The following is a 72089-nucleotide window of genomic DNA, read 5'->3' as shown; positions in this document are numbered from 1 at the left end:
TCCATATTTCTTCAAAATATATCCCTCTGTAAGCATGACCCATGAAGGATTTCTGCATTTGTTATACTCTTGATTACCTCTACCATTCTCTGCCTCTTTTGATGAATATGTCCAATTTTCCCTGAAATAAAAAATTGCTCATCATTTACTAACCCAATATACAGCCAGTAATTGGTGCCCTTGTGGAAGCTTTGGGAAACATGGAAGCACTTGAATTTACCTGTTCTTAAATATGCAATTTGCTGCCCTTAATGGAACACAGCAATGTGCCGTAGTGCTATTGCATTAGCTAAGGGAAAGACTCCATAACATAAATGTGGCAAGAGAAATGCCACAAGCAGTGAGGGTGTAGACAGTGCCTGAGGAGACACTGGCACACTCAGAACAGGGCATAATCATGCCAAAAAAACTTGTCTGGCTTTTATCCTGCCACATAGTATACTGCATTCATGGACATTACATAACACACATCACATTAATGTAAATATTACATTACATTAACTCATTCCTATTTGAAACTGCACACTTCTACAGCCAGCACACAGCATAGCGTCCTCCTTTGGTGCAGACAGCAAACATTAATGAAGCGTGTGTTCAACTGAAAAATCCCAGATGCTTTAACATTAATTTCAAAAGGAAAAATCTGTATTTATTTTCCATCTCAACTGTAAAAATAAAGTATTTTCAATTATGCAGAGCCAGAACTAATCTTTAGTTTCTAGATATATCCTTCTATCCTCATTGGGTCCGAAATGAACTGCAATATATTTTTCACTCTCCTGGCCCTTCTTGTCCTCTCTATATGCCTTTTAATTGTAGTCATAGTGACATGGTTCCAGGTGTGGCCTGATAGACCAATAGTCCTGGTTTCCTCCTGTGCCCCTACACTTAACAGCCACTCAGCATCTGTCCCCAGTGGGGTCAGAAAGTATCCAGGAGAGAGAACAAGTGGAAGTAGGTGCAGGTGGCACATCCATACTTTCAAGTGCCCTCATGTGTTTCTACAGCTCATAATTTTCCTCTCAAGATCAGCCTGGCTGCCTTGTTGGCATTTTAGTAATAACTCAATCCAATTTTGTTTCCTTATCTGTAAGATTGAGTTCAAGCTGAACAGATCTCAGGTTTCCTTCTTAGTTTCCGTAGAGTGGTTAATGTACGTGAATGTACGCAGACCCATTTTGTGGCTATTTTAGAAGTGTTTACTCACCTCAGTTATGATGCTATGGAACCTACAGGGAAAAAAAGAAGATGGAGAAAGAGAAATAAATGAAATACCAGTGAGAGACCGAGGATGAGAAAAACCCTGAAGTATAAAGAGAAGGTGTTCAGTTCTGCACTGTTTCTCTCCTCCAGAACTCTGACACAGTCAATCTCAGCAATGATTTCCCCTTTAGTGCCAACAGTAGGTCAAGATCAAATCCGCATTATTTTGGCACTGCTAAAAAGCAAAGGAATTTTGTTCAGCTGAATCCCTAAGGAAGGCAGAAGCAGGTCAAAGGAGCACACTTGCAGCTCCCCAAGCCAATCAAAGCCAGCAGTGTGCTGAGCAAAATGCCTCTGTGCAACGCTAGAATCAATCAGTAGATTCTTTCTAATGGAGATAGTTTATGTGAGAGACGATTTCAGCAGGTTTGAAAGGTATCACAGGAGAAGTGTTCCTGTCCTTTAGCATAGTCCTTGTGGTGTGCTCGATGCCGCTAACAATTTAAATGAATGCACTGCTGTAAGGCAAAAAAGTCCTCAGAGCTCCACACGTCAGATGCTGCAGTGGGACCAAACCTTTATTCCTTACCTACTGCTGCTATTTTTTGAGGACAGCTGTGCTCATTGCAACATTTTTCTTTAAATTCCAAGGTTATTGGACTACTGCTAATCCAGAAGTTAAAGTAGGAAGGAGTAAGTCAGAGAAAATGTTAGAATGCAGTAAGACACTTAACTGTGATGCCTTCTGTCACAGAATCATTAAGGATGAAAAAGATCCAAGTCCAACTCCAGCCCATAACCACATCCCTCAATGCCACATCTCCACAGTTCTCAAACACCTCCAGGGACACTGAACCCCCAGCTCCCTGGGCAGCTGTGCCACTGCATCACTGCTCTTTTGGAGAAGAAAATATTCCTAATATCCAACCTGAACCTCCCCTGGTGCAGCTTGAGGCCATCACCTCAACAAGGGATCAAGAATTAGTCAGGAGTTAAATACTCTACTGTGACACAGTCATCATCCTTGTAGGTCAGAAAGTACATTTGTAGAATAGTTTTCATTCAAGAAGAAGAAATTTATGAGAATTCATGTAAATTCAGATCTAGAGTCACTAAATTCATCTTTGGAATAATATGATCTTCAGAAAGATCTGATTCCCAAATGAGATCAAATTCCATCATTCTCTGCTCTCCTCTCAGCCCTTTTTCCAACCCCCCAGTGCAAATTTCACATGTACTTTGACACAGTGCTCCCTGATAAAAGATGTAAAAATATCGTGATATAGGAAGAGCCATTAAAACCCTGCATCAGATTTCAGAAGAAAAAAAATATATATATATATATATGTGTGTGTGTGTGTGTGTATATATACTCCTTAAAAAGAGGCTGAAACTGTATAGATATCTATTCCACAGGAATGACTACAAAGACAGGACGACTTTCTGCCAATCACACTCTATTTCCAAGTACTTACTGCTACAGCAAACAGAGAATAAAAATCAACAGAGATAAGAAAGATAAAATCATGCTGGATTTTCTTTCTGTGCTTGTGGATAGCAGGAATACAGTTCTTTCTGTGTCTGGTTCCCCACCACCTGACAAACACAAGCGTCTCACGGCAAGCTTCTCATCCTATATTTCACATTCCCATCTCTCTGAATCCCACATCTCTCATTCTGTAAATGTATCTGCTACAGGAGGTAATACAAGTAGCCAGAACCTCTTTTCTTACTCTATAATCTAATGCACTTAGTGAGCCAATGAATATGTGTGAAAGGAGGGGCTTTCTGGCTTAGGGACTCCTCACAGGGGAACAGCTGTTACAACAGCAAACCCTCAACCGAAGCCAGGCAAACACTCATCTCTCCGTGGTTTTGTGCATCTAGGTCTCGCAAGGCAACTCCTCTCTCCCTCTCCCTGCAAAAAGTGAGTGAACTAGCACAGAGGGACTTAAAGAAAGCTGGATTTTAGCTGTGGGACATTTCAGCAGGTCCAGTAATGGCCTGGATCGGCAATTCCTCCTGGTTTAACCACCTTGTTCTGCAGGAACATTTCAGGAGGTACTTAAACAGCACTGAGGATTATTTAGCCTTCCTATGTGGGCCCAAACGCAGCCATCTGTTCTTGCCCATGGCTCTGGTGTACTCTGTGATCTTTGTTGTTGGGGTGATTGGTAACTTCCTAGTCTGCCTGGTGATCCTTAAGCACCGGAACATGAAGACCCCAACCAACTATTACCTCTTCAGCCTCGCCGTGTCAGACCTGCTTGTACTACTTTTTGGAATGCCACTGGAAGTCTACGAGATGTGGAGCAACTACCCCTTCTTGTTCGGTCCCATCGGCTGCTATTTCAAGACAGCTCTCTTTGAGACGGTGTGCTTCGCCTCCATCCTCAGCGTGACCACAGTCAGCGTGGAGAGATACTTTGCCATTCTCCATCCCTTCCGTGCCAAGCTGGAAAGCACTCGCAAGCGTGCCCTGAGGACCATTGTGGTGCTTTGGGTCCTCTCCGTCCTCTTTGCCCTCCCCAACACGGGCACCCATGGTATCATGCTGCAGTATTTCCCCAATGGCACCCTGGTCCCTGGCTCTGCCACCTGCACTGTGGTCGTACCCATGTGGATCTACAACTGGATTGTCCAGATTACTTCCTTCCTCTTCTATGTGCTGCCTATGGGGGTCATAAGTGTGCTGTACTATCTGATGGGGCTAAGAGTAAGTCCTGCTCAAGTGCTCAGTGTTTCTGTAACTCATTCATGTGTGTTTGTGTCTGTGACTTCAATAATTTCTTGTCCATCCGTCTTGCCAAAAATATATATATTTATAAATACCTGTTTGAATCCCCCCGCCCCCCCTGAAACACCCCTTCTTTGCTCTAATCTTATGCTCAAAAGAATACAGCGATGCTTTGGAAAAATACACCTCAACCTGTTTTTAAAAAGAACCTATTGCTTCTAAAATTTGAATGTCATTTAAACATCCCATTGTGTAACTGATGATTCCAACCTCTCAGAGATTTACACCACTGTGATAGGATTAGAAAGAAATAAAACAGAAGGAAAATGTGAAAAGAATGAAAAGGAGTGGGCAGGTGATAGAATCCTGTGTGTGATTTGTTTTCTCTTTTCTTGTGACTGTGGAATTTCCATTACACCTCTTTATTTTTTCCCTTCCCTGGAGAGGATGTTAATATTCAGTTGTTAAAACTCGCAAAGCTGTCACAAACTGAAATGCTACCTTGCTGCTGCAGCCAGCAATTTCAGCAGTCTTCTCTTTGGATAAACACAGTACAATTTCACCACTGATTAAGGCTACCTTAGATCTCACATTTGGGATCTCTTCAGAAAGTGAGACTAGTTTTGCCAATTGTCATTATTTAAACAGAAGGAGAAAACAGCATCACAGCATTATTAACCTGTATAGCCCAGTGTTACTAATCATAGAAAGTCTGTGGGTTTTATCTTCTCTTATGTTACATACATTTCAGAAATATGAATCCTGTCTCACTGCACTGAATATAATTTAGAGTTTAAAATGCTGTGTTTGATCACAGAGAAAGAAAGGGATGCAACACGCTTGTAAAGACTGATTAGCTTACCAAATAACGTGCAAGAAAATCAACAAAATCTGTGCCAGCTCATACATCTTTTTATTGTTATGGCTGGCATTTACTGCTCTCTGGAACTAGAGAAAAGCAATTTTTCCCTACCCAGGAAGAGCTAAAGGGATTATCTACCAGCAATCTACACACTCAGAAGATCTTTGAATCATCTACAGTTCAATGGCTGCTGTGGAATCTTTGCATAGATTCACAGTTCCTAATCCTCATCCTAGAAGAGAAGCCAGGTGCCAAACAAAGGCTTGCTCCCCAGGGTTATCTGTTTATTGATAGATTTGTTCAAGCTGTCTTTCCTAAGGGCTGCAATATTTATTGTATATGCCTTAGCTTTTCTGCGTTTCCAATTGTTACTTCCAGATTTTAACAACACGTGTCCCTGCTTTGTCTGCATTGCATTCCAAGCTTTGCTGGGCAAAGGTTTCATTTTTATGTTCAAGAGAAATGATAGGGAAATGGTGCGTGTGTGTGATTTCCAAGAGAAGACTTTTTTTCACTACTCACAGCTGATGAAAACCTTGAAGCTTCAGCAACACTACAGAATCTCCTGAGCGCCATGCATTGCTCACAGAGAGCAGTGGAAAAGCTCCGAGTTAATCCGAACAACATCTGCAATTCAGCAAACATCTCCAGTTCAGCAGGCAGAGGCATCACTTCTAGCTGACTTTGTGGAAGAGCATCTTCTTCATATAGTTTCTCCCTCAAGCTTTGCCAAGGTTCCAGAGTTTGTGACTCAGGATAAAACAGAGAAGGAAGCATGTGTGACACATTAGGCAGTTGTGAAAGGGTACCCTGTCATGTGGTCATTTACTTAATTCTTAGTTTCATTACCTTTAAAAATATATATATATATTTATCTGTCCTTCTCACATGGCCAGCTGAGACTTCAGGTTGATTACTTCATCACCACTACCTCATGATCAACCTGGGTTTAATTTTACAACTTTTCTGGTTTAATACTACAACATAAAAGTCAAGTTCTAGTACTTAAGATAATGAGAATTTTTGACATTTGGTGAAGAGTGCAGAGAGTCCAGAGACCTGTTTGCCCACCTACCTTAGACAGCTACAAAGGGGAAATAGATAACCAGACTGACCACACTTAGGCAAAATTCTTCTAGGAGTCCAGCTCTTCTCTAATGGTCACATGGGGCACATTTTAACTGTCTTTGAGTCAAGGCAACTTATTCTTGCCACTGTGGAGCTTGTCTTGATTTTCTCATCAGAACCTGTTCTGTCCCTCCAACACCCTGCTGTTCAAACCAGAACCACTTGTTGATGTTGGCTTATTTTGAGTAATTTTTGCAGGGTACATTTCTGGTGCGGATCTGTCCCCTTTCACATGCAGCTTGTTCTATCACATTTCCCTTTGCAGTGAGGTGAGCTAAGAACACACAGGGCAGCAATGGCAGTTCAGCGGCTGGGTCCCAACAGCACCAACAAATCACTCTGGTTGACAGGACTGCATGCTCTACTTGAAGGCATGTGCCTTCTAAACACCACATTTTTGTTCATCTGGAGTGAACATTTGATCATTGTTTGTGTCAGTGACTTGCAGGAAAATTACAGGAAAACATTGTCCTGCTTTTGCCGAATCTCTTCATCATGGGGATAAGTGAGGCCCTAATTTCACTCTGCCTGGTGACTTCCAACATAAAATGCTGTAGCTAATAAAGATGTCAAATTGGAAATCGAATTTTCAACTTTTTGCTCCAGATGCTTTTAAGTCTCTTGCAATGACTGGGTAACATCCACCTCCAGGCAACTCTATATAGCCTCACATATCCACATCTAGTGATGTAAAAGTAATCACCACCTTGGTAGTACTTCTGTTATAGCACTGGCATGAACTCAAGCATTACCATGGACTCATTTCTTTTTTCCTTTCTCATGAATCATTGTTCTACTAAATTGCAACTGCTGGGCTGTTCTTACCAGTTCCACCACCATGTATTACCACTGGAGGCTAAAGAGGAGCCTTGAAGCATCATCAAAATGACAGGAGAAGGGTGAAAAATAAAGATATGTGTGCCTCTGCTTTATTACAGCATCAGAGCACTGTATTCTACTAGGCTTCGGAATATTCCTGGGATAAATTACTGCTGAGGCTGAAAACTACTGAAGGGAAGCTAAAGATTTTAATCAATCCAAACAGAGATTTTTATCACCAGATGTGTCACGAATCAGCTGATCCTATTCTTAAGCAACAGCGGATAGGACTTAACGTGACAAAAGAGAATAATGTAAAACATGGGAAACTGTAATTGAATGTAGTTCAATTTGCATGTGTAGCCTTCTATTGGCTTTACTAATAAATAAAGTATTGGCAGAAGGTCTCATCGATTGCAGTTACAACAACATAAGAGATAAATACTGTCAATCATACACCAGGAAACAAAATCACTGTGCAAAAAGGATAAGAAGAAATCACAACTCACGTTTTCAACCCCAGACTGATCCTTATCTGGTCCCTCATTCCTGATATTCATTCCCATGTGATTTAAAGTTCTGTTTCCAGTTTCTCTCTGTTAAAAAAGCATTGCTCTGAAGATGTAGTATAATCAGCAGCCCTCTCTGCAAGAAGCTGGGTGCAATTATGCAGTCTGCATAGATGATTCCTTTTATAATCAAAGCAAGAACGTGTTTTCATCCTGGTTATCTAGCTGTTGTCTTTTCATCTCCAGAGCATCAGTGATCTCACCATAAGCATATGGGGGGAGAAACATTTGGGAGGGGGGGGGGGGGGATAAATTGCTGTACTTTGTATCTTCTTTTTGTTTTTAGAAACTCATTTAAATAAATAAATAAATAAAGCAACCAAACAAAACAAAGCAAAAGTACAAATCCTTGTAATTGAGCAGTGGGTGGTTGGATCTGTACCGATCACGTGCGCTGGCTGCCTGCTATAGAGTATATATGGATCTTTTTCATCAGCTGGATGGAATATCAATTAGTCCAAACACTCGGGGCATAAAACAAACTCCTTTGAATTGTACACCATTTTTTCCCAGTGATTACAGCTGTGTTTCACTAAGACCTCTCTGGGCATTTTTTTGGATCATTGCTTTGTGCTTAATTGTGGGGAACTCTTTTAGGAAAACAAACAAAGAATATTTTGCTAGGAGAGAAAATAGTGCTGAAATTGAACAGACTGCGAACCAAATATTGACTCACTGAGAGAAAGGAGGGGGGAACTGCAATACCAATTTGTTGTTAATATGCATTCTCAGATATACAAAGTTTGCACATTGTTTGGAACCTGAGGCTTCAACCTTCAATGTAGACTAAAACTGAAACTTCAACACTGATTGCTTTCAAGGAGCCCCAAGTTGTCTCAAATTTTGCCCTCTTAAGCTCAAACTACAGCTGCAAAACATCAAAAGCAATGCATGTTGTGGGCTGCCACTTCCTATCTAATCCTTCTTATCCCTCCCTCCCTTTGTCAGCTGAAAGGAGACAGATCTTTGGAAGCAGAGGAAATGTCCGTGAATGTTCAGAGGCCATCCAGAAAATCAGTCACCAAGATGTTGTGTAAGTACTGGGTCTTTCTGTCTTGTGTTTACCATGGGCAAACATGTGCATGTTTACTTTAGACAGCTGAGGAATGTATACATAAAAAACATTCTGGAGTCTTAGTGAAATGTTCAGTGACCAGTGAAATCTTAGTGAAAACTTAGTGAAATGTCCAGTGACCATCCTGTAATGAAAGCTACCAAACAATAGGCATAAGGTGCAAGACTGGCACATTATAGTTAATGATATAAAGACTCATAAGTAAATTTTCTTCTTTCTTGAAGTGAAAATGAACACTTAGACCTTCCCAAGGAAAAGGTGAACTCACACACTGGACAGCACCCTGTACAACTGGTGCTGCAGTTACCCTGAAGCGCTTTCAATACTTCATAATTAAGGGCTATATTTAAGGCAAAGTTCACCTTGCTACCAAGATGACGTTTGTGCAGGAAACATTAATCAGCTTCAATATTTCATGCTCCATTATTCTCTTAGGCAGCTTAAGTCACCTTCTGGACTAGGAGATTCCACTGCAAAACCAACTTATTTTTCTGTGCCCCCAACTGTGCCCACAGATATTCACAGTACCCACCTGGGACAGGTTTGCAAGAATCTTTACTGGAGTCAGCAGAGGCCAAGTTCTGCATGGAGAACATGTTCTCATTCATCCTGAATCTTTCATCCAACTTTCTCAACTAGCTTTGCTCTGTCCTGGCAATTGAGCCATGTCCTTACATAACCAACTTACTTTTCTTCTCCTCTTTCTTCATGGCAGTTGTCCTTGTGATGGTTTTTGCTGTCTGCTGGGCTCCATTCCACATAGATCGCCTCTTCTTCAGCTTTGTTGTGGAATGGACTGAGCCTCTGGCTAATATATTCAATTTAATTCATGTGGTGTCAGGTAAAGCTTTCTTCTTCCATTTGCAGAGGTGCTGGCAAAAAACAAACAAACAAACACAACACAGTATTTGTAAGTGTTTTACTTGAAGAGTGTAGTCATTTATTGCTATGTGACATGAGGCATGCATGAAAAAGCTTCTTGGATTTGGTAGACAGTGATGAGACCTGTGCCTTAAACAAAAACAACTGGCAAGGTTCTGCAGCATTCAGGACTTTGTCCAGTACAGTTGTCTGAATATTTGCAAAAAAAAATAAAAGAAAAAAAAATGATAAAAAAGAAAAAAGGGCATTATGCATCATTACCAGCTGTTTTTCCATCTTGGAAACATTCAGAAATGAATGTTTTTGTCATTCAGCTGCTTCTAATGAACACACAGCAGCAGGCATCGTCCTGCAGGAAACACTACCAAATGGCAGGACAGCAGACTTACCTCCTGCCCAGAGCTGAGCGATACAGCTGAACATTTATGGCCCAACAAACCATAAAATGAGAGCTTTTTCAAGGAGGATACTTATTTTCAGCATGCCATGGGAAAACGCTGAATGTGGCCATTGTGCAGCTCAGACAGATTCAATCTCATACAATCGTCCTGGGGGTGCTGCGAGAAATCAGCTCCTCTTGTCTGGAAGTTATCTCATGGCAGCTGTGATGGGGCACCAGCTGTGCAAATCCCACTGTGGGGATGAGGGCTGTGCTGCAGGCAGGTTCAGGACAGCTCAAGAGAGCTGGTTGTTGAACAGCTGGAGATGGAGAGCTCTAACTAACAATATCTGCCACTTTATCCTTTTTGCTTAATTCCGCCCACAAATGGTATCTCTATCTTCTTTCCCTCTAGGTGTTTTCTTCTACCTGAGCTCTGCTGTGAACCCCATCATCTACAACCTGCTGTCCCAGCGCTTCAGGATGGCATTCCTCAGTGTCATCTCCCCTGGATGCAAGCGCTGGGCCCCTAAGCATGCTGCCAGCAAGACTCCTGCCCAGCAGAGCATCTTCATGGTTGAAGACCACAATCTCGTGGACTCTGCAGAAGACACAAGCGTGCCTGGCACCAACAGGACATCTGTCAGCAGTTCTCAGCTCTCCACTGGTCTGTGATTTGCCATGGTGCGATGCATCCAAGGGAGGAAAGCTGAAGAAAATGACTGCAGAAAACAGAAAGGGAAGACAGCCTCCTGGCAGACTGATCTTAGCAAGAAGAGCTCACAGACTGTCTTGTTGAGTGAATGAATGAGGAGGCTGTCATTAGTGGGTTATTAATCATAGAACCATAGAATGGTTTGGGTCAGAAGGGACATATTTTATTGCCCTCAAGCTAATGGGAGGGCTGGAAATCTCAGCTTTGTGGCTGCAAACTCTGCAGCAAAGACTTACTCTACCAAACTAAACAATCCCAATGCTACCAGCAAAGGAGACACACAGCTTACCCAAATCTTACACAATAGCGTTTTTGTGAATCAGCCTGAAGGTCAACTCTTACTCAGCTTAAACTGGGGCAACTTTCTGGGGAAGCCTCACCTGCCCTATTCTGGCTTAAGGAAGCTGCTCTCATTTATCTCTCCTGTGGCCTTGAGATGCAGCTATTGCAAGCATATATGAACGAGCCCTGGGCTGGGCTGATAAGCATCAGGCACCACCATCCAGAAACTGCTATTTCTGGGCCAAAGGAGAGAGGAACCAAAAATCATGTAAAGCAAACTTTTGCTTTCTGAGATAAGTAAATACTGTGTGTGTGTGTGAATGATTCCTCAAATCGCTTTGCCAAAAACTACCCTAACGTGGGTTACTTCTAAAAAGTCTAGAAGTTGCTGCTAGAGTTGTACCTCTTCACACCATGGTTGGCAATAGTCACACAGTGCTGAAATAGTACATGCATGCCACAAATCTGTCTGCGTGACCTGTGAAATGACCACTCCTGGAAGCCGAGGATGTTCCTTTGTCTGAAATGGTAATACTGCAAGGGTACCTCAAAGGTCTGCAGCCTTCGCAGGTTAGTTCTGTGTATCAGACAGTTTTATTTCTGTCCATCTAACTGAATAGAGTCTGACTGTGTACAGGTGGGCTATGGGTGGACCTTGCTATGCCTCATGCCTGGCAGTTCGCAGCAATTTCTTATCCTTGCTTGAATTTCTGTTCATTATTTATGTGTTGTCTCTGCCAGAGAAGCCCCATGGCTGTGCTTCAGCAAACCTTACGCCTGCCCATAGTGGACTGCAGAGGTCAGAGATCTATGAAGGCTCAGCAACCACCAGGGAACAGCCTGAAAAGCACAAAAATAGGGCAAAACTGCAGGGTCATAGAAGTTGATATAAAGGCAATAATGAAAGGAGTACTTTGCAGTGATTTTGCATCTACTGAATTCAGGTTTTGCAACAAAGCACAGCATAAGGTCTAGGAAACTCTTCTGCGCCCCAATAATGCAAAAAGATCCTGAAGGCAGCACACTTTCATCCAAGTTGATGACTTCACAAGCTCTGCTGGATGCAAGGTGAGGACCCAAAGGAGTTTTGGGGGAGAGAGGCCATGGTGAATCCTTCACATGAGAAAGAATTTTATTAAGTGCTGTGTCTCAAGTTTCAAAGCACATTTGGTGTGTTTCAGAGAAATGCCTCTCTTGTGAATCATGGCACAGGGGTGAGTTTAACCAGCATGACAGGCTCAGGCTTGTCATGGAAAATGGAAATCCTCTGTGTTGCTATCATGGGGCTGGGACTTCCATAAAGAGTCATCACAATGGATAAGGACATCAGCTTCTGAAAGATGGCATACTATATGCGTCACTAAAGCTCGTTCCAGTCTGGGCACTGGGGATCTAGATGACATTGGCCCCCATATGAGGAATGGGTTATACCCCTGCTACAGTGAACTCTTACCTTATTTCCCCAAAAGTCTTTCATTTCGCTTATGCCTGCTGGTAGCAATGGGACCTGGGGGGTTGCACTGCAGCTGGTGACTTCCATTTTCCTGCAGCTCAAGGAGGATTTTAGTCCATGTTTCCTAACAGACCCATTTTACCAGCTGCAGTCCTGAGAACCAGCCAAAGAGAAGGTAACAGACATGCACAAGGCCCTGGAGAGAAAAGACAATTCCAGCTCCCTAAAGACACAGCTGAAATACTTTGTCACCCCCAAGTGGACACTCAAGCACTTCCCAGCTGTAGCCAGCTTTCCATTATCATTTTCCCCCTTACCAGTCAGTAAATTAAGTCTGTTTTCCTACTCCCATTGAGGGGCTGGGATTTCCTCCCTCACCCTACAAAGCACCTGTGTACCACCCTAACTGATCCTAGTGCACCCACCTGAGCTGCATGCCCCTGATAGCATGTCTTCTGCACTGTCCTAGACCCCAAACCAGTGAAGAGAGTGTAGTTCAACATACTCTCACATCCATCATACGACAGAGACACTCCTCTGCAAGGTTTTGTGGCTCTTTGAGTGCAGCTCATTCATTTAGGACCAGAGAGTGTCTTGAGTTCTCCTCCCTTCATAGAAGATCACAACCTTGGCTACAAAGCTCAAGGATGTCAAATGCATCTTGTGAGCACACAGCCCTGCAGGCGAGATGGGAAGCTGTAGGATGAAGATCTTGTGTGGTCTTAGAAAAAGTGGCCACATTTTTGTTCCTAAGGAGAACAAAAATCTTTGGGAAGGGGGGGAGTGATGAGGATAAAAGGTGTGCTTGAAGAGGGAGTTTTTTCAAAGAGAACTGAGAATCAAATGGCCAGGAACTCACCTTCAATTTTGAACAAGGTATCTTCTTTTTGGCTTAAAAGCAGCTTTTAGCACATTAAGCTTGGCGTCACTCAGAAGAAGTCATGCTTGTAACCAAAAAGAATTGAGCTTTTTTGACCAAAAAACAACAGTAAAGGTGAGATCATTTAGCCTTGCATCAATCCAAGCATTCTTTGAAAACGCCACTGAGGGTCATGCTGAAATTCTGCTGAGTTTTGTTTAAAAACACAATAAATGCAGTGAATAAAATATGGGCTGGTTTGAGGATGAATGCCCCAAATTCTTCTTCTAAGACAGCACAACTCAGTGCTCAGCTCGATCTCAAGTGAGGGTTCCTAAAGGGAAGTCAATGCATTTTGTCCCTAAGAAATGTTCAATGTCCACTGGCAGCTTTTCTTCCCAAGAGTTCGGTGTCTGAGTGTTATTTATCACTCTGCTGTTATTTACCCTAGCTTGGAAGCTGGACACAAGCATGAAAATACTGGGAAGATGGATAGACATGTCATGAAAGCCCACGATACTCCTTTATTTGTACATTTAGCACTTCCACAGCCCAGTGCTGAAAAATGCTGGTAAATGATTGAGATCAACTCTTGCTGCAAGAAAAAGAGTTACAACTCACTTTCCCCCCCAAAAACTGTGATGAAAATATATCTGTTTCAAGTCAAGCATGACTTCCTAGGCAGAACTACCTATTGATTTATTTCTCTGCCTCTCTTCCCCTCTGGGAAAAACACGAGTGAATGAGCAAAGAAACGTGGGGCAATGCTCCAGCACTGTGAGCAAAGCACGGGAAGTTTGCAATGTGTTGTAAGGAAGTGCTTAAAGGACAGAAGAATTGCCCGTGTTGTAAAGTGATACCCAAGCCCAGCTCCAAGTTTGATACTGAACCATCTTGACAGCCAAGTGGACGACTCTACCTAGTTTATATATGAAGAGGTTTTGGAAACTATGGTGTTTTCAATGTGTAAGCTGTGGCTTATCAGTAAAATTAAACATACACTTCAGCTGCAGAATTGGGTTATGTGCATCTGTGTGTAAAATGAAAATAAACTTACTGACATCTCTCTTCTGATGTCTGGTCCATCCTCCAGAGGTCCTTGTCCCTTTAATTTCACATGAGGGGCAAAAGACGAACATTTCCTCAGCACCACACTGGACACTTAGGACTTACTATCAATCACAGTAACTCTTATTAAATATATATATATATAAATGCAAATGATTTCAGCTGGTTTATATGCATGAAAGTACAGCACAAATCCCAGGGTGGATTGCTGCATCCAAAGTGTTCTGCTTCTTTGGTGAAGAAGGTTAAAAATTAGACAGCGCGGTTGTCATAGCCAGGTCCCAGAGTGAAAAGTGCTGCTTCCCAGGCTGTGTGACAGTCAGGTTTGCTCTCCCCTATCTGCTTCTCTACAGTAATTTGCTTCATTTTCTCTGCTGCCTATTAAGACACTCACTGGGTTTTCATCCACTGAGATTTTTTGTTCTAACTGGCAAATGCACAGCAAATTGCTGGGCTGTAGCATTCCCCAGTCAAATGTAAATTAAGTTGGGGAAAATCATGGTGACAAAAACAGAAGAATAATATGGAGGTTTGTTTCCTGCATTAAACTAAGGACGAATAATAGAAAAGGACAAGGAATGAAACAACCTGTCACTCCTACCAGGATAAAAATTTGGTTTTAGAATTAATTCCAAGCAGATGCAATGATGGCAAAAGTCCTTCAGTTGGGAGATAAAAAAAGGTTGGGAAAAGATTTTGCAGAGAATTACCCTGTTTGGGCATTGCAGATTTCACTGTCCAGGAAAGTAAACATGTTTGGGGCTGTTAGGGCTGAACACTCACTATAAAGGCTTGCATGCAAAAAGGCAGGGATTGTTTTATTCCCTTTGAGGTCGCATTTTGGCTAGTCAGACACAGAGAGTTTGGCCCATTTGCCACCAGAAGCAGAAGGCTGTTACTGCCTAGAGCACTGGAAAGTTGCAGGCAGTCTTTTTAAGGGAAATTATCTTAAATCCACTTAATTTTTAAAGACAGGATTTTTTAGGAGTAAGAGAACTGCTGAAATAATTTGCTTCCCACTGGTATAGCTAATTCATTAATGAAACACTGGAGCCATTGTTATAAAAGTCCAAATAACCCTATTTTCTCATCCCTCTTCAGTTTATATTATGCTGTGAGACGCAGTAAAGCTCCTTCCCAGAGGAACAGGCTTCTGTTTGCTACTTTTTTTTTTGGCTAGAAATAGGATTTCTAAAAGAGACTTAATCTCAGAATTACTAAACAAAGAGGTCCATCAGAAGAACCCTGAACTGCCCTTACAGCCAAGAGGAAAAAAACTGTGTTAAAAATCAATCCATCTGGCCTGTTTCAGACACATACCTGGTCAGGTGCAGGGACAGGTCATCTTGGAACGCTGTATGTTCTTTGTATCAGAGGCTGCAGAGCAAATGTGTTTGTCAAAGCCTCCCAGTTTGTACTGTTTCTTTATAACACAAGAGATTCCCTTAGAAGTGACTCACTAAGCACATCATGCTTCATATGAGCAAAGCAAATGGCTAACAGCAAAGTCATGGCAAAACACTGGGAAGAAGAGAACAGCATCCCTAGGGGCTCACCTACCATCTGGGGCTGGTGCCTCTGGGATGCACTCCTAAGCTGGGGACTTCTAAAGAGCTAGGTCCATCCATCTGTTGTGTTTACGCTCTCTAAGTGGGAAAGAACTCTATCTGCAGGCTTAGTTCTGCTCTGATGGTATGACTGCAGGGTTTTTTGAGTGTCATCAAATAGCCAGTGCTTCAGAAGAAACCAGTCCCACTCCCAAGGTAGCATATCCCTTCCCTTACTTTTATAGGCACTAGCAAGGGTGGGAAAGATATCTGACCTGCCAGCGAACACGCTCAGTAGGTACCCAAACTCCATGGACAGGCTCCAAAGGGAAGGCTTGTCAGCATGCTGTTGACTGCAGTGTAGCTGAGCTGGGCAGTGCTGAGCAACTGCAGCAAAACCTCAGAAGAACATCATGATTCTGGGAAACAGAAGCATTCCACAGCCTTTCTGTGAGGGAGGAAATAAAACACCAACACAGGCACCTGGAGATATGGTTATTGTTTATTTAAATGCATACAAACTAACAGTTTCTGTTAGTTGGCTTGGTGCTAGGGAAATAATATAGGCAGAGGGTTTCCTTGAATGTGGATGGACTTGGCTAATACGACATAACTCAGCTTCCCCAGAGACCTGCAACATTTCCTCCCAGATCAAGTTACCTGTTCCTGCAGAAAAACAGACCACATGTATAGAAACACAAATTTACATTACAGCATCAGTGCCAGGATCCTGAACTGCAACACGGACACATAGAACAACACACACTGGGGTGCTTCACAATAACCATCTACCTCCCTGATCCTAGCCTAAAGCAATGCAAACCTGAGTCCCTGCATAGAGCAACGATGAATAGGCAGCTGATGTTGATCCAGTCACATCTTGTTTCTTTAGGTACAAAACCCCAAGATGAGGGGCTGAGTTGTGCACATAGCAACAGACCCTAAGTTGGGTCCAACATGCAGCCCAACAAATCCCAGTAAAACTGTTATGCTACTCCAAGAGGCAACAGTGAGTGCCATGCAAGTGCCTTGGCTTGCTGTTTTTTTACAGGGTAACTATAAGGAGAACTCGTATAAGTGCTAGTTTCTGTCTAATCACTTCAGATCTCTTTTCTTCTCCTCTCTTCCCTCCCATGGGAACAGGAATGTTGCACAATCCTCCCCCCATCTTTTTGCCACTAAGAAATTCCATCAAGGATCGACTCCTTCCCTCCAGCTGTAGGGTTTTCACACTGTATTTGTATTCCAGTCCCGATTTCAATTACCTGGCTAACCTTTTCAATTTTCACAGAGAGTGAGAATCAGAAAACAGCAGGTCCCTTATTATAGCTCACACTGGCAGGGAACGTTTCACTCCCCTTCCCTCCCCCGTGTTTGTAGGAAAGCTCTGTCAAATTCAAACAAACTCATTGATCATAACTTGTCTATTTACTTACGCTTTGCTGACTGTTAAGTATTCTGGACCCTTCTGCAGTCCTCTTTTCTGTCCTCTTTCTGGCTTGAATGTGCTTTCTTTCATACCATTTCTGAAAGCCAAGGAGAAATAGTTTCAAGTCTTAGCCCCGGAGCTCAACTCCAATGGGACTTCTCACCAGGGTCAAATAATGGGGAATGGAAAAGCTTTGTGTTTCAAGAGAGGATGTTAACTGATTTTTGATAAGTGAGACATGATGCTGTTCAGTCCTTATTTACATGTCTCTGAGCACTTTCCAGTGGAGGTTTAAGGCATCACAGAGGGTCTCCCAGGCCAGGGGCAAATCAGGCACAGGACAACACTGTGCTAATCCCAAAGCCATAACTCTGCCACTGAACTGTGCTGGCCAAAGCCATCAGCTGCAAAAGAAATCATGTTCCTCCCCGTTTTTGCAAGAGTAGTCTTGCATCTGGGGAGGAAGAACCACATACATCAGTACAGGTTAAGGGATGACCTGCTGGAGAGGAGCACTATGGAGAAGGCCCTGGGTGTCCTGGTGGATGACAAGTTGGCTGTGAGTCAGCAGTGTGCCCTTGTGGCCAAGAAGGCCAATAGTATCCTGAGATGCATTAGGGGTAGTGTGACCAGCAGATCAAGGGAGGTGATCCTCCCCCTCTACTCCACCCTGGTGAGGCTGCATTTGGACTTCTATATCCAGTTCTGGGCTACCCAGTTCAAAAAAAGACAGGGATCTCCTAGAAAGAGCACAATGGAGGGGCACAAAGATTATTAAGGGCCTGGAGTATCTCCCGTATGAAGAATGGCTGAGTAACCTGGGTCTGTTCAACCTGGGGAAAAGACTGAGGGGGGGGATCTGATAAATATTTACAAATGTATAAAGGGAGGTGGGAGCCAAATGGATGAGACCAGGCTCTTCTCATTGGTGTGGATAGGCAGTAATGGCCTAAAACTTGAGCACATAACTTCTTTATCGTCAGAGTGATGGCAGCACTGGAACAGGCTGCTCAGGGAGGTTTGAAGTCTCCTTGTATGGAGACACACAAGACCAAGCTTGACACCTACCCATGTAACCTGTTGCAGGGTACCTTCTTTAGCAGTGGGGTTGGACTCAATGAGCTCTTGAGATCTCTTCCAACCACTGAGATTCACAATTCTGTGATTGATATAAAAATCATTTCCAGGCGACAGCTCTGCCTGCCCATCTCTCAGCCACCCACCTCCTCAAATGATTTATTTGACTTTTTAGGGGATTTAGTGAAATAGATTAGCTTCTTTGCAATATCTCCCTCTCCTTATTTTTCCTTTGTTATTTCCGGCTCATTATCTTTGCCCACATACAACTCCAAATTAACTTATTTACCCACAGATTTCATATTTCTAAAAACCAGCAGGGGGCCCTTGTAAGGCATTCCTCCAGTTAACAGCAATTGAAGGCCTTAGCCTATGCTGAATAGGCTCTGGGAAAGGCAGCTCAGCTGGGACTGTTCTTGTCCTGCTCCCTTCAGAGACCTCTCCCAATTGCTCAAGCGAGGCATTCCACCCACCCATTTAGCAGCCAAAGTTCATCACAACCACTGAGCTCCACAACAGACATCTTTATAAACTGCAATAACAAGTTTTTTTCTCAGGAAATCGGGAAGAGGCTGCAGCAGTGGATGATATTCCCACTTTATAGAAGGTAAGGCTGCACCACTGTGGCTTACTGCTCACCAAAGCTCCCCTTTGCTTTTCAGGGAGAAGGGACATATGTCAGGTATTTTTTCTCCCTGATTTCAAAGACATTTTTCAGGGTTATCTACTGCAGTGCAACTGTGGTTAAAATATCTACCTCAGTGCAGCTACGGTTCCATTCATCAGCAGGAGAGTGCTGCTAAGCTCCATCTTTAGGCCAGAAGGGTCTGTAAAAGGCAAGGAGCAGATTTCTGCTCTGACATCTGCTCATGCAGCCTGTAAAGAGCGTTCGCAAACACCGTCCCCAGATTTACAGACCAGCTACTCTGGTAAGAGCCCACTGGAGGTCAGCCTTGTGCTATAAGAACCAGTGTGGGGAGTGAGGCAATGGGATGCTGCCTAAGTTCTACCAACCCAAACCCTAAGCCTGCATGTGGGGTGCACAGTGTGCCCCACAAGAGCAGCTCATGCAGACCCAGGGTGCTGCTCAGATCCAAGACAACTTGTGCCACAGCACCACAGCTGGCCAGTCAGGCTTAGCACTTATACTCCTCTCATTCTGTGGCCTCTTATCCAAGCTGACCTGAAAAATGCACCATTTTCAGGGCTGTTCTCAGCCTTCCATTTTTGTTTCACAGGACCATAGCATCATAATTACATACAGGTTGCATGTTGTGGATGAGAGATCAGGATACTGATGCAGGACCAGCACAAGCATACTCTTATTTAAGAGCCACATTCCTTTCCAGAGTCAATAATCAAGATTTTTATACTGAAAATCAGTGTCCTAACTTTCCAGTCATCTCCTCCCACCCTGCGAGACAATCCAAGAGCTCTAAAACATTCCATGGAGAACAAACTCCTTCAGCTAAAAACTTTGAGAAAATGTACCCAAAAGGATCTATGCTTTTACTCCAGAATTCCATGAGTACCACTGCAAAGTCAGCTTTGTTTCTACCAACTGAAATCAGCTCTTCATGACTCATTGATTTACACAAAAACTGCAGATCAACATGGCCTACACAGAAAATGGACACGGGAGTGCTCAGTTGTTATTTCCTCTGGTCACTGTTCCACCAGTCTGTCTGCAGCTCAGTTTCTCCATGTTTTACCTTCGTGTTGACTTACTTTTCCTCTCTGAAACAAGAAGCAGAGCTGTCCTGCCTTGCCTTCAGTCAGCCCACATCTGGAAGGAAGGATGCACATCATTCTCACACACTCACTGCAGCTCATGACTGCAATGACAGCCAGCACTGAACAAACCCTCTGTGGACTTTGAAAAGAACAAGCACAAGAAGCCGTAGGCATATATTCTGCCTGCTTTGCTGTGAGAGGTAAAGAGCCATTCTTTTTCGCTGTTTTTCTAGCACAGCAATAGGAATATCGATCCCCACCAGTGGCTTCCTCCTCTCTGAATGATCACTTATCCTTTGGTGTTAAACAAGCAGCAATTATGCATTCCAAATGCCTAGAGAATCACAAGGGTCAAGGCACTTTCTGATCTCCTGCCTCCTATTCCCATCAGTATTGCCATCGGCATGGCCTTGTGCATGCCACATCTTCTCAGTAACAAAAAGGCAGTCTCAGCCTGTCCATCCTTCACACCTCAAGGAACAGCAAATGACTTTCTAAGGTCTAAAATGCCCTTTAAGATGAATTGGAGTAGATGGAGAAAAAAAAAATAGAAAGAGAGAGACAGAGTGGATCACTGCAATAATGCAGTAATGTTGGCTCTCCATAATTTGGTGATAAATCCAGACTGGAATGATTACTTGGAAGATACAACCCTAAGCAGCCTGAGACTTTGCAACTGTGTTATGACAGTCAGAAGTCAAGCAAAAAATGGGTAGTAACAGAAATACGATTAGTGCCTTGACAGCATCCATTTCCATACCAGATATCTTTGAGTCACCCCTTCAGTGTGCCCTCTTGCTGCATACTGGACCCCATGTTAGGAGAGTAGGATGCACTGTGTTCAACAGGATATGGGCAAGTTACACACTAATGAGCTTGGGCCAAGGCAACTCCCACATCCTGTTTCTTTGTTTTGTTTGGCTTTTTCCCCCTTATCCTTTGTTTCAGTATCATTGCTGTTTACAAAAGAAAGTGAAACATGCCTTCACCTTGTGTTTGGAATGCTTTGCAACTGATTGTCCATTACAAATTCATTTACCTGTTAACATTTTGTAGCTTCACACATAGGACTCGACCACTTACCTTTACCAACACACCACAGTAGATGAAGTCCTGGCTTGTTACCAGGCCAATCCAATGGTGGAACATGATGGAAGCAGGACCCAGTCTCTCACATCTTGTCTGATTTGCTCCATTGATTTCCCTGGTGCATTTCAGAGTCAAAGTCAAGACTTGCTCAGCCTTCCTAGAACTGTCTCACTCTTCCCCGTTGTAGTCCAGCTGCCCATGTTCCCATTGCTGCAGGTTGAGCCCTGGCCATGATACAGGCATGAACTTCTGCTCTGTACACAACCAAATGAAAAAGCCCGATAACAGTGAGGGATATGGGCACATCATTCTTCAGTGCAGCTCAGAGGGAAATAGTACTTGTTTGAGCATTTCTAAAACAGAAGGTTTTATGGATATTGGGGTTTTGTTCATTTGTTTGATTCTGGCAGAAGCAGCCTTTCAATCCATTTATCAAGCTGCCTGCAGCTCCCATTTCAAGGCTGATGGAGGTATAATAAACAACAAGGAGAAAAACGTCCTTTGGAAGGTGTAATTCAGAGTGGTTTAATAAATAAAATAAAGTTGGGAAAGAGCAGAAAAACAACCCATGTAAATTTTAGCTTTCTTCTGCTCTTCACTTTGTAGCACAGATTTACATAAATGCATGAAGTTGGTTGGACCATTCTTTCAAAGTCATTCTATAAAAATTCCTGCCTATGAATTCATCTGCCTACGATGGCTTGCATCTCACCAGCCACTCTTCCAAATTGCCCTCCAAATTTCCTCTTTTAAGTTTATAAGACACCGAGACACCCCAGAGTTTCTTTAAAAAAAAAAAAACAACACATGTATTCCTGACTGATGAAACCTCTTTCTTGAAACACCTGTGCAATAAACCTCAATACTGCAAGCACCTGGGTGCCACCTAGCTCAGATGACCCAGGATAGTCATCCCAAATGCAATATCTCTCCCTTTCCTCTGCCCACAGAGAGAACTTGAAGTCTGCAATAGGCTTTTGTTATCCATACTGAAGACATCGCTCTCATTGTCACTATGGACTCTTCTCTGTATCTTTGCTGTGTATGTTCTGCCATTTATCTCTGGGGTATGTCAATGCATTTACTGCATTTCCTTCTAGTGCATTTGGGATATCAAAGGCTGATAGACATTCAGATTGGATGTCTGGGTGTCGGCTTCAGCACTTTTCTTCCAGATGTCACCAAGTTTAATTAAATCACAGCAACTCTTCTCTGGGTCTGACTCTTTCTGCAGCTTATTTAGGTTAAGGCCCGTGGGCTTCAGCAAATATTAAAACCCTGTTAGCAATAGAGAAAACAAAGAGGAAACTGGCGACAGAAGAAAATGCTGAAAGATGAAAAGAAATGAAAAAGGCACAGAGAAGAAGGAGGAAAAAACAACCCCAGAAGAACCAAAACTGAAAAGAAAATAGGAAAAAAAGGAAAAGGAATAAAGTAAGAGAATGAGAGTGAGGATGAAAGAATGGAAGATCAAGAGAAAGGAATGGGAAGGAAGGGAAAAGGCATGGAAGTATGCATAAAGAATAATCGACACTGGTTTGCACTAAGGCTTCAACAAATGGAAATGTTATCAACAATAACAGAACCCCTGAGCTCCATAACAATAGGTGAAGTAATAGAAGCACCACTTCCAGATTAAACAAACAGTGAAAAGTGGTTGATTTCTTTCTCTTTTCCTTTAGTATATATAGAAAATAACCTCATGCACTTACATTCTGTGGCTCATCATCACAAAAATATAACAGAAAGAATGAAACCACCCTTCAGTGCAGACAGAAAACAAACCAGAGATCTCAGTGCTTTCTGGTTGTTGCAGCTGGGGCCTATCTTCTTATTTCTTTATTTTAAGATCCCCCGCCCCTTGTACTCCAGAGACCATATCCCATAAAACATCAGGTTATCAAGTTCAATGTGAATAATTCATGAGTTCATTATAAAACATTTACACCAGAACATTATTATCTTCCAACTAAAAAAAACACCCAAATACTTAATGTCCTCCAACACTGATGGCAAACCTCTTGTGCCTGCAATGCTCTTTATTTCCAGAATTAAATGAAATTAATCTTCAACGCTGCTTTTGTGCCTACTGGCCCTGAATCACACAAGAAACACTCTGAGGTAATATGAGAACACAGAAATATGTATGTGTGTGTGTGTATATTCTGACACATGGACACAGAGGGGATTTCATTTCAGTCTTACCCCTGAAACACACTCCGAGGCATAAGGGAGTTAAGCTCTTACACTTAAGTGATAGATTCAGTGCATGTTGATGGGTTACCATCCACAACCATACCAGATCTGCGTATGTGGTGAAGAGTTATTGTGACTCATGGAGACAGATGAGTGCAAACACACACCCGAGCCATACACAGAGGGATTGGGGTAGGACATCAGTTTTCCTTTCGCATACTGCAAGGATGCATTTTTCCCTTCATCCATAAGTCAACATTTAGTTTGTTCCTGCTCCCGTTATTACTGCTTACAGCTTGCTTTGAATTGAAAATAATAATTAATTTCAGATTTACATCAGTGTCACCAAACCAGGATTTGGCCTTGCATATGCGTCCAAAATTAACATGGCCCTCTCTGTCTATAAAGGGTTCTAGGAAAACATCTCTTATAATGCAAGCAGGACTTCTCCAGCCTGGATAACCATTCCTCTGTCACTTTCCACTGGGGGATGAGGCCAGAGAAAGTGGGAAAATTCCCATGGCCAAACCTTCACTGTGTTCTCTTGGACTTAATCACCACAAAACTCCTGAAGGCTTAATAGACACACACTGAAAAATCTTAAAACCAGTTAGCTTACAAAAACCTGGTGGTTTTTCCTCAGCCTGCTGCTTGACAGATTCTAGCTTTTAATAAATCACTCCCCAACTCCCCATCTCCCTGGTGGGCATATGTTCATCTGTACAAAGGGAAGGCCAAGGGCTCCTCTTCCTCCCAGCAGCTATTAAATTTTCTGCTAGGCAGCATGCCTGATGCAGCTGCCATACAACCCAACCAGGAGCAGCCTTGTCCCTCTGCAAAGGCTGCAAGCACATTGCACATGCTGAGCAGGTGAACATGTTCCCCAGAGATTTATGACTAAGCTGATGTTAAACAAAGCCACCCAGAGCCCGCGGCACTGCAGTTTGATTAACCACGCACACCTTTGTAGAAGGATTAGGAGGACTCTATCATTGTGATGTTTGAATCTTAATTGAAAACCAGAAACCTGGTCCCAGCTCCGTGTTGGGCTGGGATCTGACAGGGGAGCATCTGCTTTAGGGGAACGGGGAGGCTCACAGTCACCTCCTGCATGTCAGCCCAGAGAACGCCATGGGATTATACAAGTCTGATGGATGCAGCAGAGATGGGGGTTTATTTTTCAATCATCTATGCAGAGCCCATTTAGAAATCTGTCTGCTATATGCGAGTGTCAACAAACACTCATGAAATTTCATCTCTGAATCAATTTGCAAAATAGGAAAAATGCTTTGTGAACACCAATGTAGCCGTGTGGATACAGCTGCCAACAAATGTCCTCTGGGATGATTCTTGCTATTTGCTATGTTTCTCTCAGCAAGATGTCAGCAACATATGAGCTGAAGATGAACCCCTAAGAAAGTCTATTATCCCCAGCCCTGAAACACAAAGGAGTTCTGGTTCAGGTCTTCTCCCCTGAGTACCTAACTCAGCCCTACTACATGACAATCTGTGATTAAGAGAGTGCTAAGCAGTCTGGATTGCCATGCTCACTTGCTCCATGCTGTCCACACGTCAAAGCAGTCCCAAGATCTAACCTGGACTCCATCAGTTACTCTCTGAATCTCCAGGAGCCCCATTCCTGAGGATTTTATCTCAGTGCCAATGTTGCAGTGCAGTGCTGGCATTAGGAAAGCAACAAGACTGCCCACAAATGGTTATTACTGTTAACTATGCCATCCAGCAGCTAAAGACCACAAATCACTGTGCAAGATGTTGTTCATGTCCTCCTCAGATACATAACTATGCCTACAAAATTGAGCCCCAGACTGACACCTTAGGACAGAGGCACTAGAATGGGCTGTATTTCAGTTCATTCATTTGCCTACATTCTTCCTAACACATGAGTGCTCTTCAGTATGACAGGTCCCAGTGAAAGAGCTGAACCCTGCAGCATTTGCTTCTCTGTGGAAGGACAAAGGGAGGATCAAGTCCAAGCAGTTTCTCCTCAAATCATGGATCAATCAAGCAGCTATGATGATGTCACTATTCCTGGCATCAGGACCACATTCAAAATTACCTCAAATTTGAAAGATTGATTTCCACCATCAGCATTTAATGTCTGCTCTACCTTCCTTTTCCCAGAGCAGCACAAATAAAAGGAGAGGGAGAAGGAGACAGTTCAGATTCAAGTGCAATTTAGCATTCATTTGCATTTTTAAATTAGTTAAGCTATGGTCCGTTGCAAAGCAATGACAGAGAATTTTTGTAATAATTAGTCTGCTGGGAGTGTAGAAATGGCTGTACAGGCAGGTTGTGCTGAAAGAGGAAGCAGTGCTCAAATGCTCAAACTGGGATTTGCACAGGCACATGTACTCTCATTCATACGTGGCCAGATCCAACTCATCGGACACGGATAGCTACAATTCAGACAACTTCATCTGCACTAGACACAGACTAGTGGAGAGAAAGGGATGCTTATAAACCATGATTCGTCTTATTCAAAAGTAGAAAACTGAATCAGACCCCCTGAGCAGTCAGATTACTTTGACAAGAGTAGCTACCTCACACAGACTAAGACACCTGTAGTAGAATCATAGCATCATTAACGTTGGAAAAGACCACTAAGATCCCAAAGTCCAGTCACTGACCCAACTCCACCATGCCCACTGACCATGTCCCTCAGTGTCACATCCCCACAGTTCTGGAACACGTCTGGGGATGGTGACCCCACCACATCCCTGGACATTCCTGCTAGACATCACCAGTTTTCAGTTCATTTCAAATCTCAATTCCCAGTGACTGTAATAGTCACCTGAAGTGATGCAAGATTAAATTCTGCAGTCTCTTGGTGTGTGTCAGTCTTCCCCCAATGGGTTCCACAAGCATTCTTCCCTTCTCCCTTCCTTGTGCATTTCCTACCACAAATCTCCTGGTGCCCAACACATCTCTCTTTCCTTCATCCAGTCCTAATTACTTCAGAGCCACAATAAGTGGTGAAGGAAGAAGGAAGTGATGGTCAGAGTGGGAATAAACTTTTAAAGGACCTCCAGTTTTGCCAAACTGGTCTACCATTCTTCAGCTTGCATGAGGAGATACAAGCACACAGGGCAAGATGCTGCTAATTTAGCAATCTGATTTGAACTCACTGCCTTCGCATCTCATATTTAAGAGGTGGGTGAATGTTATAACACTTCAATGCCTCCTTCCTCAGATGGCAGAACACAGCAGCACCAATGCTCACTTTGCTTGGTAGTAGGAAGAGAACACTTGGGACTAAATACCATTGAAACACCTTGGGCTCAACCATCTTGAAAGCAATTGTCCACCACCCATTAGCTACTCTCACAGGTCATTCTGAGTTCGTTGCAAAGTGAAGGACATCTGTTTCTCAGTGTGACTGCTACTTCTTGCTTAAGTTTCCCTCTGGGTGAGCTGAAGCACAAGGAACAATGAGTGAATTTCCCAAAGCACAAACTCTTCACCTTATCTGAAACTTCAATACTAAGCATACCTAAGTTTCTCCAGTTCTGTCATTGCTTTGCCCAGAAACAAATGCATTCTCCTTCAAAGTAACAACATTCATTCTCAGCAACTCACTATCAGAAATCAGCCAGTCCTATATATCTGGCACGGTGATGCAATACCCTCAGTGAGGGCAAAAAGCTAAATGATAAGGAGATCAGAGCCCATCTCTAACCACCACTGCACTGACTAAAATATTTCTGGTGTTTCATTACAAATACTATTTGCTTCTGTCCACATTCAAGAGATACAATGAAAACTGAAGCCAAAATCATTAAGAACATAGAGCACAAATGCTTGAGTTAATGTCACTAATTATGTACTTATCAGCCCCAAGGGGATCAATAATTAAAGGGATCAACAATTCAAAGAATACACACACTGAACTGTTTTCTTAACCTATGCTACAGAGAATTGCACGTTCCATTCAGAGTATTTACAAAGGACTGGGCTTAGGGCTTTGCCACTGAATGGTTTGCTATTCTTCAAGCATAACATGGGATTACAAAGTGCCAACATTTTACAGACACTGAGTTTATAATGATGTGTCATCTGCGTATCCAGGAACCAGCCATCTTTGAAAAGTTTCACTTGTAGTCTCCTTCCAAAGTCACCATGACTCAATAATCATTCTACCTGCATCAAATGCATTAACTCCACGACAGCAAAAATTGAGACCTCATTATTCTGACAACAAAGTGAGCGCGACTGGATTTCCCCTAAGGAACCCAAACCTTTATGATTATGTTACCACATCACTGAGTTTTTGTAGGTATTAATCATCAAGTTACATTTTGTTTCAGCATGAATTTAGGTGGCTTGGTGTAAGATACATGTTGATGAGAGAAGGGCAAGAACTTAAAAGCTAAAATAAATATACGTGTATACTCACATTAAGGATGCCCAGACCAAAACACGCACCATTCTACATCCATAGTCTCTTGTGCAACTTTTGGGACTGGCACTTCATTTTTCCCTTGCAAAGGCTGTGATATGTTAAGTGTTACCAGTTTGCTCAGTCACATTGGCAGGTCTCAGCTACAAGAAATAATAGCACTACCTTAGAAAGTCATGGTTTCTTGCTCGCTCACCCAGCATTCTGCCTCTAGCCCTGTGCCTAAATTGCAGTGCAAATACTTCCTTTCCCCTTAGGATGTCTTTTTGTTCTTCCTCAGGCAGAGAATTGTTATGGTCATTATACTTTACAGCTGTGGTGTAAGGTCTGGAAAGGGCTTTTTTTGGCTTGCAGCATACAGAGGGATGCAAAACAAACCTCCTTTCAACACTGCTGCACGTTTAGGTTAAACGAAATACCCTCAAAATCCAAAACACGTTTGCAGATTTGCCTCAGTACCTGGGAGTGAATTCATTCTAGTTGTTTGTCCCTAACGTTTCTCACAAAAGCATCATCTTGGAAAGGAGTCCACATTCACACAGAACCAAGCTGATCAAAACTCAGACTACCGGCATACCCGAAAACATCCACAGGCTTATAAACATTTACTTCCTGCTGGTCCTCTGATTACAGCAGTGTCTTCCCTGTGAAGTATAGAAAAGAGATGGAAAGAAGACAAAAAAGGAGTTTCATTGTTGACCTGTTCCATGGGATAGGTCTGTATTATAGCCTCAGTTTCCAAAATACTGAATTTTTAGATTTTTTTTTAATTATTTTTTCTTTTCCTGAAATATCTCTAACCATTCAAAGGCTGCCAAAGTAGTTACATGACATATTTCCTTGTTAGGCTTCTCTTTTTGTTAATGTGGCAGACAGGCTGGGCACCACCCTGCCAAGGGGTCAATTCCAACACCCTCAGACCTACTTCTGTTGAGGAGGGATTGTCTATGACTTTGTTTGCTGTGCATTTCCATAAGTGCAAGCAGATTCAGGTAGCCCATAGTTCTGCAAAGTACTGCTCCATAAAAATAAGATTCTGTTAAACCTACACCTCTAGGACATTCCTCCTTTGAGATAGCCTATGACTCTCTATTTTACAGGATAAAGGCTTGAGAGCTCATTCTCTTGAGTCTAATGCTTCCATTGTGTTATCTGTATTATCTGTGATTGTCTTGAAAACCCAGCTCACCCTGAGGCCAGCTATTAGCATCTTTCAGCATTACAACAGCTTTTATTGTCCCACTATTTCACATGCATCCTGTCAAGACAGCAGATGAACGAGTTACCAGGGGGTAAGCTTGAGTATAAATTTACAAGGCCTCTACTCCATCATAATTGCCTGTATTCATATTCTCATTCTTCATGTTCAACCAGATGTACTTGGAAGTGATTCGTCCTCAGGATAAAAAAAAAAATAAAGGGAGTTAGTTGCTTTGACTCTGCTCTGTAGGAACAAAGAAAAGGCTGTCCTGGAGCTCCTGGTGGTGAAGCTGCCATTCAAGGAGGTCACCCACTGATGCTCCCTGCCTAACTTGTTCTTCCATCTGTAGCCCCTTCCCATCCTGCCCATTCTGCACCATTAGAAATGTTTATGGAGGGGAGGGGGGAAATGAAGTCAGCTATTTAATTTGAAAGAGAATTTTCATCCAAGAAGCTGAAGTATTTCAGCTGGAAGGAAACACATTATCAGGGAGAAAATACTGAATGGGATTGTCTACACTAAAATTATTGACACTGTATGTATGTGAGCAACCATCCATAAAGGACACACAGTATAAATCAGTAGAAGACTCTTGTCCTAGCCCAGCTGCAATATTTCTCCAGAGACACAACATAAGAACATTTGGCTATCTGCATTTTTGCATATGCCTAAAAACCTTTCGTTAGCATGACTATGATGTCTAGTGGGTACAATTGCTCACAATTCCAGCTGACAATCAGGTCAGCAAAATCTCATCTTTTGTATACGGGCTCTGATTCTTTTTATAATTTAACAGATTGATCAAGAAGCCCTTAATGACTCCAGTGACTATTTTGTTTTCAGTCAAGCAGCAAAGAACTGAAAACAGTAAATACTCGTGATTTCAGATGACAATTACAACTAGTAAATAGCAATAACAGGCAGACAAACATTAGAAAACTTCTCATCCAGTTAGAGGAGGCCACATATAATAAAGCTTGTTGTCAGAGAAATAAGGCATGAAGGGCATCCATCCTGTAATTTGCCCTTCTAACCTATGGTGGGTGCTATTTCACCCAGAAGGAGAATAAAGCTAAAAGAAAGCTCCAGATTGTGTGCAGTCACACCTTACTTAGCATTTAACTGTTATGTGAGAATATTGACTTCAGTGATCTTCAGCTCACACCAGTAGGACTCTACATTACTCTTTCTGACTGCTTACCAGTTCTGTCAATGCTGAAAACGGAATTGCTCTATAATGATTTGTGAACACCGTATGATGGTACGATGCCACAATGCCCTAATTACTGTGGTGCCTGTTGTATTCATGTTAGATGAACTGAAATGTGGAGAGAGAATTCATGAGGAGAGTCAGATGTTCCGAGGAAAAATCTGGCTCAGTGTATACTTCCTACTACAGCCAACTTTGGGATGTTAAGAACCACATCCAAGATATGAAAAAGGCTGAGCATCGCAATACCAAAACCATTTTCCTGTGGTCTTGCATCAGCAAGGCTGAAATGTGGCTGAGAATGGATTTCTATTCTCTTTTAACTTCAGCTTCCCCCTTGGCAAAACAAACAAACTAAACAGGAGGAGGAGAAAATACAAAGATGATAAAGAACTCTTGGGCTGGATTCCCTTTCTGGCTAATACAGACATAAAAGACATACAGACATGGGTAAGTCCATTAAAAGAGAATTAACATGTATTAACCAATTTGCATTGCTGAAGCAATTGAAGGTTTGAAGGGCATAGCCATAAAACTGATTTCCCCTGAATTTCCTCTTCTATACTCATTAACCATCTTGGTTAAATCCCTTCCTTGTTCGACTTTCACCAATAAAAAATGATTCAGCTAAAGGCTTTAGAGTAAGTAAGGTTTTGCTCCAGTGTAGAGGTAAAAGCTAATGTGGCTAATTGCAAGAATCACTGATATTAAAAGACAGATTGGATAAGCCATACCACAGAGACCCAGTGTGGCTCACCAAGAGTCACATGAATCTTCAAAGTATCAGACTCGAACGCTCAGAGATGGGACAGCATTACTGATAAAACATGATTGCTCTATCCTTATTCTCTAACAGGTGTCTCCTTATGACCTCGGATGGAAACTGGGTACTGTCCTTGCTGGTCTTAAGCAGTATTGCTAATCTTTTCTTCTTAGTATTTCCATCTGCTGACCGTGTATACTTCTTTAGGGTCAATTCATAGCTGCTGCCCCTCAGCTCTGTGACTGATGCTGTCAAGGGACGCCAGAGGCTCAATGGTCAATTATTTACAGACTTAGCTGCACCACAAACATCTGCATAATCCAAGTCCGACAAGAAACAGGACAGGAGAAGATTAGATGGAGAAAGGTGACTGAACAGAACGAAGATCTCTTCATTCCTGCTGATGTCCTTGGGAACAAATAGGGACAAAACAACATAAAAACTGCCTGGCCCCTAGCAGAACGATTCCAGAAGTTTTGCCTCAAACTGGAACTGTTTTGCAAGAGTGACAGAACCAATCCCAGTATGCCAAGTTTTAACATTTTATGGCAGAATAAGGCTGAGATCCTATAGGAGTAAAATAACCAATTGACCCATAATCTATAAGAGCAACAATGGAGAATAAAATTTCCAGTATAATTGGTGTATAAATCATTCCTGTGATACCAGGGCCTGGCAATTTATTCTGAACATTTGAGCATTTATTCTTGGGAAATGCTGTGGTTTAGCTATATTTAAACTCTTTGGCTGGTGCTACCGGGGGAAAGATGACAACTGTGCACAATGATTTATTTCTCCACTTTACTTGGACTGTGAAGGTGTAAAGATACAGCCCTGAGAAAGCACTCTATCCAGTGGGCAGTGTGCACTGTGCAAATGCTGTCCTTCCTGGCCCCAGCGTGCTGCTGTGCTAGATTTCCACTCAGAACAGCTGGTGATGGGCAGTCACCTTCATCCTCCAAATTTACTCACGTGTATCTCCTGTTTCTCAGGCCATGAGCTCTCCTTGTGCTGTGCATTCCTATCTCTCCTGCATTATAGGAATTTTAGCATATGATTGGATGCTCTTGGACAAAGAAAACCATCAGAGACGTTTCTCATTGCTGCCAGGTAGGCTGGTTATTCCTTACTGTCCCAGTTTGGGATGTACAGCCCTTATAACTCAGCAAAAGGAGCATAAACAGTTTCTGGATGTGGCTTCTGGAGGCAATCCTCAACATTAATAGTCTTCTTGCAGAGTGGGGTGAGATGGAGTCCACACCTGAAATGGGACAAGGTCAAGAATCAGCATTCAAAGTACTTTATGGCAGCATTATTTAAGCAGTAGCTTAGCAGACAAAAGGAAAAGATCCTGCCTTTCTCCAAGGAAAAAAATGGAAACACTTGCCAAACCTTTCCCACACTCAGATGTCCAGGACAGGCAGCGTGGCTGACAATTTCCTTTTCCTGAGGTTTATTTCCACTTTCATCCCTCCAGGAAGCAGTAGCAGAGCCATCACTCAATCTCTGCAGCTGTTCTGCTCTGTGCCAGAGCAGTGACCTCAGTGACAGCAGATGGGAAGTGATACAGTAACGTCATCCCTGTGCCATAGATTTAAAAGGACAAACCATCCTGTATGAACAGCTTTTCATTAGCAGAATTTCACAGAAAAAAAAAAATAGCTGAAGTTCAGGAACTGTCATATGCATATCCTAAGCAGAAAGAGGGACCCAGGTACTTTTATCCTAATGGATGATGCTCCTAACGTATAACACAGCACTGAAATCTGTCAAAAGGGAGGAGGATGGAAAGGTAAGATTTGGCACCACACTGCTTTTCTAAGTTATCAAAGGCAATCTGAAAATGTTGGGCTCTGGTTACAAATTTGATCATGAAAACATGGTTCTTGGGGGAGGAGAAAGAAACTGGAATTTAAGCTACTTTCCCCCGTGCTTTCCAAAAGTACACAGCAGCTGAGCAAACAGCAATGGCCCCAGCCTCGGTAGCAGAGCCTCAGCCCAACCATTTGATCACATGAACTGACAATTAAATACAAGTCACAACATACGTACCTTCTCCAGACAGAACTGGCCCCTGTAGCACAAAGACTGCTTAAATGATAATGAGTAGTTGTGAAGAAATTAAATGAGTTCCCATTAGCTACATGTGTGTAAAAAAAAAGGCAGAAAGAGGCTGGGGGCTGTGCTTAAGGAATGAACTTGAGCAGAAATCCTCAAGTACATCCTACTGCTTTCAGTCAGCAACCTCACAGGCATTGATGTTATTTGAGAAAGAGAGTGTTTTTTGATTTTCTAACACTTGTATAAGCTTCGATCCAAGCTAAGATCATGGAGAACTCCTCAGAAGGAAGGATCCATACAGAACAGATTATTAACACCCATTGTGGACACTGCTGCCCAGAACTGTATTTTTTAAAGAGAGCAATATTGCTGGTATGTCTCTTCCAATCAGCCTTTCAAAAGAATATTCATATAAGTAGGAGCTGCAGCCTCTCTACTGAAGTGTTCTGACAACACGATGGGTTGTTACAAATATATAACTTGCACAAGTGTAACCAGTCCAGCTGTGTAGGGTAGGTCAGAGCACTGACTTACCATGCCCTCTCTAACATTTTTCTTAACTCTCTAACATTATTCTACCTCTTAGGTCAGGAAGACCCTGTTTAAATGCAAAGGCACTCTGCAATTGCAATCTGCAAGACAATGAAATAAATATGCACAACATGGGTTGCTGACCAAGCAGAACTCTGCCAGAGTAGTATATGGTTTTAAAGGCTTACTCTGAGAGCACCAGCTGTTTTCTTCTGCCATTTAACAGTACTTTAGAAAATACACTTACACACAGTGCAAGGAAAAGCCAAGAATAAAACCTGAAGATATTTCACTTGCAAATAATGAAAGCAGGAAAATCTGTGAGTGTACAGGCAGGATGCTGATGATGGAGAGATGTTCATCATCATATGGGCTACTTTCCCAAGAAATAGCCTATTTTCCAGTAGGAGGGGATGAAATACCAGTTATTTTATCCTGTCTTGATACATGAGAACTAAAGAGGCTGATCTTCAGTACTCGCCTTTTCTATCCATTATTTCCTACAGCGTTTTTTCCTCCTGATGCTGCTAAGAGTAACTGCTATTTGCAACATTGTAAATGACGGTTAATGCTTTGATTAAATGTGAGCTGGGAGGCAGAGAAGGATTAAATGCGGAGATGATACTGTCTTAACAGACTGTTGGCCTTTGCTGTAAGTGAGCTATCAAACTTATACCTAACAAAATCCATCAGGAGAACAGCAGCTTTGCCAACAGCCATTACAAAGGGGACAGGGAAACATTTCAAATCAAGGAGAATAACTTGGGTTGGGATTAGACAAATTCACAGATGGTAGAAATATCAGTAAGTACAATCCCAAAAGACCGATGATCCTTTTTTTCCTAACGTGGGCTGCATCATAATAAGCACAGGGAATAGCAGTGAACCTTACCATGGCTTATGCAGGAGGTCAGCATGCAGCACAGTGGTTGCCTCCAACACAGTCAATGTAGAGCTAAAGTGGTTCCAGCACGAGGATTAGTTTCTCATTTTCTATCTGCTATGAAGCTTGTGATGGCAGCCACGTGGGAAGAGCCAATTACACTTCTGCTGATGGTTGCAGCACGCCCTGTGAAATGTTGCATCCCTTTAGTACCTCATGTCAAGGACTGCAAAAGCTGGGTCAGAAAGTCTGAGCACACTGAGGAAAATCAGTGTGCACCAAGTCACAGGAGCAGATTTCCACCTTATGGAGCTCTCACAAGGTCTGAATCCCACCAACACACAGAAAAAAACACATAGCCTACCTTATTCCCTTAATCTGCCCACTTAAGCACAATTCAGGATGCTGCACTGTGAAGAGAAGCATAAAAATGTCAGGACTGCCACAGTGGAACAGAGCACCAGAGCAAGCAGCAGCAGGGACTGATTCAAAATGCCAGCTTTGAGACCTGCTGATGCAAGGTATAGCTCTGGAGGCGAACAAGAGAGAAGCAACTTCTTGCTACTGCTTTCTTGTTCCTGATGAAGTATTACTGCCCATTCAGATTCCTTCCACATTCTGATGCTCAATACAGTTATTATTCCACCCTCAGCAAGGCTTCTGTGTCCATCTCTGAGAAGAGCAGGGGTTGCTTTGTCTGCTACAGTGATCTTGCATTGCTTCACAACGCACAGGAATGCATGCTGTCAAACCTCACTGGGCCGTATAGACAAACTGGAACTCAAAAAGCTTCTGCATTCCCCACCTTAGAGCACAGTGAAAACCCAGAGGGAAGAGAAGCAGCCAGCTGTTCTCCACACTGATGCTTTTTACACTTCCCAGTCACCCAGTCCAAGCCCCATAAATACCTGCAGGGTCAAAGCCTTGTCCTCACGAGTAAGAGCAGTGACCTTGACAAGTGACATAACCAATATACAGTCATTTCTTTAGAGGGACTTGCCCCCTGGTACAATTTTTTGCTCATTCAGTCTTCCTCCTCCTTTAAGCAAAATCTGCCAGAACTAACTACTTTCAGTTCGTTTTCTTCTTCCTCTTTTTCCTTATATTATTTTATTTTTTGCGTTGTCCCAGCCTCCCCTCTCTGAGGCATCTCCCTGGGGAAATTCATGTCCCTTATACTTTTTACTCTGTGCGCATAACAGAACATTATCTGCATAATTTATCTTTCACTACACGTTGTGTTCCTTCTGGCTAAGTGTTTTTCTAAAATAAATACGTATCCTTACTGTGTACACCGGGAAAATGAGCCAGCAAACTTGTCCTGTGTGGGAATTCTATGATACCCAAAACCTGAACTACCAAGAATAGATTGGCTCAGTCCTTTAGGTCAAATGCAACTGTCAAGCTGATTGCTGTTCATCTCTGAATACTTATTTTGCAGTGTTCAATTCTTCCCATAGATCTAATATGAAACACCCCTTCAAGGCTGCATCCTGATAACATTTGAAATTGAAACGCAGCCCAGAAAACAAGGGAGTTCCATGAGATAAGTCAAAACAAAAAAACCCCTTCCTCATTACATCCCTTAATGAAACAACGCACCTATGGGAAAATCATAGAATAGAATCATAGAAAAGACCTCTAAGATCATCTAGTCCAACCATCAACCCAGAATGAGGAAAGCAAGCACAGGTCATAGGCTAATTGACATGACCATGACACCCGCACCATGCTGAGCAGCTGTGCTACTCCCACTTAGTGAGCTTTCAAGAAGCACAACTGCCAGCTAGTTCATCCTACTACTCACAGAATGCTGACACAACAGCTGACTCTCTCTTGAAGTTAAATGTGCTGGGGCAATTGTGGTCCAGTCACCACAGTCTTCAGTCAGCTTCTCTTATGGGCTGATGAGCACAAGAACTGCACTGTGCTTTGCTGACGCTGCTTGGGTTTCCAGGTGTTCACAGCTAGAGCAAGAAAATTTGAGAAAAATAATTAAAAATACAAAAAAGGACCATAATAAAACATTTTCTTCTCTATTGTGGCCTAAGGTTTCATAGCAAATCGGACTCATGGTACGTTAGGGTGAAATTGTGCCCTGGGTAACTAAGGGACTTAAAAATCTTCCATCTTCATTTATTTTACCACGTGACTGCATCCACTCAAGTAAAAGTGAATGTGAGGTTCCTGAGTTTCTCTCCCTTTTCCTTTACAGTTCTGAAAGTGTCCAAGCTTTCTTCTTAGCCCAACAGCTGTGCTCCTTGTTTTGCACTGTCTTCCCTACTTGCAGCTGTTCACCAGCAGGTTCAGAACCCAGGGTTACAAGGTACTGGATCTACACCATAGTAGGATTGAGTTGGATACTTGTGATGGCAGGCAAATGCAAGAACAACATCATACAAGTTTGGAGTTTCTTCTCAATCCTTTCATAATTCAGACATCTACTGATACCTTTGGTAGACCAAGTTGACTGGAGATTCTAGATCTTTCCATGGGAAGCTTACAATATCAATTCAGGTTCCTAACCATGGGTGTTTGAGATGTCTTCAAACAACTAATTTCTGAAAGTGCTGAGTTTCCAGGAAAGAAGAGACTGAGAAGCAGCTTTTCTACCTAAAAAAATGACAACATGGAAGTGGGATCTCAGCAGAATCAGTTTGGATTTGACTGACAACACTTTAGAGGGAGGAATGTGGCACCCAATGGAATCAAATAAAAAGCCCTGAAAATAGGGGGAAAAAACCAGTGTGTCTCCTCTCTTCATTGAAAGCATTGCAAAGCTCTGCTGAGCATTTTTATGTTTTAGCAGAAGAGCTAAAATTGGATTAAAAAGCTGTGGGTAAAGGTTGGGTTTTCATTACAGTTTCTTTGACAGTCTCTGAGACTTCGATGCTCATACCCAGGGAGACAAGCATGAAGGAGGGCTGTGCATGGCCACAATGGGAAGAGGAAGAAGGCAGGAAGGTTGAGCTCAAAACAAATACACACATTTTAAAGCTTCTCATCTTCTCTAAACATTAGCTGTTCCTTACAAACCTTCCTCAGAAATCAAAGGCAGCAGTCACATCTTGAAGGACTTCTGTGGAGGAAAGATGTTTCCTCTCTGTCCTCATTTTTCCAGATCCACCCTTCTCATAAGTTTCAATTGCCTGTGCTCATCAGAGCCAAAAAGATCTGTAAGAAACACATTCCACTGATTTCTGTGGGCATTACTATGTTTATGTCAGCTTCCAAACGTAGCCAACACAGGTGTTCTTCAAGCAGGTGAAGTCACACCGTACTTTCATTCATTTTCTCTGTGTTTGAGCAATTCTCTGTTATCAGTAATGGGAAAAAGCAGTCCCTATGTTTTATCAGCACAGAGATGATTTTTCCAGCCTGGTGTTCCAGCCTTTAGTAGTTCTGGTATCAGATCTGCTGGTACCAGAATTGGTATTGCTTCTGGTATTGGTATTGCATCAGTTCCAGTACTGATTGAAATAATTTGTACCAGAGGATATAAACATTAACATTTGGTGAGGGGAAGGAAGCCTGAGAACACACGGGTCATTTCAATCAGCTCAGCATGATCAAACTCTGGGACACATCTGCTCAAAGCATCTGTGGTGTTTAAACATTTGCCCCAGAGCCAAAAGGCCGGAATACAGAAAATACAGACATGTTACGCACCAGAGAAATCAGTAATCATGTCCTCAGTGAGCACTGTGAGCTCAGGTTCAAGAAGGGAAAAAGGGGACACGGTTTCAGAAAGGACTGAAAAGATAACAAAGAGCTTTCTCTGTGTACTCAAGTCACAGCATTGGTGGCTAAAGTGAGAAAACTCAGGTGATGCAGAACAGGTGTGGTCATAAAAACCCTTTTGCTTTTTCAGAAAGCAGTTTGAGACAATTAGAGTAATTAACAGAACTTGCTGAGAAGGACCCATTAGAAACAAAAACACAAACAAACACATTTTTAAATTAAACATAAATAATTACTGCAATTTGCTGCTGCACGACACAACAGATGGAACCAGCGATGACCTTTTGTAGCCTAAAAAGGCCTATTTAGTACAAGCAGCAGGCAGTGTGATTTCTAGCATGAGTGATATCTGAACATTTATATTTCATCTGTTGGGCTTTGGGGATTTTTTGACTGGTTTTTTTTTCCCCTTTCTCCTTTTGTAAAGATGAAGTTTGGTTTGTGAACCTGAATCCAGACAAGAAAACTCTGTAGGAAGGTCTGTTGGAAAAAGCTGAGCTATACTAAAACTCTTGAGTTTTCTTCTGGAAAGAGCTCTCCCACTCAGGACTACAGAGGGAGCCTCTCTCTTGCCTTAAAGCAGCTTTCCCAGCTGCATCAGATGGGCAACACCAATAATATGCTCAACAATTAAACTGGGTTGCACTCACCTATTCCTTGGGAGTCAGAAATGAGGATGTTAGATGACAAACCTCTGGGGATTCTGGAACATGAAGGAAAAGGCAATGGAAATCTTTCAGCTCCGAAAAATAAATCTGGTCAGTTTATTGCAGCAGTTTGTAAGTACTTAAGTGAGCCAAAAATAGTTTAGCAGTTCAATGGAGCAATACAGGCACTGTATCCATGCTGGGCCGGACATGTGTGTGTTAGCTGCATCACTGACCATAATAATGTCCTTAGGTGTAAGGAAGGGATTCATGCGCTCCTCCAGCTGACATTTTAGCGTAATTCTATGTTAATAAAAGTGGGGCTGAAAAAATGGTATAGAAAACAATTCAGTCTAAAGCACTGAAAATGGAGGAACCCTGTGGAAGACTCTCTGATTCCAGGGGTTGGAGGTGAGTGAAACAAATCTGTACACAAAAGGACTAGCACCAAGCAGCACTGTCCTCAGTTACTACAGGCAGTCAGGCCTTGAAATGATGACAAATTGACTTGGAAATGCTCTGATGCACCTGAATGATCTCAGAAAATGAAAGGCCTGGGGGATTCCCTTTTCAGCCTAAAAGGGAAATACATGTTTATGAAAACCAGCCATGCTTCTTTAGTTTTTATCACCGCAATAGACATGAAACATGCACAGACCTGGGGAGAGCCACTGTCCCACCAGCAGGCGATAGCCAAACTCATCTCCTGATGGCTTCACGGCTTCAGCACAGAACTACAGTTTGGCTTTATCCTTCCCTTGCCCTTCTTAACTGCGGATGGACTCAACTTTTGTTTAGAGCATTCTCCAGTCTCTTGGGCAATCAAAAAAGCAGAGGCATGCTTTGGCCTTAAGATGTTACCCTGTGTCTTACTGGGACTAGCAAGTAGAAAGGAAGGAGCAAGTAAGTACTAAACAGGACAACAAATCCCACACCTCACTCCCAGCACTGTAAGGAAGCACTCATTTCTTAGCTCTCACAGACAGCCCTGTCCCTCAAGCAAATATGTCACTTTCCTTTCTAACAGAAGCATGAGTTGCTTTAGGTCAGTGCTGGGACCAATACCAGCAGCCCTTCTTCTCAAACAACATTAATTATATAACCAGGTCATTAGCTGAATACTGCATATTAACCAAGGAACAGCTCCTAAACTTAGAAGTTGAAGTATCCTTCTGCCCAGGTGAGACACAACCTCAGAACCAGCACTGGATGCTTTGGAGGTTCATTTAAACTTTACAAAGAATAAGAAGCTTCTGTTAGTATTTGAAACCATTCACTCTTATTTATCATTATAAAACCAAAATACACTCTAATACAATAACATAATACATATGTTATTGTGAACATAATACAGTGTTCACAAGAGTGAACATTGAACTGGATTTATAATCATTCACTGATGTACGTACTAGGAGGTGGCTCAAGGAAGGCAACGAAGACTCAGATCCCAGAACACTCTCAAGGCAGAGCTCTGTATCTGTAGCCACAAATGCTTCATGTTCACATTTTCTTCTTTGTTCACACTGGAGACAACTTCACAGACCCTCGCTCCTTCATCTTAGTGAAGCTCACTGGGAAGCTTCAACAAGCATCCAAAACACTGCAGAATGGGAGCAGCACAAGGTCAGCTGAGTGACTCACAGTCACAGAGAGCCAGGAGCTACGCAAGTTGCTGAGTGTCCAAGCATTACAAGGGATGCAGAACAGAAGGATGGCAGTGCAAGGCCACAGGGGTGCCTGCAACCTGCTGAGCCTTGGAGGAGGAAGAAAGTGCTCTCCTGCTACCCTTGTGGCTGCCTGCTCCCTGCTGGTGCCAAAGCTCTTGTTTGGAGCCCTACAGAGAAGCACAGTTATACCTCATTGTTTCACTTCCAGCCTCTGGCCCAGAATATGACCAAACATGAATTACAATTTATCATGAACAAGCCCCTGGGGCTGAACATCCTTCTAGACCTCACCTTTATTCTATTACTTGGACAAAATACTTCCACATAGATGCCTTCACATGACTAATGGAGCTGAACCTCTTCTCTGCTCCTGTAGCATCAAGTTAATAACGAATTGCCCTCCCTCACCAGGCAAAATAATCCCCTCAGAAACTCTAATCAGACGTGAAAACTCAAAGGACAAAACCAGACATATGCAGAGCAAATAGTTTCAGGCAACCCCAGAGCAGGGGCTCTTCTCACAGCCCCCTCCCTGTCTGCAGCTCCTGTTTGCCAGAGACAACAAGAGGAACCTGTGTTCTGCTGCTCCCTCCGCGTGGAGATTAATTCATTGACAAGGCTCCCAGTAATGTGCCAACTCATTAATTACTGTAAGAACAGTGTCAGCGAGAAGTAGGCAAGGTGACTGCTGAAAATGGTCGGAGAGAGCTGCCTATTAGCGCTTGCTACTCTGTCCATTACATGCTGAAAAACAAACTGATAATACCTGACAGACAGCTCTTAACTATTAAATATCACAAGCTGGCTAAATGACATACGTAAAGTCCTAATTTAAACCAGCTTTGGGGAAACAGACTAAAAGAAAACTGGCCCCCTAAGCCAGTCAGTCCTGTTCCAAGTCCATGGGTCCCATCCTATGGGCACAGCTGAGTCCTGGGGTATGATGGCACAAGATCTGCTTTACCCAAACAAGTGTTTGACTCACAGCTCTGTGCCTACAGAGGCAGAGTAGCATCCACAGCCCATTTCAGATGGCATAGGTCTGCCCCATCCCTCCCTTGGAGATGACAGGTGAGAGTTCAGATGAGCCCTGGAGTATCTGTGAGGAAAAAAAATAACAAAGAACCAGGTTACAGCTTCTCTCCATAGAGCTGGTGAGTTTACACCCTAGAAAAGGGACAGAGAGGGAATCACAAGGTTAATAGCTATGGCACCATCTCACCACAATCCTGAGCATCTGCCCCAATGCTTCCCAACCACCACACTAAATTCAAGAGAGTGCCCTTTCTTCATATCCCATAAGTGCTTTCTTTCTTTCCGGTCTTTTTATTTCACAGATTTTATTTTCTCCCTTTTCTTTAGCCAGTCTCACAGCAGGCCACAGGGCTAGGAATCCTTACTTTTATCATCTATTATAGGTGGGATATGACAGACACGCTCTATGAAATGCCAAATATCAAACCATAAGGAATCCCAGAAATAACAGTTTGGGTGTCTGAAGGGGAAAAGCAGGGTATGGATGGCTCCCAAGTGTATCTCTAAGTCCACCAGTGCTGCAGAGAGAAATGTGCTTCTTCCCAGCATGGTTGGCCCAGACTTGCAAGGTTCCTGGGGAAATCCCTGTGTGTGTTGAGAGCAATCCCTGCCAGAGGGAGACAGACAATGCTGGCAGCTCATACCTTTGGAAAAGGTCCTGCAGAGCCTCTGGGTGACAGCGTTAACTGTGTCACACACCTGGAGTGATCGCTTTGAAGAAGTCAGTACTTGCTGACGGAACACACAGAATGAGTGACACAGTTTCCCCTAAGGGATGTGTAGTGAGGGCTGGGAGGAAAATGATAAAGGAAATCTGTGAGGGAACCACCTGGAAGCAATGAGCCAGGACCAGGCTGATGCTGAGCAGCTGACAGAGGCTTGGGGTAGAGCCAGGGGTCCTGGTATGCTGGAGGGGAGAGGAGGAGCTGCCCTCAGGGATGGAGGGGAGATGGTGGGCTGGAAAATTAGAGAGATGTGGTGAGGAGGTGGAGGGGAAATCAGAAATGAGGGCCAGTGATTCAGGTACAAATGGATTAGACTGGGATAAAGGCAGCTGGGAGGGAGTCAAAGGATGTGAGATTAAGAAGCACGCACAAAAAAAACACAGGAGAGCTGATCAACATTCAAGGGGAATGAGAAAATGGGGTCAGCTCAATGAGCTGAAAGAGTGTGAGATGGGGATAGCCACAGAGCGGAGCAAGAGGCCCTGGATGCATTTGTAGGTGATAAATCCATCAGCTGCTATCAAATGGAATAAGCGTACTGCACAGGGGTGCCTTATATTTTGGTTTAAATGAAAGAGACAGCTCTGTCCCAGGGACATGCCAGCACTGCTGAAGTGCCCTGGCTGAAGGCTCACTCCCTGGGAACAGCCAAGCACTGTGATTCCTTGCCCTGACTCCCATGTGCTGAGCTTCACATGGTCAGCACGCAGCCTGTGTGAGCTGGGACAAAAAGATGATTGAGAGGGCTGAATGGTGCAATGAGCAGATGACAGAAAAACAGTAGAAGTGCTGGCTCCATCCCTCCTCTGGGCTGGGAATCAACATGCATGCCAGTTCAGTCAAGCACAAGAGCCCACACCGGTGTTCCCTGCTCCTTCCATTCCTACACTATCGTTCTTTAGCCTTCCTAACAGATTCCTGCACTGCAGCTACTGTGGAATGAGTTGAAACAGATTCTGACTTCAGAAAGCAGCTCTGGGACGTTGCCTTTGCTCAGTAGTGAGTGGGGAAAAGCACCTCCAAATGAGGCAGTGGATAGTCTGACTGTAGCGTGCTTACAAATACATACCTTGGCTCAGAAACCAGTGCAATAGCAGAAACAATCAGCAGGAGAACAGATAATATGAAAGTCCTCCTCAGATGCTGAAGAAATACATAGTTAAGTACAGCCTAAATGAGATTAACTGCAGGTCTCCGGTGCTATGAAGCTGCTGCTTCAGTCTCATTTCACATCCTGGAGCTGCAGCCCCGTTCCTTCCAATCCTGGGAGCACACGGTGACCCCCTGCTCAAGCACACGAGACTGTTTTACTTCCATTATTCCTGGCAAACAAAGAGGTTAAAGCTGAGAGGGGGGAAAAAAAAGGAAGAAAAAGGGGAGAAGAAAACCAACAAGTGGAACCTACTTTGAGCAACTGGGGTTAATCTGACTCAAAGCCTGAATCCATGTTAGCAGTTAATCCAGTTAGTAAGGCTTTCATTGGGAGCTTTGAAAAATCCTTTAACCTCTTGCTGTAAACTAGGAGCAGCTTAACAGCTCAGTGTTCATGAGAAAAGCCTGTCAATAACGCTGCTAAGCAGGTATTTAGCAGGATTTAAGAAACAAGCATGTGACAACTCTTCTTTAATGAAGCAATTGGGCTTCTCTCCAGGATCCAAATGGTCACTGGTATCTTGAGCCTTGCCACGATCTGCTTTTCGTGTTCCAAAAGGAGATGCAGTTACTGTCTCTGTCATCTTGGGAAGTATTTCTTCCTGGCAAAACCACAGCAGAAAGCAGATTTTGGTCGTGGTTTTCATAAACACAATGGATTCTTCACCCTGAGAGGTCTTGTATGAAAGAATGAAACGCTCAAGAAATTAAATGAACTTCCCTATGACTTTTTCACCTTTCAGGGACCTCTGCACCATTCCAGGGAATGCAGATTGACGAACAGCTTTGACTTTTATGACTTTCTACCCCCAACCTGAGTCTAGCAGGATAAACAGTAAACCAAGCTCTTTTTTCATACCATCTGTCTGCAAAGTCATTACGCATTCGCTCCACCTGCAGAGGTAGCCAAAAACGAGCACTCCAGAAATCATGCAGCCACGTTAGCAGTGCTGTGTTCTGGTTCCTGGCTAAGGCAGAGTAGGGGTACGGGGACACAAGGCAACAGCTCTGCCCTGTGGCCTTCTGCTCTGTACCAAGAGGTATAGCCAGGCCAAGGCCCTTCTGCCTCTTGGGTTCCAGCTTCCCATGCATCCTCCTGTTGCCATTCACTTTCACAGACAAAAGGTCATTCTGTATTTTTCCCCCCCTCTCATTGTTCCTCCCAAGCAGGAACGTCGCATTACCTTTGCTATTTGCTGTGCTCAGCCAGAGCCCCACGGAACATTAAGCTGCTTTTACCACCGCACCGTGCAGGGATGCTCAAAGGGAGGTGGATCATTGCCATTCTACTGCTGCCTCTAATTCAAGAGAGCCAGGAGAGTGAGCACGGTCTTTCAGAGAGAAATGCTTTGCAACCAGGCTGAGAAATCATACGTGTAGAAAGATACAAGAGAAAATAATTCCTCTTTAAGCACCCAATCAGAATTTCAATAGTGTACAGGTTTTGTGTCACTCGAAAGCATTTCCATTTCTGTCCATTTAGTCTCTGACTTTTTCTGCTGATAAGGGCAAAAAATTTTCCAGGCACACACACAGATATTAAAGCACTTTCAGAAGGATTGCCTTTATGGGAAGCCTAACGAGCCCGTGATCCATGATCCCCCATGAATCACTCTGATAGGCATAAGGACAGCACACATCCTAATTAACCTATAACTCTGCCATTAAAAAAATCAAGCCATGAGTTAATAAACTAAGATAATTATTTTTCCTTTCATAAATTATATTTTCCTACAGCTCAGTGAGGTATTTTCAACCACTGTTCTATCCCCAGTCACTATCCTGTGTCATTTCCAAGAAGACCTTTTAAGCAAGAAAAGGACTACCTTAAAAATAGACAATGGTAAAAGCAAGTGAGCTTCCACTCAATCCAGATTCCATCTCAGTCCTTGTTACCTTCAGGTATACCAATGGAAACTTGTCTCCTTCTGTCTCACGAAGAGTCATCCTCACTGCAAAGCACACTTGGGACAGGTGCAGTGTTAGCAGATCTGTTATTTCTTACTGCAGAACCTGTTGTATCTAGGTTTGCTGCTTTTTTTTCCACGTGCAAGATAAAACGTTCTGATTTGTTATGAGCATCAATGCAAAAGGCAAAGTGGATAAGGGTAGCATTTGTTAGATTCTTGCCACAGCTGTACTGCAGCATCTGGATACAGGGGGTAAGGTTCAAGCTGTGGAACTGAACTTTGTAAAAGCTTCAGCAGCAATCACACTTAAGCAGAAGAGAATAAAAATAACACCCAACCCTCTGTTCTACACAGCCTTTGCTGTGCTGCAGCCACTGCCACTCCCTCAACTTACAGAGGGAATGTCCACCCCAAATTTTCACCCTTTATGATTCAACCCCTTCCCAGAATAAAGATATCTCAGGCTTTTACAGCCCAGTTGGTGCCCCAAGTCAGCCAGAGCCTCTCAGGGCCTACCAGCAGCCTGTGCTGCCAAGGAGGGCAGCACAATGATCCCATGGGCCCAATGGTGCCCACATCTCCCCCAGTACCAGTATGGCCCACACAGCTGGGACACACGTTGCAGATGGCCCTGTGCCACCCCAATGGGAGCTGAGCTCTGATCTCAGTCTGGCTGTGTCCCAGAGGCTCACTGGTTGGCATTGCCCCAGGGGTCACCTCCAGCCATCTGCCCACCGTGCCCATCTGAGCAGACCTTCTGCTACTTCTGCCGCATGAGGAGGAGGCTGGATACTGCCAGACTCCCTGCTGCTCACCTCTGAATAAATAAATAACCAGGGAGAGAGGTGAGCCATCGCTCTTTGGTTTAGATGTGGTCTGGCAAGCTGAGTAGTGGTACACTGCTGGGAAAGAGCCAGGGAAAGGCTGCCACTGAGGGGCTCTGCAGTCAGTGCTGCTGGAGAGGAGGGATGATGCGGTGGCATACTGTCCCCATGGCAGCACCAGCCTGCAGAAAGCATGAACCCCAGCTGTGTGGAAAGCTGGACGATAGTCCAGGGAGAATCTGTTTTTTGGGTGGGTTGTTAAACCCAGGATTACGTTTTCTCAGGTGGGGATGTATCCCAGTTTGGACCCTTCTAATTTGTGGCACAATCACTCCCAGTCTCCGTAAACCTCACAGTCTCTCATACAGTTCCAGGGGCTCTGATTGCCTTTGAGCCTGGAGCAGTTCTTAAAAAACCTCTGCAGACCCTTCTTGAAAACAGGGATAGGGAACCAACCCTCCATCTGCACCTCACAAACAGCATTCCCCACCCCAGCCCCTTCCCATCTTCATTACATGAAGATAAGCAGCTTGCAGAGCCTCAGATTGTGACTAACTGCTGAAAACACACTTGCTGAAGAAGCAGGGATCATCTGCCACATAAGTCTGGCAGAACCTGCAGGAGATGGGAGCTAAGACAGAAAGCTATGCAGCAAAGCTATGCAAAGGATCAGGCTGAGTCAGAACCCCTCTACAATAACACAGTCACGCATTCAGATTGAGCTCCTTGGCCACTGCTACCACAACTGACCTTCTTTCCTGTTGTCACCTGATGACTGACAAGTTCATCAGCCACACTGCATGTCAGGGAGATGGTGAATTAATGGGACCCTTCTCCCCAGCAGCTGGGAGCTGTGGCTGTGAGGTCACTGGCTCTCAGCCTCTCTGCTCTCAGTAATCAGGGCAAACGCAGACTGAATGCACAAAGCAGGAGATGGCTGGGCAATAAGGGGAGGACTGGGAGAACATCAGGTAGTGCCAGGCCTTGGGCAGGGACGGATGGCACAGAGTTTCCCTGCGTCAGGCTTTTGGTCCCAGCAGGTTAGCTACAGCCACACTGACAGATGCAACCACCCAGCTTGGAGGGATTCAAATTAAGGTCAAAAGGGGTAATGCGACGGTGAACGAATGAATGCGTTGTTCCTGGCTCACAGTCATGCCCAGATGCATGTTCCTCATCATTTGAGGATAATTAAAATGCATGATTTACTTGTGTACGTGTGCACATGTACATGCATAAGTACATAGTTTACAACTCTGGAGAAGAATACAACTATAGGAACCATTTCTCTCACTGCCTCTGTAGCAGCTCTCTGGATTTTAAACAGGAAAAGGGGAAAGAAGATAGCAAGGGAAAGATGACCCCTTTTTTTATTTAACCTTGCTGGGAGGGGATGGCTGCTCAGAGCCTTTCAGTCCTGAGCAGCAATTTGGCAGAACAATATTCATGCAATTTCACATTTGCAAGGAGCAGGACTTGCAGTGCTCGTGGCTGGAATTGGAACCAGGAAAGGGTGGCTTTGCACCCTGTTCCCATCATCCAGCAGATCGATTAACCATTACTCTCAGTTCCACAATGTAATCTTAACCCAGATCTGCAACAGCAAGCTCTAAACCCATCCCAGAGCATGATGCCAACTGTGCCCAGCTCTTGTCCAACAACCATGAAGGCCCTGCATGCCAAATCTCCCTCTCTCCCCCTGTACAGCATGGCCCAGCTGTGACAGGTGCACTTTGCATCCTGCTGTGTGCTCCCCATGGAAGCTAGCAAATGGCCTTGTGTAAAACCTGACTCCCAGGAAACAAGTTTGTGTTGACAGTGGTACCCAGAAGCTTTGACCACAATTGCCGAAAGATAAATGCAGCATTACACAAAGGATGGGACTGAGCTGGGCACAGCCAACAAGGTTGTTTTAGAACTGAGAGACATTCACAGGAGCCTGTTCCCCAGTTACCCAGCAGAAGCATGCAGCCTGTGAATCTTCTCCTAAGGTATGCACGTATTCTGACATTTTGTCCTAGACCCAAGAAGTGCCTGCAAGCAGAGGAGGCTGTCTGAGCACCAGTCTGTGCATCAGGCTTATAAAAGCTGTTTTGGCAAGCCTCTAACACTGTGTTAGTGGCTGTCAGTGGGTACAAAAGCACACGGACGAGATGACAGAATGCTGTTTGATCATTTTAAATTTGTGATGTTTGGGCGGTTGTGTATTCCCAGCTAGAAAATGCTAAACCCATCAGTTATATCCTCGCTATTCTCTTCATGCCATCTAATCCACACTGGCCTTCCAGCCAGAGCTCTGCCCTAAATTGCCACAAAGAGTTAGCTCTCCATTACGCGGCTCAGTGGAGTGAGGGGCAGAGACATCTGTGTGCACTGCTCAGTGTTACTCAGCACAGGATCCTCAGGCCTAATGAGCTTGGACACTGCACTGAATCCTGGCTGACTCCTGCAGCCCTGGTCTCCAGCTCATAAACCTTTCTGTAGTGCCAAGGCACACAGGCAGCCTCCTCCCCAGGCTGGTCCAAGGGCTGCTGCCTCCATCTCAGCCACGCCTGATGTATCATTAGGGCTGCAAAGCCCATATCCATAGCCCCAGCTGGACCAGGGCTGGCTCCATCCCCTAACCTAACAGCCTGCCTGCACTGCCTGCCTCTGCTCTGGGAAGCTGGGCTAGGGAAAAGCCAGAAAAAGTCCCACAGGCTTCAGTAATACTCATTGCTGATTATCTTAAACTTTGATTTATTTCAGGATTTGGTCCTCACATAATGCTATTAGCAACTGGCATGGCTGTATTCTAAGTCTGCTTACAAAGTCTTGCAGCTGCACTGATCAGGAGCTGGGCATAAACAGCAGGAGAAGCCAGTCTGGGCTCTGTGCTGATGTGAGTGGCTCTGCATAGAGCCAGCTTTGTTTTCCTTCTTCGAGAGACTGATGGTATTTTTAATTCTGTGAAAGCTGGGATGGTGTGGGAGTGGGAGAGGGACAAACCTTTGGATCCTCATATTGCTCAGACATCCCTACTGGGCCTGTCTGACAGTGAGATCTGCAGAGGCTGGCCAGAAACTCCCAAAGTTCAAGTGCTCATTAATTTGTCAGCATTCGCACTTGGGATTTCATCAGGCTAAAACTAATGTAGAGAAAAGATCATCTCCAGAGAAGCTACAAAACAAAGAGCATGGTGACATTTCCATCCTGCCTCCCCCTACTAGGGACCTTCTGCTAAACACCAGCTCCCAAAAGAGCCTGCCAAACCTCAGCTATTACCAGTTTGCCTTTCTGCCACTTGTCCCAATGACATATTTCTCTCCAGGGGTGGATCAGCACCTGATGGCTCGATCTGGACTTGGATCTCCTTCCCCAGCACACTGCCATATCTTTAGTGCTGTCCCTGGGCAGTGCTCGCTCCTCTCTGGTACAGCAGCAGTGCAATGCCTTGACACTGCCTCTGTAGAAGGACAGAGCCCATGGTGCAGATCTCTAAAAGAAAGAAGCAGAGGACATACCCTGGGCTGCCACTACCACATCCACATCAGTGAAGGAGAAGAAGCCCTATACCCCTGCTGACATTCTTCTTGGCTTGCTTCTCTCTCCTTGACTGCTCCAGCAGCCCCCTGTTTGCTCATGGGTGCCCAGAACAGCAGCAGGCCCCCCAGCTCCTCCTGCCATCCCAAAACATACAACCGTACAGCTGAGCCACGTGAGGCCCCATTAGGAACGAGTACAGATGGACAAGCTGGCTGCAGCAATAAAGTCAGTTTGCAAGCATTAAAAAGCGGCGAGAGCAAAATGAAGCCCCATGCAGTGCCGCTGCCATTAGGAAACAACAGCAGCAGCAAACACAGGAGTGCATGGAAATTTCTGCCAAGAGGGTCCCGATCAGGAAACCAGGCACATTCACAATGCAGCAGGAGCCAGATAAAAAGCGATTCCGACTGCAACTTTACCGCGGGTCTTTTAACCAGTGAGGATGTTTGATCCCACCACTTACATTAAAAGTGCGTAACAAAAGGGGCCATTTCCCTGTCCTCATTGTAAAAGTGCTGCAGAATCAGGACTGACTATTATGGGCAACTCTGCTTAAAGACATGGTTAACTGCTGCACTGAAGTAATAATCCTGCCGCTAAATCCAGAATTTAAATGCCCCAAGGGCTTAAGGGCTGTCAGGAGCCAGAATTCATTTCCAGAGGTTTTATTTAGTTGCAGCAGCAATTTTACCTGAGGGCGACAGTAAATTTGAAAAATACAGGACTAATAATTTAACAGAATTGGCTGCGGTATTTTTCTAGAGACGCACAAACACGCGCACGCAGGCTGGATGAAATGAGTTCTGCGCATTGCCCGATCGCGGCTTTCATTTGAATGAAAATGATTAATGGGACCACAAAGGGAAAAAAAACCACGGCGCAGCAACAAAACAAATCAGCGCTGCCTCCTAAAGGTCAGAGCAAACCTGCCTCCAGATTTGGAAACCATCTCCTAGGACAACAGCAGGCGTCTGCTGCGGCATCCACCTCCTGCCTCTCCCAGCTCATAGGCGCTCATTTCCAACACCCCAGGCGAGCAGCCAAAGATGCAGGACATGATTGGAAGCAGTGATTTATACTGCCAGCTCTCTAATTTCAGAAGGCAACCTTTGCCTGTCTGTATATTAAGCGTTATTTGCAACCATAGCAAAGTAGAATCGTTTGAGGTGGAAGGGACCCTTGGAAGTCATCTGGTCCGACTTCCCGGCGCTGAGCAGGGACACTCACAGCTCCATCAGTGCTCAGAGCCCCTCCAGCCTGACCTTGGGTGTCTGCAGGGATGGGGCACCACCACCTCTGGGCAACCCATGCCAGTGCATCACCACCCTTACTGCAAAAACCTTCTACTTCATATCCAACTGCCATCTCCCCTCTTTTAGTTTGAAACCATTTCCCCATATCTTATCACAACATACCCTGCTAAGAAATCTATCCCTTTCCTTCTTACAGCCCCTTTAGATACTGACAAGCCACTCTCAAGTCTTCCTGGAGCCTACTCCTGGCTGAACAACCCCAGCTCTCTCAGCCTGTCCTTGTATGGCTGGTGTTCCATCCCTTAGGTCAGTCAAGAAACTAAGAGATCTTTTACTCACTCAGTTCAGCTTGGAAGATGCTTTCCTTCAGGGTAGTGTTGGGGACATGGTGTTGCAGACAGGTAGGATTCCCATCACCTGTAAGAAGGAACAACACAGCAGTTCATAGTAGCACTTGCCACACTGCCTCAGTTCTAGGCATGAGCAGGGCAAACAGCCCTCCTGTTTCAGCATCATGCCCAGTCACAGCCCTGGGGACACAGCTCTGAAGGAGTCTCTAAACTGCTATTTTGGAGAGAGAAATGAGTGGTGGGGAGACAGGGCCAAGGAACTGAATTAAACTTAATAACTGTGAGGTTGCCTTACAGGAAAACCTATAGGATTTAAAGCCATTGATAACTCACCTCCACTACTGTAATTGAGAAATATGTTCTTTTTCTTTTTTTTTCATTAATAATTGGGATGGAACAGATGGTGAAAGGCCGTGTTTAATGAAATATGTCCATTCAATTAACCCAAGCCACTGGGGATTGGGCAATGCAAAAAGAATCACCTGCTGCTGCTGTATCGGGGTTCTCCTGCCCAAAGCCACACACCTGGGCAAGGACCAGGATGCTGAGGGCAGAGCAGGAGGCACAGGTTGGACCAGCAGAGCCCTGCTCAGCTGCTAGTGCTGCTGCCCCAGAAGCTTTGAAAGGAAAGATTGGGTTTATGCGATAATTATAAAGGAGAAGATTGTAGGGATCAGCCAACATGGTGCTGTAGCAAAGGGAATCGGCCATCAGACGTTGCAGAGGAGAATCTCCATTTGTGCTTTGTGCATCTGTAGAAGTGAATATTTCTTAGTGCTCTGTGAACATCCCAGTGTGGGGTTTTCTGACAGCTTGGAAACTATCTGTCAATCAGCACAGCTTCCTAAGGCAAAGCATGACATTTTATTTCAGATCTTTGTCGGAAACAAAGTTTTGCTGTTTGGCTCTTTTAAAGGGGATAAACGACATTTGGAAATAGACAAAACCACATCCACACTGCTCAGTAAATAAGGTGTGTGTGTGTGTGTGTGTTTGTTCAACTCTACCAGTAGCTCGTTCACCATGAGAAACAGGCAAAAAGATATAAAGGCCCAGAATTAGATTAGCTGAATTTCGAGTATTTATATGCAGGTAAATAATTGCTACCCAATCCCATTTGAGCTGTTGCAGGAGCAGATTGTCTTCAAGGCTGTGGCAGCCGTGGCTTCAGCTGAAGAGAATTCATGACATGACAGCTGGAGTAATTTTACCAGTTTAAAGGCAAACCAGCACAGCGAGGAAAACAAAATGCTTCTACAAGGAGTATCTACTCTTTTCAATGATGCTTTTTTGTTTTGTTTTTTCCATTTTGCAAAAGAAAAAGGGCACAAACAAATAAACGTGTTGGTCCTTGTGGTGGTGGGGAAATACTTACAGTAGTGAGCAATCAGATTTATACAGGCGGAGGATACCTCCTGGCTGCCCTGCCAGCCCCAGCTGAAGTGTGGCACACGCGATGACACATAACACAAAGTTCCCCTGGGGAATGTGCCAGTCAATGTGGGCATGCATGAGGGAGCATCCAACGCGCCCTCTGCCACTCAGCAGCCCCATGAACCCACATGCCTGCAGTAAGCCATACCCTGCTGGAGCTCCCTTGACTTTGAGCAGCAGCAGACACCTCTCAGGTTCCCCCAGCCCTCTGCTAAAACACATCCTTCAGACATCCCTACTTTCCGACCCAGCTTTGGCTTTCCTCCCGCCATTACAAAGGATGCTCCTTTCGAGCTCTCTACCAGGGGCTCTTCTGCCTCCCAACCATTAGTTCCAGCCCTGGAACTAATCTTTCCCTGGTGGCATCACGGACATATTTTCTGATGTTTGTGACTATTCCAACAATGTTTTGAGCAAAACAGTTTCCAAGTACAAGGCAAAGTGACAAACTCTTGCTAGGCTTTCATCATGAATATGAAGTTGCCAGCTGATGGCAATTCCCATCTCTCTCACTTCTCCAAATCTACTATCAACGTTAATCAGCCAAGACCAAGGAAGTCATTCCATTTTCACTGACTACCCCTTCTTTCTTTTTCTTTTTTAACAACAATATCAACTAAACAATCATTTCAAAAACATCATCATACTTGAAACTGTACATTCTGTTGATAAAATACAAGCACATAAGTCAGAATACAGACTACAAAAAACTGACCAGGTTCACTCATCGATGTTCATAGCAGCACTTTCAGAGGAGCATCCTAGATCCTGCTGTGATTCATCCTGGCCTGAAAGCAGCTCTGGATCTGAACTCTCTTTGTGTTTTGGAGACACTCTGATCTATCTTCAAATCTGCTGACCTGGAGGGCACGGCTTGTCCTCTGGGATGTTTCAGCAACAGAATCAAATCATTCCACTCTTTCCTAATGTACCCAACTGGGACGCCACAGGTTGGCTGTGCTGACACAACTGCTGACCGTGACTACTGCAGGTGGCTAACAATAGGACTTGAAAAAAGAAAAAAAGAAAAAAAAAGGATTATTTTACAACTCTAAAGTGAAGGCATGCAAGATTAAAAAGTAGATAAATAAACTACAGTCTTCCCAAAATGCTGGATTCCAGAATCAAATCTCTCCATCCATTTGCCCATGCCAAGTCATAATGGCTGACAGGCAAGTGGAGATGCCTCTTCACCCAGGGTGCTGGTCTTGGCCAAAGCGAAGGAGCTGGTTTTGCATTTGTATCCTCTCCATAACAGCTCTGAGGAAGGGATGCTTTCTGACAGCTTGACCACCTCTCACGCTCACAAGCTGCCTGCCTCGTCATTGGCAGAATCCTCAAGCAGATCCAGCTGCCCAGACAGGGCTGGCTCATACTTCAGAACGTGGCAGGCAGCCAGAGTAGCAAAGAGACGTGCTGGCTTTTTCCTGCACAATCCCCTAACAAGGAATCCTGATGTTCACAGGCACAGCTTTCATTCCCTGGGTCCCACATGCCATTGGGCAGTGACTCTGATCATCTCCGAGACTCCCCTTAGCAGAGAACAAACAACCTTTTTTCTTCCTTATCTCTTGAGATGAATACATCAGCAAACATCATTAAACAGGAGCTTGTCTGGACTGGAGTAGCAACTCCAAGCCATAGGACGTGAATTCTATCCTTGCTATTTTAACATCTGTCCCTGTCAGGATTTATGCCTTTGCTTAAGCATCTAAACCAGATGCCACCAGGGGCAACAAGCCATGCTGAAGATGTTTATCCATTTGGCCACTGGGGATGGAAAACATCATATTTTTATTACTTTTCTAGCCATCCTACCTGCCTTGACCCAGGTGCTGAGCACAGATCATCTGCAGATATTAAATTGTACCTGGACATCTCTCACATCCTATTCTTTTTGGATGCCTAAGTTTTACAAGAGCTGCATATATGTGACTGCTCCCAAAACCCTTTCAGACAACATCTTAACATAGAAGCCTTTGCTAACCATCGTCACTTGGAATAGTGCAGACATAAGCAATTACAGTTTAGTGGCACAAGCTATGCAACGCTTAATGTGCCACTGGGCAGCAGCCATTACAGCTGGCTGGGAAAGACACAGGCCTGTAGTCTCCCCAAAATTCCTACCACTTTCTGATCTCTGTGCATTCTGGAATAGGATGGAGTTTGGGAAAGAATAAGCAGCAAAGATCAACTAATTTCACAGGCAAAATGGTGCCTGCAGCTTGCCACAGTGAGTCCACAGTATCAAAACACAATTAAGTAGTTGCACATCAACAAGCTTTCCTAATTGCTGCAAGGAGCAATTCAATTATGTTTTCAACATTGAAATGAGTCATTATCAGTCTATAGGGGGAAATTCTGTTTGTGGGGTCGTGTTTTTTTATAGCATGTGCTATCTTCTTCCCAAAAGTTAGCTATTTTACTGCTGACGATATTCATTTTGGATGGATTCTTCCCTCAGGAACTAAATGGAGCAATTTCTAGTTATAGGAACGTTGTTTTGCTGTAGATCAGAAAAGCCAAAGGCACCCTCTCCAATTTAGGGTTACAAAAACAGAAATTTAAGGTCCTTTCTGTCTTATGACATTTAGCTGCTTCATAATCAGATGATAAGGAATCATCCTTGTACTCTCACTTCACTGTAACTCTAGTCTAGATAGGACCCTAAATATAAGCAGCCTAATACCCCAGCTCAGTGCAGTGCCAGCTGCTTTTCAAGAAAGAAGCAACTCTTGTTATGAAAGCAACTGGGATAAAAGGTGGCAGATATTCTGAAGATGCTCTGAATAACAGATGCTAGAAGAATTAAATATGCACTGTATCCTAGGAATGGAAGCAGCAGCTTGGGTCTACTTGATGGGTGACTGAGGAGAACTGAGAGCTACAAGAAAACCTGAGCCTTTCCCACAGAGAGAGCTTCTTTTTTTATTATTCCTACAGTGATTTGAAAGCAAGATGATTGCAGAGGGCTGAGATTCAGCAGCACTGGATAAGTCATGTTTTGAAAGCTAGGGGTAAGCAGCACTGATTTAGATGTTCCTGCCCGCAAAGCAGTCCAGCAGAGGTAGCAGGTTGCAGTAGCTGCTTGGTAATTGATCTGTGGTGATTTAAAACCTTAATTTGTTTTCATGCTTCCTGATTTAACATAGCATCTACACTTGAGCATAACTGTCTTAAGAAGGCTGAGCAATAGTTTAGCCTGCGTTCCTTAGGAAACAAGGCTTAACAGAGCATACAGATCAAAACCCCTAGTAACTCCTAAATGCATTGGCCATTTTCAGGCAAATTTGATGCAGGGCTCTCAAAGCATTCTCATAGATTTTGTGCAGAGCCAAATTCCACTCTTACTAATTTGACAGCAGGTGTTGGCTGAGCACTGGAAGTAGTGTTGGCTTTGTTGGGCACATCACAAGGGGACAAACAGAGAAGAGGATATCTGTTCTACTGTGGGGCTGAGTCACAGATTAGAAAGGCATAGAAATCTAGGTTGTATTGGACTTGTTGCTTGTAAAAAGTATTGTTGTGAAATAATTCTGTTATAGCCATGGCTTTGTAGCATTTCATTTACATACAGCAATTGATGACAACAAGAACAAAAAGCAGATTTCGACCAGATCACCAGACCTGGGTGATCTGAAGGCTCTGAACAGCAAATGTGTCACTCAGCTCCGGTTTACTAAATGTGCCAGTAAGTGCGGCAAGTTGTGGACTGGCTGCAAAGTTCAAAACTTACCTTTCCGACGTGTCTGCACACCCATCTGCTTTCAGCTCCCAGCATTTTACCATACAATTCAGGCTTTGGCTGGAAACGAGCTCTGCTGCTTATCTGCAAAGGCTCAACCTGTAGACACTCGTTTTCACAGACTGCACGTTTAGTGGATGAGTGAAGTTCCCAAGAGCTAAAAGGCAGGTTGATCAAGCAAGAACTCCTGTAGACTCCTAAAAATATAATATATTCCTCATTAGATAGCTGCTGTCACCACAACAGGAATTAGGAAAAAACCTAAGATCACTCCAGAACAATTGCATTTTATAAACCAGTCTGTACTGCCTCCAAGCACGAGATCTGGTGAGGCCAGTGCCTGTCCCGCTTCATGGTGGCTTGATCCCAGCACGACCAGCAGGACCCAGCTCTGGGCACAGGGCCCAGGGCCAGCAGGGGAAGTGCCACCCGTTCATCAGATGTCTGGAGTTTACAGAAATAGCTTTTTTTTTTTTTTTTTTTTCCTCCGGAATAAAACATGACTCTGAATAAATGTTTTATCCCATTGCACATAATGAATGGCAGTGAATGTGATTTGGGGACCTGTCAGAGCGGGGAGCACAGACATAGTACATGCACTGCAGACAGGATTAATGAGATTGTTTCACTGAAACTCAGGGAATTGAGATCACTGTTAATTTTAATCCCCTTTTTAATTCTTCTTCTTTCTTTTTTTTTCTTTTTTTGTTTTGTTTTGTTTGTTTGTTTGTTTTTATATTCACCTTCCTGTGTGGCTGATAAAATCAGGCCATCAACTTGTTTATTTGCAACTCTTGGAGGAGCCAATCCACATACAGCAACATGGAATTGTGGAGGCATCCCCTGCCTGGCATTTCCAGCAGATCTAGAATCAGGCTCAGCTTGCAGCCCAGCAAACACCATTATTTACATCCAGAAGGAGTAGTGGGAAAGAAAGAAACAACAAACAGATCTCCAGACCTGTAGCTGCTTGAATTGGTCTGATCTATGGCACTGCTGCTCTTCATCATTCTCCATATAATCCATATTGGATGTCAGGGGTATGGAGAAATGTCACTCCTCTGCAGATCAGAGCTGCTCTCACCCCATGCTCACTAGGGAACATAGTGCACCTTCTGTACCAGCATGGGGAGGTAAGGGCAGTGCTTAACATGTTGTCTGCTGTCTGGCTGCTAGAGCCATTTTTGGAAGGGGATTGCTCCAGTTTTTATTAACTGCTTCAATAGGCAGCAAGTATTCCTGTTGGCAGGTCAGTTTCCTCCTTCAGGAGGAACACGCTGCCCTTTGCCAGCTGAGCATCCCCTCTGTGAGGCTCAGGGAGAGGCTGAGTGAAGCCTTCTGTGTGGTTTCACCTGGTTTGCTCAAGCTACAGAGAAGTTTGTCCTGCCCAAGGAGCACTGTGCTATTAAAAGAGCAGAACAGCAACAGAGCATCATCTCCAGCTAATTGTTTCATCAACTTGGAGAACAACAACTGCTTGCTAAATCAGGCGCTTCTTTTCTGCTTTGCAATTGTGCTCTGCTGCCTGCCAAGGGAAGCTCTGCCTCTGGAGGCTTCTCCGGGCCTCTGGAAACGGTGTCTTTGGGTTTAATCCAGAAAGACAAAAAAGCAAAACCAAGAGCTGCAACCCAGAAGCAGAGATAGAAACTCTGCAGAGGTTTATCCCCCTCCCAGCTAAATGAAAACCACAGAACTGCTAAGCAAGCTCTGACTAGAAGAAAAAGAATTAATGAAACTTGTTTGCTGTGTCTGCATCGGAAAATGTTAATGCTCAGCTAAAGAGCAGACACTTGAGAGTTTCCTCAAATAAGTTCATGTTTTCAGTTGCTTTTGGAAAAACAATCAAATTTGCATATTTTTACCAAAACACTGAAAGTGCTTCAGTCTTTCATTTTGCAGGAAACTGAAGCAATCAAGCCGGTCCTGTAGCAGAATTTGAGAAGAGACCAAAAGCCATTTAGAGCTAGTTGCTGCTTTCATAATGAACTGAGCTGGCAAATAATCTTACTCTTTTCCTGTCCGTGAGTTACTCAGGAGATAAGCACCTATTAAAGTAGGGCAGTGTCTCCACCACCTGCCTGGGCAGCAGTTCCAGGGTCAGATCACTCTTTTGGACCCCCAAGCAGGTCACCAGAGAAGGAACAAGGTCAAATGCCAAACATCCCTGGGTGCCAAACTTGGCAACAGTGTTATTGGTCTGTTGTTAAAAATAAAGGTTCATTAGATTATGTAAATAGCTCCGAATCTGAGATCTGAAATTTCTACAGGAGGTCACTTGGCAAAGCTCGAGGTCCCCTTGCAGGATGCAAGAAGGAAGGAGCAGACATTTCTTATTCCTGCAAAAGGGATGGGAAAACACAGTGGGGAGAGAGACCAGGGCTACCCCTGACCCTGGCAGCCTGTTCACCTTAAGCTCAGGGGACACACAAGAGAGATGTCCCCAAACACCAGACGCAGCCTGGGCAGTGTGGTTGGTGCCAAGTGAAGCCCGGCTGCCAGATATTCTGTGCGCATAGAACAAGGCAGTCATGATGAGGAATTTCTCTCCTTCAGTTATGATTGACAAGAAAAGGAATAAGAAGATAGGAGCTGAAAAGCTGTGTGCAGTAACCTTTCCCTTTGTCAGAAATGTCAAACCAATTCCTAACAGCTCACTTTAAAATGCATTTTACGTCCTCTTCTTGACATCTTTCCCACCTCCCCAATGTTGCCAGAAGATACAAATTTGCTCTGACAGCCAGAAGGGGAAGGGAAAACAAGAGAGAAAATTTAGAAAAGGAAAACAAATCCCCACTTTTTATAACCATCATTGCGAACAACAAGACTTGGTATAACACACTTAGTGACCCATCAGGCACAAACCACCTTCTCCATGCCAAAACAAATAGCACAAACCAGGCAGAAACAAGGTTACTTATCCTAGCAGGACACAAATTTTGTTGTCCTGTTTCCCTGCTAAACTCTGATAGTGCTTTGTAAAATAACATCAGGTTCGTTTTCTTATTGCCTTTCTATTCTCACAAACCTCCTCCTGTCCTTTTCTCCGTCATGTTGTACTGCAGAAACCCATATCTTTGCATCAGGAAAGCTGTGTGAACGAAGGTGCGTGTCACACAAAGACAAAAGAAAAGCAACAACAAAAGCCAAACACTGCACAATAAATAGAACAGGGAGAGGTTTTAAAAACATCTGCATTTTGCTACAAAATAGGTTGACTTGCTTAATCAACCAGCCAGGCTTCCACCATGCTCAGCAAAGAGATAAAGAGTAAATCAGGAGAACAACTGACTACACTTCTTTTACTAAGCTATTTTGAGATGGACTAAATCATTGCTTAAAGATTAGAGAACTAACACAGACCAGACATTCAACTCATACACAGTTATAGTGCCCAACCTTAATGTCGTGGCTCAGGGAAGTTTATGTGAGCAAAAGCATGGCAGCTCCACCAAATTCCTGAGAGTATTTGGGGTAGGAAAATGCAATCTTGTGGATTTTCAATAGCTGCTTGCTTTAACACAAACCCTAAGCATAAGGCCATGTCAATGACTGCATTACCTAAGCAAACCTGTAAGTCTAGCTAGAACTGGGGCAAAACTGTAGGAACAGAAAGACTTCACACAGCACAAAATCAATGCTGGCTCTGGTCTAAGCAATGGGAGATGCTCTGTCATTTGCAGCTGCACTGAGGACAGCAGTCGGTGTTAAAAAACGCCCTTTATGTTGTCAGTGTAGAAAAGCCCTCACTGACCTGGAAAAGGTTTTTATCCATATGCCATCAAGTCCCCTTGGATTCCTTTTTAACTTCAGCCACTTCCTAAGAACAAAAAATAACTGCCAGTCGAGTCAGTGCTTCCCCTCCTCTAAACACTTGGTGTGCACAAACCTCAGCCGCTCTTACCTATTTCTTGTGTTTACCCAACGGATCACAGCAAAGAGGGAGAGGAGAAAGAAGTTTATAATAGGAAAATAATCAATGGTGACATGCCATTGCTGTCTGCAAGGCAATCATTAGCAGTTCAGGAGGGACCTCAGGGCTCCTGTTTGCTCAGCATGCGGTTGCCTCCTGCAGAGAGCTGAAGCTGTAGGACAGACATCAGCAGGTGCCTCTTCTGCTGCTCTTGCTCCAGCCCAGGGAATTCAGTGCAAGTCAGGCAGCTAAATTACACCTCTGGGTTATTATCTGAGGTATTAATTACCACGTTCTCCCTAATTATCCTCTCTTAACACACTCAGTTGGTTTGCGGGAACAATGCAAGGTTGGCAAACAGTGGCATTTAAAAACGATTGGGTCAGAGGCTCAGCTGATATAAAGCAGCACAGCAGGTTTATGGAAAGGTCAGCCTGTGCTGGAGCTGGAGTTTACCCACCGTGTTATGAGGCTGTGAGCTGAGTTGCAGAGAGGCTGACACGTCCCAGCCAGCTGGCTGAAGTAGAGATGAACTGTTTGGATCCCTGGTTCTCTGGTCTACAATGTAACCATGTGCAAAGTGCTGCTCCCTGGCACAGCTTTAACCTGACTTTCTGACCTACAATAAATAAAAACACAACACAACGTCAGCATTTGCAGTCAAAGCTTTTCTTTCATCTCCTATCCCACCCTGCAGTCAGACTTGGGGAACCTGAGGACATTCTGATACGTGTTGGCTGTCCCGTTCTTGAAATTAACAGACCACAGTGGACTGACACTAGGTTCACTGACATACATAATGTCATATTTACAACAGAAGACAGTTCAGACATGTGCTTCCTTACCTTCGTGTGCACTGTTCCCAGGCTGGCACTCTGCTCAGCTGCAGCATCAGCCTGAAGAACACAGCCCAGCTCCTCAGACTCATCTACCTCTGATGTGGTGGACATCTGATTGGCACAGTCTCATTGGAGCCTTGAGGCATTCTAGGAACAGAACTGCCCCATAGGAAGGTATGCATGCCCCTACCATATAACTCCATTCCTGAAAAAGCATGAATATTATATAAAATGCACTAAAAATAATAATAATTAAAGAATAATAATCTACAAACGGAAGCACTCATTCTTGGGACTGTGGTCTTTCAGGAGATCCATCATACACACATGGTTCACAGCCTCAAACCAGCTTCTCTAACTGTGGAATATTTTCTTTCACGTGACTCAGAATGTGTGCATCTCTTTTGTTCTCATTTGATAGCTCTGCAAATCACTTCTGTCCTGCAGAAGACGTGGCATAAAAAAACCCAACAGCACTGAATGATAGAATCAAAAAGGTTGGAAAAGACCCCTAAGATCGCCAAGTCCAACCCTACCAACCCATCCCTACTGGCCATGTCCCTCATTGCCACATCTCCACAGTTCTCAAACACCTCCAGGGATGGTGACCCCCCCCACACACACCTCCCTGGGCAGCTGTGCCATTGCATCACTGCTCTTTTAGAGTGAAAATAGTTCCTAACATTTCTGAAGACAGAGACAGACAATGAAAACATCACCCAACTTTCTACAGAGAGCTGACTGCAGCTCCATTAGTCCTCATGACATTACCCATGGGATAGGAGGCACTCTGCAAATATCAGCAGAGCACTGTGTTCATCTGCCTTCACAGTTCACAGTTTAAAAGAGAGGATTCGGAGTAACCCAGAAAATACAGCTCCAAGGAAGCTATACATATATTGCAACGTACAGAGAGAAGCAATAGAAATCCCATCTTAACAAACTGTCCTCCAGCTCAGAGAGTGAAATCCACCCTCCTGAAGGTCACTGCTAGCTCTATGTGTACCATTTAAGTCTCTCCTAGGCCCATAGCTGTCATAAAGGCCACATGCTGCTGGAATTGTTTATCCTGACAGAAGATGTGCGTGTTTTTCAAGAACAAACTGTAGTGGCTGCATTTTTAACACAATGCCTACAACACTTAATCAGGGCAATATGAGTGACACTCATCTTTTTCCATTGGAAAGAGTCAAGGCACATTTAGGGCAGTCATGTTACAATGCCAGAGAAACAATCTCTGCATGAGTTCATTAATGACAAAAAGAAAACTGCCCAACAAAGCAGCAAAAAACAGGAACATATGTTATAAAGGCCCTCCATCCTCTCCTTGTAAGCCCCTTCAATGGCTCTGAGCTCTCTCTGAAAGTAGAGCTGTTGTTTCCCCAGCAGTGTTGCATCACAAAGGTGACCTTGTCTGTGATGCTTCAAAATATCCAGGATACTCAGGGTTGGGTCCTGGTTCCTACCTGCACTGCACCAGGGGCCATTTCAGGTAGTTCAACAACCCATCACTGTCAAAGGAAACCTCTGCACCAAGCCAGAGTAAATCTGAGTTCTCAGGGCCTCCCTCTTTGTCTAGAGGAGAGATGTTTATGCTGATGAATAGATTGGCATAAAAGCAACAAGGTGCAAGAGATCCAAATCCCTGCTGCTGTTAATATACATGAGTCACCACCGCTGCGTGAGCCAAACGTGCTTCCAAACAGAGCTGCAGTTTGTCCTTGGTTGTTCAGCTGGGCAAAGGCAAGTTTGCAAAACTTCCTTTTTTTTTTTCTGTGATTCAATCCCTTGACATAATAGAAATCTCTGTCTCAATCTGCTTACTGGGAACCATCAAACAAAGAGGGCTGTTGTGTGTTTGCATTTTATTAATAGTTTACAACGTGAATTTTTCTTCTCTTTTAGTCCTGCTGAACTCAGAGAAAACGACAAATATACATATATATATGTACATATATAGCTGCCAAATAGATTTCTTGGAGGAAAGCAGAAAAGTGTGAATAATGGGTTCTGAAGTATGGATAATTAACAGATCAAATACCCCAAGGACTGGGGAATTTTTTCATCAACTGCAGATATTCTCCTTTCCTATATTTCTAAATAAATTATATGTACCCTCCAGGTACGTTTCTTCTCCTAGCTCACATAGTAAAAATAGAGGTGTCCACGGTGGGGGCAGGGGAGGCTGCTTGTTTGTTTTAATTTAATTTAGTGCTTCTGACAGTGAGAAAATGACAGCCCTGGCTGCAGTTAGGAGTCATAAGGACAGCTGCTGCCCAAACCTCCTGACCATAGCACCCCTACCAAGGCACCTCTACTCCTACACAAGAACACTGTTTAATTTAGTCAAGCAATGCCAAGCTAGAGAAGCTCACCATTGGCAGCAGGATGGTCCCTGGGTGCAAATGGCTGCAGCCCTTTCCTAGGGTTCCAAGTCACATTCCAGCAGGCTTTTTAAAAACATTTCCTTACTTCTCATGTATTTATTCTGCTTCTTGGTATACCCATAGCTAAGGAACATGCAAGCCTCCAGTAACATGAAACACAAGCAGTTTTCTTTTTACTCAAAGCAGGACAAGGATAGAACACAGGAAAGGATCAATTCCTCTCCCCACACAGCTGTTTATCTGCCACTAGAGTCACTCATCACCAATCCACAGCTGACGTATGCTCTGAAAGGTGTGTGCCACTTTGCCCATACATCTTTGGAATTAAATGACTATATGAAAGAATGGCTCTTCACTGGGGCGTTTGGCTGCTGAGTTGTGGAAGTAGTCAGGGGATGAGGCTTTAGAAATGGACAGACTCTGGTGCAACCTAGGAGCTCAGAAAAGCAGACTTTTCATAGCAATTCTCCCAACACAAGGTAGAGAGCCAAAGCTCTGTATTCTGCTAACGTCACAAGAAAAACAATGTAACTTACTTATGATAAATAAACATAATAAAGTGTTTCCAAGCTTTTTTTTCCCCCCCTAATGAAACACTGTCATCCTAGAAGCAAAACAATAGTCTTCCCTTAGTGACAGCAATTTAATAGCGGGGACGTTAATTAATTTCATCTCTGCATCAGTGCTCTGTTTTATTTAAACTCCCATTCTGCAGCCACTGGGGTGTTTGGGCATCTGCAAAGCCAGTGAGGGTCCTGGATTGCAGCCAAGGGGAGGTCTGGGGTAGGTGGCAGATGGCAGAGCAGTGGAGACACGGAGATGGCTCTAAGTGACTGTGTCAGGGTAGCTGTAATTGTTCACCAAGAGTAGAAGGGTGCTGCACCCAGAAGAAGTGAGATAACACTCCAACCATTCATACTCATCTTAGGCAATGGGATGACTATAAGTACTGGCTAGCAAAAATGAAAATATGACTACTACTGGTAGGCTTTAAGGACTCAGATAACCTAAAATCATCTATTCTTCATCTTTGTTGGGGGAAGTTTGCAATATTGATTCAGCAGGGACCCAGAATAATAGCTATTACGTGTGTAAATGACAGCGGTTTTCCTCCTTAGAAATCTCACTGGATTACAATGATGAACCAAATAAATTTGGCCGAGGTGCATAGCACAACCAAATCCCTCACACAGAACTGCAAAAGTAAGGTTTGATGTAACCCACAGCCCTTGCTAAATCCTGAGCTACAGCCTACTAAGGCCTGGAAAAAACATAATTCACCATCAAGGAAAGTTGTCGGTCATGAAGCACTGTCAGGGAGATGTCTCCATCAGCAGCCCCACTGAAAATCAAATTGATCCTCCATTGTACTATGCAATTAACCTATGTAAATACGTGCTACTGACTGCTTCTTTAGCAATTCAGTTCCTTTGCTTGTCAAGCCACAAGAAGTCACGGGCAAACACTGCTCAGAAGAGCACCTCTTTGGTGAGCAGTCCCCTCCATCCTGGGAGGAACGCAGGGGGTAAACAGTACTGATGTGACAGCCATCTTACCTTTCTCTGCAGGCAGACTTTAAAGGGTGATTTTCAGCTCTTTGCTGGTGCTGTAAGAAACTTCTCACAGCCATTCTAGTCCTTGTTGTTGTTCTTAACCAACTTTTCCTTGCTCTGAAGCCAGGGCTGGTAACCATGCACTGAAATGTTGAAATAAGGACAGAAAAGTGCTTCTGTGGACAAATCAGTTCTCCCTGTTTCTTGCTAAGAAAGCACAGGCAGATGGTGCATGAGGAAGGAGGCAGCAGCAATGGTGCCTAAAAGGCAGCCCAGAGGATGCCCAGCTGGTGATCCCAGAAATAGGAAGCCACATTGGTTTGCCTTCACTTCTCTTCTATCACACTGTTGATGCGTTGCTGCTCCTGTTCCTACAGAGGACAGTGACCATGTAAATAACATTCATACATCCCAGGACATGAACTGCCCTCTGCTCTGGGTGTTCTAAAAAGAGGATCAGATTTCAGCTGCACAACACCAGAAGTTCTGGCATATCCCTGTCTCAATAGGCTCAGGTCCTTCATTCATCATCTAGAGCCTCTTCCAGAAATACACAGAAAGCCAGAGGAGCTTTGATGCAATCAAGCAGGGGTTGGTGGGTACCTTATAAACCCCACAGCCAGTCTGAACTCCATATTCAGGGAGAGCTGCATCATTTTCTGATTCTTAGTTTTATTTTACTTCTAGGACATGCAAATTGTAAGCCAACAAGAAGAAAAAGAAGCGTTCTTTCTGCAGCAAAGGAGCAAGGCTGGATTCAGCAGAGACCCACTGAAGTGTAATTCCATAAAGAAATAGGACTTAAGTGATGAAGTCTTTCGCGTAGGCATTTGCATGTTTGTGTAGTGGGTCCCAGTGCTTCCTGCGCTGTTAGAATCTGAACTAAGGTTACTGTTACCATTTTGCTGTCTGCCTAAAAACAATTCCAGTTCAGAGACAGAGTTTTGCATCAGATGAGCTACATCAGATCTTTCCTACACACTTTACTGACCTACTCTAAGGATGTAACCCCAAGGAGAAAGAGACACACAGTAGGGCAGTCCCAAACCTACTGTTGCTTCAGCTTCATTTTGTTAGCTGGTGGCCTGGGCTCTGTGAAGGGCTATTCAGTCTTACTCTGACCTCACACCTCATATTTCAAAATCATCTGCAAGATTGGACCCCCCACCCAGCCTTTATGACATCCAACCATGATGCCGAGCTCAAGGCTTCCCATCAGCAGGGATACAGCCCTGTCTGCTAAGCAGGGTTTCAGTCGAAGGGATTTTCTTGTGTAACTACTTAGGAACCAACAGAGTATGGAAAATGCTAGAAAATGGTTGGGAAGCAAAAGGCAAGAACATATAACAGTGGGGAAACATCCTCAAAAAGAGTGGCAAGAATATGCAAAGTCAAGAGCTGCATTAAAATTGTGGATTCCTCTTGAACATCAGTCCTAGACCTGGAGCTGTCACCTCCCCCTGCCTGGTACCCAGCAGTTAAACAGTGACAGCAGCATCCTCTCTATCTGAGGTGCTGCTGCGGTGGTTAATGCTCACACTTCTGGTGCTGGCTGGGTGCAGTCTCAGCAAAGCAAATCACATCCTCGGGGTTCTTTGCCATTAGAAAGTAAACTTAATTAGATTACTGCATAGATGTAAATGGAAAACATAACTTGTGGAGAACTGCAACACCCACCCACACAGACTCTGCAGAACAATCCAGAAATGCTGCATAATTCTGTCCCTACAAACGCACATCACAGAGCACAGTCATGCAGCCAGCACCACGAGCCGTAGCATTTTTATGTTTTGTCAATAATTCTCTCCAGCAGCTCACAAGGCTGGCAAAGCCCAAGGCTATAGCCACCAGTTTTTATGAGCATAATAAGCAGAGTTTATTTCCACAGCACAGACATAAACATTTCTAGGATCCCAGCCACGTACAGAGGGCACCTGAGACACCAGCAGCTGTCTCCAGCTCCATTTGACCCCTTGAAAAAGAAGGCATGGAAAATGCTATCCCAGCAGGCATTAATGCAGGTTAATTAAACCTAAACTGCTCAGCAGGGGCATGGTGAATTGAGGAGCGGTGCTTCTCCAGGCCGCCCAGTGCTCCAGTCCCACTGTGGTGTGATCATTAATGGTTCTCATACAAGCCTCAGGGCTCATTTGCCTGACAAGAGCAAAGCAGTAATTTTACTGTTGAACACTTGCAAAAATGATGCCCTGACTGTTATCAAAAGTGACAGGCAAGTTATGTGAGCAGTTAACTGAAGGTTACTTTTTAGGGCCAAACCTCTGAATAGATCAGACATCAATTAGTTCACGCGTGGAGGAAGAGGGGAAAGAAAACAAAGAGGAAAAAAGGGAAGGAGGAAAGAAACAGAAGGGGAAAGGAAACAGCAGCAAAGAGATGGACTTAATTGGTGCCCCCAATCAGTGCTCTGAGGGACAGGAGGAGGAAGACATTAAGCATAGAAGCAGCTGCCCATGCTCAATGGGAGCCGTGGCTGGGCCGGACGGTGGCAGCTGCTGCAGCTCAGGCAATGCAGCTGGCACTGCAGGAAGGAGCCGAGGCTTCAGCACATAGAGGAGAAGTGTCCTTCAATCTGTGCATCCCCCAGGGCTGTGGGGCTTTGGCTTTCCTCCACATCCCTCAAGCAAAAGCCTCTTGAGAAACCTTTCCAAGGTACAAAATCGTTTATGCTACAGGCACGTTGAAGAGGACCTAAATTAGCCATAGAGTGAAGGTAGCTGGGCATCCTCCAGTTCAAAGTTCTTAGGAAATAATAGAATATTTGAGACCTGGGAAACTGCTTCAGGAAAAGCTTTCAGTTCTAACAGTGGTTCCCAAATTAAAAACAGACCAAAATAAACCCAATAACTTCCTTAGTGAAATAAAATATCAGATCTGAGTTGCTTTGAATGAAGTGTTAGTTTCTTTCAACCTTCAAATATCACAGTCTGCAAAAACAAGAGCTTAATGAAGATACAGTGCAACGCTACAATCAAAATGAAGCCTTCCATTTAAAATAACAAAGTCCTTGTTTACTCTTACTCAAACACAACATGGAACCATGACTTTTCTTCCAAAGCAAACACAAAAAAGATGGAGCCTTCTCTGCACTGATGCATCTTAACTGCCTCACCTGACAGCAAATGTGAGAATAAAAGCAAGAAAAGGGAACTTACAACCTGCGCCCTCACTTATTATCAAGAGCTTGGTGAAGCCTGCCCGGCTCAGAAAGCCACATCCCCATCACCTGCAGGGCAAGGAACCAGAGGTGTATTCCCCAAGCCCTGCATGCGTTTTCTGAAGGGCTTTGCTGCTAACAGTTTCCTGTGCTGGCTGCTAACTGGGTAGGCAGCTCTGCTGGGTTTCTCTGAGACTGCTCAGAACAAACACAGTGAATCTCTGATCTTTACCAAGAAGATTAATAGGTGGCAGAATAACAGAACCATAAAATCATTACAGTTGGAAAAGAACCCTAAGACCCCCAAGTCCAACTCCAGCCCACCCCCACCATTCCCACTGCATCATCACTCTTCCTGAGAAGGAATGTTTCCTAATATCCAATCTGAGCCTCTCTTGACACATCTTAAGGCCATTACCTCTGGTCCTATGGGAAGATGAAGGGGAACAGGGGAAATAAGACTGAGACCCGAAAGAATTAGACCTATAGACAACAACACAAACTCAAAGAACAAAAGGTTTTTACGCAGTTAGTGATGATGGTCTTAGAAATACACACACGCATATATATTTAATAGCTATTCTCTCTTATGATCAGCAGAAGGAGAGAGGAGAAACAGCCTGCTTGCATCTCCGCCTCCCTCCCACACCAGCTGCCAGCAGAACAGGGCATGCGGTCCTACACAGGTGGGTGACAGACACTGTCTGTTGCCTTGGGGGTACCCAGGGACACGGAGCCCTGGTCCCACAGCCTATCAAAACCCAGAGCCATGTGCTCCTGGGGAGGCACCGAGATGGTGCATTGAGATTAAAACATACGTTATTTATTGCCAGATAAGTTCAATTTGGGGACTGTCAGCCCTGACAGGGCCATAAATACTCACAGGGCTGGGTTCAAGCTGAATGGATCCCATGGGTTTTGGATGGGAATACTGCAGCTGGGAGCTTCTTTCTCTGAACATCCACTCTCTCCTCATCCCTCACCTTCACCCCACCTTTTCTGATCTTCATCATCCCCAGCAAGGTCAGCATTTTGCTACACTGGCTGGCTCGTGGAGCATACCCTAGCTTGACTGATATAAGCAGACTTGATGCAGGCAGGGACTAAACCTTACAGCGAGCACCCGTTGGTTTTCCGATCACATCCGGACTGGCTGTCAGGCTCCAAAGGCAGCAGGATTTATTGCACTGAAACACAGCAGCAGCAGCAGAAGCCCGTGAGGAGCCTACGGAGCTTCATGTACAGGAATAAAAATTTCAGGGCCGCTTGGAGATATGAAATATTTCTTAATTACTTTCTGTTCCAGCACAGCTTGAGGCTCTTTTTTTTTTTCTTCCTGTTGTTGTTCTTGGGGTTTGTTTGGTGGTTTTTGCCACCTTTTTTATTTTAATGTGGCTGGTTGCAAATGGTACCAATGCCAGCTGCTGTCTCATAAAGGACAGGCTTTGCTGGGGGACCGGCTGCTTATGCAGGATGCTGGCACCGAGAAGGTGACAGCCTCTGTCAGCACGGGATCATTTACCTCAGACTGAAACACATTAAAAGCTCCTCTCCCGAGACATTTATCCATAATGGCTTTGTGTAGAGGTGCACTATTGTAACGTTTGCTTAAAAGCAGCCTGGACAGGCTCCTCACATTGACTCTTTCCTGCCCTCACCAGACCATGCAGTCATGCTCTTGCTGCTCAGTAGTATTTTTAACATATTCCTAAGGCACAATTTTCTCCATCATCCCTAATACTTCACCTTGCTTCCTCTCCTATCCCTTCTGTCCAAGCTCTGCCTCTAAGATAAACATGACGTGGTTCACTGCCAAGGTCAACACCTCAGACACCAAAGACCCACTGGGTTTCCCTCATATATCACTGCAATTTACCATAACCCTGACACCCTTACCAGGCCAGAGCTAAGGAGAAAAGCCTCTCATCACCTCCTCACATCCCATTTTCGACCACTTCACATGTGTTTTACAGAGCTGAGAACAAGGCAGCACTTGCAATAAGCAGCCTTCCCACCCATGCTGCAGTTGGTGCCCCAGCTTTCAGCCAGGGAAAATTGGTTCCTCATAGCTATAAAACAGAGCACCCTGGGCTCAACCTCAGAACAACAAGACTCTGAATCAGACAAGTGGCACGAGCAGCATTTGCTTCCCTGTTAGCAGAACCTCTCATATCTTTGTTCCTAAAAATGACAGGTTTTCTCCCAGCTCACCAGGCTGGAAGGACAGCAGGGGTGGGCAGCTGGATGGAAAAGAGAATGGCAGTTCTTGCCAGGACAGCCCAATGACGGTGGTAGGCCGTGTTTTTTAATCTTTTCTAGGTTAAACACGGGCAGTTGTGTCTTGCTATATTACATTACATAATGTGATTGGCTGATATAGTTTGATAGGTTGAATCCAAGAACATAGTGACTCATGTAGGAAATTGGAAGCCTCCTTGTCTCCAGTGTGGTGTCTCCAGAAGCTAGAGTGAATCAAACTGATTGCGTTTATTCCATTTTTGTTGCTTAGTAAATAGCTATTTATTTAGTTATTTTTAAAGCCTGTGAAGGAAACTTCCTCAGTGATGAATTAAAGGCTTGGGCAATCGATTCTCTAAAATACAGTATTTTTAGGAAACATCCCAAAAAGGGAACAACAGAAGAAAAGAATGTCATCAGACTCAGGTGTCAGAGCTCCTGGGCTGCAGCCCCTGGCTCCAGGATTGACTTCAGAGAAAGGCAGTTTGCTTTGCAGGGTGCTGGGATCCCGCTGCTTTAGGAGCTGACTGCTTTATGTTTTGTTTTTTGACTAAAAGCCTGAGCTTTCCTGAAACCCTTCCCTCCAACATCTGGCCATCTTGGTTTGCCCAGATATAAGGACCCATTTCATAGCAGCACCGTAAATCTTAATTAAGATCTGTAAACTGCAGATAAAAAGGATGGTATGAGTACACAACTATCAGTATCAGCTTTAGCCTCTAGAAAGCACAGACTTTCATGCTGTACCATGCACAGCAGCAATAAGAAATGTATGAATGCCACAGCGTTATTGATTTGGTAGCTACTAAAAAGCTCCAGGATCCCTGGCAATAAAAGTGTGATAATGAGAAGTAGCCAGGAGAGCAGTCTTTCAGCAAATAGTATTTGCATTCACTGGGACGAGAGCATAAGCTCTATTTATCAATAGAGAGCTGAGGGATGGTTTGAATGCAGGGGATTAGCCAAACTCGTTTTGCATTTGGTGGTTGTGGTTTACCTTTATGGCGCTGCCCACAATGGCATCATTACAGAAGAGTAACTGATCCAAAAGGGAAAGACATCTTTCAGAGAAGAATCTAAACAATCTAACTGCTCTTTCATTTGTTTGTTTATTTTTGTTTGTTTGGTAAAGCCCTTAAATTTTCCACAGCTGAAATATCTTGGTCTACTTATACCCAGAACATGCAGGAACACAGCTGCCTTGCAAGATGAAGGAAAGGCAGAATGTGAAACTGCCCTAACGAGTTGCTACTATGTAATGAAAAAGAAGATAAAGTATAGCTTTATAAAAGCCAGAAGTGTCAGAGATTTCTCTTGGGAGGGCGGTATAATGTAATTAAGGCCAAGTACAGTCATGAAGAGAGCTACCTTGGGGATGTATGTTGTCTGGTACTGCCCCTCGAAACCCTTCTAATCTCTGTGTAAATGAGGATGCAGCTCCAACAAGCTGCCTTCTGCAATTTACCATAGCAGGGTATTTCCAAGAGCAGAAAGGAGGATTGTTAGTAAACACCATCCGCTCTCCTATGGAGAAAAAGGGGAAAGATGCTGCTGTGCCTTAACAGAGGCTACACGAAAAAAACAAAGACTGCTTTGTTACTGCGGGTTATTAGCATAGGTACAGCCATAAATTTTGTTGTTCCCTGCTGCTGCCGCAGCAAGACAGCTCTCACTCATGGAGCAGAAATCCTGCTGAAATCGTCCTCTGAGTGAGCTTACAGTGCTTTGAACAAAAAACAAGGGCACGATGGATGTAATGGATGCCTGGCCTTCCTCCTACATGTTTGGTGACACACAAGCTGCAGTCACA

The 72089-nt window shown here is 44.0% G+C and overlaps 1 protein-coding gene and 1 long non-coding RNA gene across 2 annotated transcripts; one reads left to right on the top strand and one right to left on the bottom strand.

The window, feature by feature from the left end:
- Positions 1-3202: 3202 nt before the first annotated feature.
- On the top strand, positions 3203-10329 carry NMUR2 (neuromedin U receptor 2). The gene is made up of 4 exons (XM_072348537.1): positions 3203-3919; positions 8267-8351; positions 9109-9234; positions 10070-10329. The coding sequence occupies exons 1-4, from the start codon at positions 3203-3205 to the stop codon at positions 10327-10329; spliced, it is 1188 nt and encodes a 395-aa protein (XP_072204638.1).
- A 16690-nt stretch (positions 10330-27019) lies between these two features.
- LOC140258274 (uncharacterized) lies at positions 27020-60678 on the bottom strand. Its single transcript, XR_011905225.1, has 11 exons — positions 60548-60678; positions 56169-56374; positions 53148-53439; positions 50988-51065; positions 41210-41323; positions 35977-36136; positions 34534-34579; positions 34179-34355; positions 32087-32275; positions 31667-31955; positions 27020-27663 (listed from the first exon to the last, which is right to left on the bottom strand). It is a non-coding gene; the product is annotated as an uncharacterized lncRNA (long non-coding RNA).
- Positions 60679-72089: the final 11411 nt, after the last annotated feature.

Source organism: Excalfactoria chinensis, chromosome 13, assembly GCF_039878825.1.
Source record: "Excalfactoria chinensis isolate bCotChi1 chromosome 13, bCotChi1.hap2, whole genome shotgun sequence".
NCBI lineage: Eukaryota > Metazoa > Chordata > Aves > Galliformes > Phasianidae > Excalfactoria > Excalfactoria chinensis.
This window is presented reverse-complemented; position numbering and strand designations above follow the sequence as displayed.

What these genes read in the sequence shown, in the direction of transcription:
- NMUR2 (XM_072348537.1), top strand. Translation starts at nt 3,203, where the DNA reads ATGGCCTGGATCGGCAATTCCTCCTGGTTTAACCACCTTGTTCTGCAG. An exon ending in ACTATCTGATGGGGCTAAGA is followed by an intron (nt 3,920 to 8,266) that starts GTAAGTCCTGCT and finishes TCCCTTTGTCAG; the next exon opens with CTGAAAGGAGACAGATCTTT. An exon ending in TTTAATTCATGTGGTGTCAG is followed by an intron (nt 9,235 to 10,069) that starts GTAAAGCTTTCT and finishes CTTTCCCTCTAG; the next exon opens with GTGTTTTCTTCTACCTGAGC.